Source organism: Melitaea cinxia, chromosome 2 (assembly GCF_905220565.1).
Source record: "Melitaea cinxia chromosome 2, ilMelCinx1.1, whole genome shotgun sequence".
Taxonomy (NCBI): Eukaryota; Metazoa; Arthropoda; class Insecta; order Lepidoptera; family Nymphalidae; genus Melitaea; species Melitaea cinxia.
The window spans coordinates 19,269,555-19,323,417 of record NC_059395.1 but is presented as its reverse complement, the minus strand read 5'-3'; the positions used below and the strand labels follow the sequence as shown (position 1 = coordinate 19,323,417).

Sequence of the window (53,863 nt, the reverse complement as noted above, 5' to 3'; positions counted from 1 at the left end):
CTCACGATACGCATGATGAATCTGAATTGTGTATGTGTTTGTTCGTCTGCCTGGAATCAGATGTGTGAGTGTGTGTGTGTGTGTGTGTGTGAGTGTTCGTGAAAAGAGCTAACATGATAATATTTATTTTTTATGTGATATTTTAGATTACAAACATTGCAATTATGATACTTTTAATATTTATATTACGTTACGCTATAACTAGGAATTTAGGTTTGCTGGGTATTTTCGTGTAAGATGAATTATTTATTGTTTACTTATAGATAAAATATTCGCTTATTATTTCGTCGTATTTAATTGACGGTTCTTGGGGAAATCACTCAAAAAATAACCGAATAACACATATCAGGAAGGATCAAATATTTTGTACACATTAATATTTATTTACGATTTCTTTTATTATATTGTAAAGTACTTATAAAATCGCCATCTAGCACAACAGAGCACAACTGACAACGAAGCGACGATAAAATTAAAAGTAAATTATAAATCTCTTTCGGGAAGTTCGCGCGGCATCACTAGTCTATACGTAATTGGCTTATATCACACCACGTGCTGTCAGTAGGACAAGTTCGAAAGAATTACCCTTATTTGTTATACAAGATCCTATAATATATAATTGTTGTCTACTACAATCGTCACGCTTCAATTAATTACTTTAAAGAGTATACATTTTAATTAAAATAACCTTCGTGAGAAATTTTGAATTCTTAATGGAGAAATTAACTTTCGATCGCTGTTACAGTTGTCTTAGGTGCTCGCTAGATGGCGCTGGGGATTCGTAGTTAGGCGCTAAGCTGTCAGTTTGTCGACGACCGTCCGATGGGAAAGACGTCTGGGGGACGGCCCGAGGCAGGAGTCCGCGCGCACAGAGTTAATAACCGCAGGTGATTTGGATGACTTATAAGGGCATGATCTTAAGACAATTTTAATTATATGCAAGGAAAGCAGCTTTAAACACAACGCACGCATGATACGCTTCTCAGCTATTATAACGCTGTTTTTATTAAACACTTTTAAATAAGAAGCAAGAATTAATTTAACCTTAGTAACACAAAATATGATTTTCGTTTAAAATATAAGGCAGTACTCAAAGACGTGGCGTATCCTGCCACGAAAAAAGTAAGTATGATACCAGACAGCATAAAGAGTGAAGATACTAAATCTAGACTTTTATTCAGAATAAGCAATCGTTATGGATCTACAAAAACACGTATGCTTGAAAACTTATTTTAATGCAAGGATTGTATATTTTATTGCAAAAGCATTTTATATCAATATTTTTCCTCTTTAGTCAAACTTCTAACTCTTTACGAATTTATTAAAGGAAGAAAAAAATTATTATACAATGTAAAATTTTATTAAATTGCTATGAACTGTTACATTTTTGAGTTGAATGTATTTATGACTGGATTCAATGCTGTCTGTATGTGAACCAAGCGAAAGCATTGAATCACTCGTTGACGATGCGTTAAAACAAGGAAAATGCTTAAAGCGTGACTATTTCAGTCAAAGTGATGAAGATTGAAGGCATAAATCAAATAATGCAGTTTGTGAATGATCTCATCAGTAGCTCTACTAAGTATATCTTAACAATAATAATTGAAGGCTTCAATGTTATATAATCAACATTGATTAGGATTTAAAACTTGTTGTTCGAGCGACATCTAATGGGCAGTGTCGCTTCTAATACTATGAAGTTGCCGCTCATTGGCTAATGAAAGGGCGACGGGTGGAGGACCTCACCTAACTTCATACGATTCGTTTTGTTCAAAATTTTTAACCGACTTCCAAAAAAGGAGGAGGTTCTCAATTCGACTGTATTTTTTTTTTTTTTTTTTTTTTTATGTATGTTATATCAGAACTTTTGCCCGTGTGGACCGATTTCGACAAATTTTGTTTTAATCGAAAGGTGGTGTGTGCTAATTGGTCCGATTTAAATTTATTTGAGATCTAACAACTACTTTTCGAGTTATATCTAACAATGTGTTTTTACTTGACGCTTTTTTCGTCGACCTACGTTGTATTATACCGCATAACTTTCTACTGGATGTACCGATTTTGATAATTCTTTTTTTGTTAGAAAGGGGATATCCCTAGTTTGGTACCGTGATAAGAAAACTAGGATCTGATGATGGGATCCCAGAGGAATGGAGGGAAACTCTCGAAAATTCGTAATAACTTTTTACTGGATGTACCGATTTTGATAATTTTTAATTTAATCGAAAGCTGATGTTTATCATGTGGTCACATATAAATTTTATTGAGATCTGATAACTACTTTTTGAGTAATCTTTAATAACGCGTAGTTGCTTGACTATTTTTTCGTCGATCTACGTTGTATTACTTGTCGATGTAATTGAAGTCGGTTTTTTTTTCGTTTGCAAGCAAACACAATTATAAATTGTAACGTTCATCTTTTTTATCATTCATTATTCGTTATTATTTAGTCAGACAATACACGAAATCCTTATCATACACAAGTCGTCTTTTATTTCAAAGCAAAAGTACACGTTAAATAGTTTTAATAACGATTGATCTTGAAATCAAATACTACACGAGCAATCTGAATTACAAACACTTATATATGTAAAAGTTACTACTTAATCACTATCTTTTGTGATAATTTTATATTAAACGAACTCAGCTATATAAACAATTTCTTTACACGTGAAGTTTCATTTTCTTTTTACGTACCACAGTATATAAATTATATGATTTATTTATGTACTACTAGTAGTAAAACTGCAACAACTCACTTATTAATTAACTAGCCTAACTCATTCTAGAAATTACTATTTTACCATAATGAAATGTGAACTGTATCTTGTAGCCTTAACAACCAAACCTTAGTGGCTTTCGTTTGGCTATTTATAATTGTATTTTAGACATATTGTATTTATTTCATAATTAAATAAGTAATAATAATAAACTAGTACTACGACAGAAATGGAAATATATAAATAGTATTTTAACATGTAATGTAACAGGTTAATGACAGAATACGATATTTTTAATTAAATTCCATTATGAAAGTTTATTTTAACAATTTATTATGTAATTGCAAACTCAGTAATACAAAAGACAATACTTAAACTGTACTTGTAACGTTCAAATGCCACCTGGAGGATGACGTTTTGTTACTCATGTGATAAAAAGGCGTGTAGAAGTTAACGACATCGATAACAACGAAAATCTACCCTACACAACAATATGACTTAACCGCTATTACAACAGCCATTTTCTGTGATCTTTATGCCAACATGTTAACAATATTAAATCTTGTCATATCCTTAACTAATTGAATTGTGCACTCTTGAAGAAGAAATTGACCAAAGAGTCGCTTGAAACCAAATAGTCAATGATTTTATTCTATTGTTATCAAGTTTAAAATAGTATCTTGATTATAAATTAATTAAGATTTGAATTTGATTAAAGATACTTGAGCCATCCAGTAGCGCAAACTTTTATCAAAAATATGTACAGTAAATTCAAGTCCTCTTTAAGCAACAATTAAGGCTGCCAAAATTTTTTGTTGGGAAAATTTATATGCAAAGAAATGTTATAAAAAAAACTTGGAACGATTTCAGGTCAAAACTTAAATTTTCTAATCTAAGAATAATAGTTAAAGACCTCAATATTTACGTACCATGTACGCCCATAAAGGCGGAAAAACACATAAAGGCGGATTTATATTTAGCTAGCGTTTGCTAACATAAACGTGACGACATAATAATTACGTCGCGTTCTAACGCATCAGGACAATATTTTGAATCAATACAGCCGCAGCTCTAGAAAAGGTCAAATGTCAGGATTCTGATTCAGATTTTGAAGAAGATATTCTAAATTTTTAATGCTGGCAACTCTTTTAAAAAAAGAAAGAAAGAGAAGGAGATTTTGTATTCATCCAATCGATACACAACTATATTATATATTATATTGTTTATGTTTTATATTATAAATAACATTCTATTTCATTTAAATCATCCATTTTTATGAGCCAAATAAACTATTATTTTACGATTTACGTAAATAAACAAACGATGCTAACAAACTTGCTTAACAAAGCACTGCCGCGCGCGAACATTAATCTGACGTGTCGTGATGGCGCCATTTCCGCACCCCCCGCAACCCTCTTATGTGACGCGAACCGGGATCGGTTCTGATGCGACACATCAGAAGCTATCATGACATGTCACAACACATCAATGTTAACGTTGTCATACAAAATGTATGATACTGATTCTGTTCTGATGCGACACGACACGACACTTCAGTCAAATATAAATCCGCCTCTATAAATAGATTTTACTGTCGATCAGCGGATAGCAGCTTTCGTGAATTACGCATAATTAAAAACAAGCATTGGTGTAAGAACGGGAAGTATTTAGTGCAGAATCGATGATCTTTTGTAAAAAAAAACAAACTAGCAGCTTAATTACAATATGGTTATATACAATGTACTCGTAATAACAAATTTACATACGTTGTTCATATATCTATCTGGCAAATATAATATTTTGTGAGTATTAGTGTCCTTGTTGATACAGTATACAAATTTAGTTAGTTGACTTATTCAATTTTACAAAAAAAGTTTATTTTCATTTATCATTCCGATCATCCATTGCGAAGAACCTCAAGATTAATAATTAAACAACTTTTTTATTGTTTATTCGTGTCATAAATGCAACTCCATTTCATTTTATATGTTAAAATAAAATTGATTAAGAGCTGTTAATACTATGACGTAGATGGTGCAGTTACGGCGACTGAAAAACTGAACAAACCGTGTATTATTTTTAGTTCATTGTTCATTAGTGAATTATTTCTAGATCAAGGTTTATTACAAGTAAAACATTGTTTACGTTAAACTAATTCTGTACCAGGTGAATTAGATTATTTATAGTTTCAAACACTACGGTAATTTAAAATTCCATCATGCAATATTGATAAAAAAGAAATAATTCTACATTTAATATATATTTAAGCTAGAATATTGGATTCTAATTTACTATCGTTAGAGATAATAAGTTTTATAACAAAAACTCATAATGGTATTAACGTCAATTGGTTGTTGATTATAAATTTTAAAATAAAATCTTGAAAAAAAAAAAACATTTTATATAAATGGCCAGACGATCGACCCAGTTCCTAATTTACGTCTGATTCACATTATCATATACAAACAATGAAATTTTATTTAAATAGGAGAAACAGATGTTCGGCCGTCAATCTTTCAGTATTGGACATGTGGGAAGCTTTTGACAGTGTTAACAAACTGTTAAGCGTGTGTATATTATATTTCTTTAAACATAATGACCGAGATTTTAACATAATGCGTAAATAAATAGAAATACAAGTATTTATTTTCAACATTTGTTATTATGACTCCTTACAGTACATTAAAGAAATTTTGTAACCAGAGAAAAATAAATGGTGTTTCCCTAGGTGACGTTTTGAGACCATCTCTTTAATGAATTTTGTTTTTCATAGCTACGACTAAGTATTACTGATAAATTAATTATATTGTTATTATTATAATTTTCCGTATTATAAAAATTAAAAGTTTTTCATATGGCGTATATAAATTATTGAATGTGACATTTAAAGAAACTTTTTTAATTGGTCGATTTATGTAAACTGGGATTATGTTTAATGACTCTCAAAAGTTCATTTATCAATGTTGAATGGTCTTGGAGATGGTCCAACTTAATTTTTCGCTCGATTTTCGTATAAATGAGAAGCAAAGTTCAGTCTGTGGTTTCGAAACTGTCACATTTATCATGTAAAATTAAGTAAATAATACTCCATAACTCAATATTTTTAAGTAACGTTTGTATACGAAAAGTTATGAGACTGAAACATGAACGATTATACCCTTTAACGACTTGAACACGAAAACATTTTAACATTGCTCGAAAGCATGTTATAGCAATTACGCGACAACGGTATATTATATATTACATTCCCCTTAAAGAAATTATTTAAACAAAAAATTGTGCCATGAATATTAAACATTTAATTGTTTTTAGCATAATTATAACGAATTAATACGTTTTAATGAAATAGTGAGTATTATGTAGACATTCTATTTTTTAATTGGTACTATATGTCAGTCAGTCAGACAGTTCAGCCTATTACAGTCCACTGCTGGACATAGGCACTCCCCAAGCTCGCGCCAGACATACCGGTTTTCCACAATTATATGATATGATATACCTGAAATAAGGTTTTTTATTTGTTATTGACTCTTATCGTTGATCTTAGTATCTATACTATGTTTTTTAGAAGTAGTTTAGTAGTTTTGTTAACAGCTTAATTAGCTGTATAAGCAAGAGTGACCTAAAATCGTTTATTTTTTATTTTTATTTTATACCTCCTTATTTTTATTTTTTTCATCTTTATCATTTGTTAGAAGTTGACGAATAGTAAAAAACAAGTTCACTTCTTTGACGGTAAGTTTTGGATATTTGCAAAGTTTTTAAAAACGAATTGTGCTTTCTGTTTAAAACTTTTCTTTTTACTTTTCGAGTCGCTTTTGTATTGTTTTAAATTGCCTACGCTTTCATTTGCTTTGCGATTGCCTATGTTATTTCAATTACTTGGGTTGCTTCTTATGCTGTCTTAATGGATGAAAAATAATGCATTTACTAGTTGTTTTTAAATATTTTTCGTATTTTCACTCAATTATGATTTTTAGCACTGCTTTACTTAAAAAAATAAGTGATGTTGTTTATAAACAATTATATAATTATGATATATATGACTAAGTTAAGGTTGTGTATAATACTGGGTACATTACCTAAGTTTGTAATATACCTAATGTTTAGATGTAAATTTTTATTTTATTGTTTGATATTTTGCTACCTTAACTTTCTTTTACTATTGTTTAGTTTTTTTTTTTTAATGATATGATTTTGACTTTCGTTAAGTGTGTGTATCACCTTATGGCGAAATAAATGTTTTCATTTCATTTAAATATGAAGCACAAAATAAAAACAAGTTTAAGTTTATGAAAAAAAAATATATCCAAATAATACGAAACTACTGCTACAGTTTTTTTACATATCGTTTAATAAAATATGAGTTACCCTGTAACATCTACAGTTATGGCTGGGCGTAGTCTTCTTTCTCCACGTAGAAGAAGGATTGGAGAATCGGTTAGCGGATAAGTTTTCTATGATAATGACATGTTGTTCCCGGGCAGGGAGTCCGGCGTGTCGTGGGGTCGGCGCGGGCGCGGGGTCGGGGGCGGGGGCGCGCGCGCGGGCAGCGCGGGCGCGTGGCGGCGGCGCGAGCGGCTCGCGCAGTCTCGCAGGCCCATGGAGATCCTCACCAGCCTCTATGCGCTGCTGTCTGGCGGGGTGAGTGACGTTACACACATACTATAGACCTATACAACTAACTAACAAACTGTGTAGCTATGAATGCCATTATCTGTTTTTAAGGTTAAATTGACGGGACATAATTAAAATTAGACTGAATTGTCATTTACGTGATATTGGCGGAATCCATTTTGCTTCTCTGGCACAATTAAAAAAGCCATTAAAAAAAATCAATCAATCGCTCAAATAACAAAGTTCACTTTACATAACTTGCTGTATCTTATCTGTATGTTATTATCAAAAATCAGGTCAAAATATCCAAATTGATCAAATTCTCGACAAATTAGTCGTTTTTTATTACCATACACTCGATATTTAACTGCGGAATGACAGCTATGAAAACTTTCTCATTTCGTGCGTGATTACAAATCGATCAGTACGGTAAAAACATAAACCAATAACATATGAGGTATCAGCTTTATATTGTAAATTATACCAAGCACTACTGACCTAAGCCGGTAAATCTTAATAGATTTAAGCTACTAATATGTATCATTGTAATAACCGATAAAGTTATGAAAAATATTGATAATAAAGACCTAAATTTATGCACAGGAGGAGATATATAAAACACTTAAAACATTTTTTTTAAATTAATTATACATCCCAGGCAGTATTCAATTTGCTAGGTTGAGTTTACAGGCAAATATCGCCACTATCAAAAATGAACCAAATAAAGCCTAGAGCCATCAGCCTTGACAGAAACAGCTACTATGTTACAAAACTGTATTGATATGTAAATACAGTTTCCACTCCGTAACAACACACGAGCTCAGCTATGCACCGAGAGGCGATAAACTCAGCGATATATCCAAACCCGACATGCGTTTATAATTAAAGGAACAAATACAAGCTTGAAAATAGGTCGCTTTATACTGAAATATTTGTTAATTCTTTTCGTCTGATATATTTGACGTGAACTTTTGTTTAATCGTACAGCGAGACATAAACACATTATGGATATTGTTTCAGACGAAAATCTGTTAAAAATCATTTATAAATATGCCATAATGGTTATAATTAACATTTGTTATACACCTTTCATAAGCTTTAGTCTATACAAAATAATACATAAAAGTATTTAAGAAGTGTTATGAAGGCTATTTGTTAAGAAAGCTTTGAGGATGCAAACACGAGAGGAACAGCACAAGGCGCTTAGTCTACACAATATGTTTTATTTATTTATTCTTTGCGAGGGTGACAATAATTAAATGGGAGATTAAATATAATTATACTATAATATTTATAGAATTTTATACAGTTATATGATATTACAAATTATAAAAAATTTATAAATCACGGAACATCCTTTAGTAGTAAAACCCTTACTCGTATATTATATTATGTACAATATGTATCGAATAGGTATATGTGAGGCTACAACGTTCAATCTGGATTTAACAACAATATTGTTTAAATGCTTATGAAAATAGTATACTGTTATCCGTACAAAGTAGACAATTTAATGCATAAAAAATTCTTAATTCGAACTCACAATTCCAAGAATTTTAGCAATAAAACAATGAAGTAGTCTTTAGCTTCGTAAAGTAATACTAAAACGGTTAAATAAACTACTTATTCTCTCTTATTTTAAGATTTTATTAAAAATATTGTTTTCTTTAGACAATATATATGTTATGAAGGAAGTACCTATATAAAAAGAAACATGACACTAAACACTCAAATATACTAATCTATAGAATTCATGAGAACTTTTAGGCTATTTAAAGCGATATCTAGATAATGCAAACAATGTAACTGATATAAGTATATTTCAACAGCAAGGAATTAATCCGAAGATAGACTCCGTGGCGTTTCGCTTGCACTGTGGCGCAACTACTGCAGCGCTACTAGCAGCAAGCGCAGCGCTTACTACTCGCCACCTCGTGGGCAATCCGATAGACTGCATACATACTAGGTGAGAAAACTATACAAGGAATAAAGAGGTCATTGTTTTCCAGTGGCCAATGCAACTGCCGGCTGTTCTAGCAGTAGTGGATTGATCTCTAGGTACACATGATAAGGATATTCCAGGACATATAGATGTTTGTTCTGATCTGGAGATTTGTTTGTGTTATGTGTTTTGACGTTGAGTATGAGGCGTTAATTTGTGTTTTATATTACTACCTATATAGGTACGCAATACTAGTATAACATATTGTATGTTATTCCCCTAGAGATGATGATGATGCTGAGGTGTTGCTAGGTAACATTATATATCTCTTTGTATTGGCCATTGTAGTTAACTTATCTCTATTAAAATGGCAAAAAAGTCACATATAATTACGTTGCTAACTAAAATTGGAGCCTCAATCGACTTAATGACGTTTACGTACTAAATACATATATTTATTTTTTAAATTCTTTGTATGTGTGTGTGTTTTGTGTTTTCTATTAATTTAATTGGGTTAGTTATTTGAGGTGCCATCTGTTGGGTAACTCAAATACGTTGCAAGAATACATAGAGAAGCTTGGCAAATACTTCATTGTCTCAATTTATACATGGTTCAAATCAAAGTATATGTAGAATTGCAACAATTGTTTGATTTACTGAGTGAAGTTTCTAAACACAAATGAAAGTCAAATCACTTTATACAGGAAAATATTTAAAAAAAAATCTTTTATGGACACCTTACATTGCAACATTGTTGACTGTAACAACGCGCCATCTCTTGAACAATACACACACTGCATACCTTTAAATGAGTTGTTGATGTATTAAAATAGTGCACTGTGATTAAGGTAGATGGCGCTTAAACTAAATTTAATGTTTCTGATTAAATAATGTTAAATTACCGCTGATTACCTACAAAATAACGTGTAGTAATTACTATAGAACATAAAAGATCAAACTATGCTCTTCAATCATTTAATATTTAGCAACTAAAAATACTTTGGAATATGTCAGGTTATGTTATCAGATAATTCGGATTAAAATTTGTGCTTTTCAAGTATCAAATCAGGCTAAGTACCTATAACAATTACATGAAAATAGTTCTTAGTGAATTTTGCCCAAATATTCTTGAATTTTCAAGAAACTATTAATTATATTTAGAAATTTACAAAAAAAAAAAAATATAACATATGAATAATGAGCTATAATCACATTATTGAAAATCGAATTGTCAAAAATTGCAAGTTGCTAAAGCTAATAAAAACACATAGAAACGTTGATAACATTAAAAATAGGAACATTAATAAGTAATATAAGCCTATTGCATCAGGGATATACCAGAGGACGTTCTGAACACTTACTGCTGGATCCACTCCACCTTCACTGTGGCGGGTGAAGCGGGCGCTTACCCCGGTGTCCGTGGGGCTGGTACTGCTCCTCGGCGGTACGGGAAGTACTACCAGTGGGTCGCCTTCATGCTTTTCTTACAGGTCAGTGGTAGCGTAGTTCTTTCAGGTCTCGTAGAATAAGTTATAGTATGGCTCCTTGTATTTTTTAAAGCCTTTGCAAGTCGGCATCCTGTATAAATGGTAATACATTTATTTAAATGTATACAATAGGCTACTGTATAGACTGTTGTATAGACCCATACATTGATGTAGGGTAATTGAGACAATCTCAGTTATTTTGTGTTAAAAGTGGTACAGGGTACAGTTGCAGAATTTTTAATGTATTTTTTTATATGTTTGTCAAAACCAAGGATAGATCGGTGTAGGATGGGAAAATTAAACCAATTTATTTATTACAAATTGGAAGAAATTGTTCACTTCTAAATTATTTATAGTTCTTTTTGGTTAACTTGTAATTTATTTTCTAGTTTCCGTGACTGTAATGTAATATAGATAATGTAATATTTTTATTGAACGTGATTCAACGAGATGTAGTAGCGCTACGGTATGATTATTTTGCCGTGTTAATTGAAATTGGGGCTATTTTCCTTTGGGTTAGTTTCTTACAGCTTTATCAGGAGAGTGGTGTAAGTGATTTGAATACGCAATGGAACAGAGCGTACGATTGTTATGTAATTGATACCAGCCTGTATTTATAATTTTGTTATTACATTGTTTTTGTACTCTGTTAAAGTGCAGTTTGAATTTTTAGCAACATTATTATTAGGTGAATCAATTAACATATAGGATATGTATTAATATTATAAATCTGGTAAGTTTGTTTGGTTGTTTGAAGATGCTAATCTCAGGGACCTCTGGCTTGAATATGGTACCGAGGATGGTTATAGGCTATCTCTTTTCTTGAAATTAACGCGGGTAAAACCGCGAGGAACAGCTAAATAAATCACTACTAAATAAATCAGTACAAGGTTGAATGAAAAAATTGGTATCTAATAAAACTGTTATATATGCTAAATAAAAATTTAACATTAAAAATAAAATAATAAACTAACTTTAATCGTAACTTTTAACCTAATTAATATACACGATATTTTAATACAAAATAATTATTAATTAGATTAAGAGAAGTCGAGTGAAATATAAAACTCGAGGTAGTGTTATATTATGTGTAAGGAAGTTGTCTACGCGAGGGCTTATCGAAAAACGCTAACGTGATAATAGGGGCGCTGGTAAAATTATATTGGGAGAATGTCTATATAAAGGTACTATAGGTATATTTGAGAAACAGAGCAAGAATGGGCGTACCCAGAATTTTGTAAAAGTCGGGCAAAAAATTAATAAAAAACTCGATAAGTAGTAGAGAAATTAACATTATTTTTATTTAATTTCAATATTTACTCTACTGCAATAATAACTTAAGATTTTCATAATAACATCTAAAATATATTTTTCTAGATACTAGGTTGACAAAAAGCTTACGGCTCACCTGATGGTAAGCGATTACCGTGGCTTATAGACACCTGCAACACCAGAAGCATCGCAAGCGATAATAATTAAATTCGTATTAGAGTGGGGTAGATGCTCCACCTTGTCCCACCGCGGCTTCGCCCAGGAGTGCAGGTGTCCATTTGATAACGAGTTAATATTACGAGTATATGACAGAAGTATACAAATACTTTAAACTGAAAGTTTAATTTATCATACACTTTTAATTTTATTTTACCTGGGCATCTAACTTTCTATCTTTTATAATAAAGTTGATACACACAGTTCCACTACCACATTGGAACTTAAAAAGCCGACCAATGGCGGGATAACCATCCAACTGCTGGCTTTGAAATACATAGGCCGAAGACGGGCGTCGCGTCTTCGGTGCGACAAAGCCAACCTTGCGGTCAGCAACCCGCCTGCCGAGCGTGGTGACTATGGGCAAAACACACGAGTTCACGCCATTTTTGGCGGGAACTTGTGGAGGCCTATGTCCAGCAGTGGACTATATTAGGCTGAAGTGAGTGAAGTGAGTAAATACAGTTGATGAATTGAGTTAAATGTGAGTAATTTTTTTTGTTACAATACTAAGGTCTTACACAACTGTGTACTTTAGTACTTGTCACAGTGATTTTTTTTGTTCCAGCACTTAAAAATTGGGTTAGTAAATTTGGCAGCTCCGTAGCCATGCTTTTAGGTTCACCTAGTGTCCATAATGTCGGAGACTTTTTCGCGTAGTCGTCGAATGCTAAGCAAATTTGTTATGTTCAAACGCAGAATTAAAGCCATTTTTCGTTGTGACTTGTTGTTGATGAGTCTTTTAGATTGATGAATTTTATTACTTTTGTACATAAATAATTTATCTTTGTCAGCAGATTTTCAGATTTGTAATTGTATAAACTAGTATTTTGTTTGATTTTGTTTTAAGGTCGACTAGTAGACGAGGTTGTATGGCTTTGAGTATAAAGGGAAATAAAATTAATTTCTATATGTATTTATTAATTTAAACAGCAAATATAAGGAAAAATATCTATATATACTAATGTTATAAAGTTGAAAAATTGCAAAATTCTTATGTGTTGAATAGCCCATTCAACGAGGAACGCTATAGGCTATTTTTTTTTCTCAAAATAAGTGAAACCACGGGCTAGTATTTGAATAAATCTGCAACAATGTCATCATGAGAAAGTATAATTTTTAGATAATAAATATAATTCAGTAACAGGCTTTTGATTATGATCAATTGGCTTATATCTGATTGATGTAAACAATCACTTAAACCCTTTATTGTTCTATTTATATTTTATTTTATTTTGAATCTTACGACTATATAAATACGAGAGGCTTTCGTTCTATTATAATTATAGAAATATGAGTCACCATGCGTTTCAGGAATCCCCTCTTTATGACTTATCACGCAAGTTGATAGGCTATGATTTATATATCTTCTTTGTACAGGTTAACCTTAAGTAATTACTGTATAGGTTACTGTGCTCTGCAGTTTCACGCGCGTTTATTTGAAGATAAAATAGCCTTCAGCCCTCCTCGCTAAATGGACTATATAACACAAAAATAATTGTTCAATTCGAACCAGTGGTTCCTGAGACTAGCGTGTTTATACAAACAAATAAACGAACTTTTCAAATTTATAATGCTTGTATATTCGTAGATTTCTTTTGCGATTTCACCAGCTTGGGTAAAGTTAATCTCACATATAATGTTAGTTATGGATAAACTATTCTATTATGGTAAAACTGGTCTAATATAATATATTTATTTTAAATAGAGATTTGGCAGTGAAAATAAATAATTATTTATTTTAATAACAACGTATTAATTATTCAAAACAAGAAAAAACTTAATATATTTCCACACTTCATAAAAATGTTTATAGATTTGTACGAAAACTAAATATAATTCTGAATACCTATACGCTTCAGCCTGTAATATCCCACAATTGGGCATAGGCCTCTTTCCCCATCTAGGAGAAGGATCAGAGCTTAATCCAACACGCTGCTCTAATGCGGGTTGGTGGATATATTCCCTACTATGAGTAACCTACACTACTTACTAATAAATAATGATTGGTTATCCGCGTAGCCGATCTAAATTGTAGTGTTCGTAGAGGCACAGTCTACGAAACGTGCTACGACGTAGCACATAGCTACAATAACTTTAAATACTCTACGATTGTAGTTCGGAAATTTAAGCGAGATTATGCCAAGAAAAAAAAAATAAAAAAAGATTTTAAATACTAAAAAATAAAATTGAGACTATGATGAAACAACTTTTTCGGATTTTACGACGTTTTATTAACGACCCTTCGGCTACTTTACAGCAACCATGGTCACGGGAGGACGAAACGTCGGGCAACTAAAAAAACCTAATAAACCGCGATAAAATCCGAAAAATTTGGTTCATTATAATGAGTGAAATTCGTATAAACATTAAAAAATAAGAAACTAAGACTGTTAATAAATTTTTTAATAAAAAAAAAATATATTTCCGCGCAATTAAAAGATGATTATTTTAGATCCGACCTCACAAGATGAATTTTGATTTTGTCAAGATTACTCTGGTATGAAATAAAAATTTAATAATATATTTGAATTTAATGTCTTTCAATAGTGTCAAAATCGCATAATTAAATAATTTCTCTGTTGTTCCGTAGAATAGACAAGGTGCGAACGACTGATCGTTGCGGTGAAATAACAACCCTTAACCTAGAACATAAGCGTTTAAAATATCATAAAGGTATCCAAACATTGATAGCAGTGTTGCAAAAGTGTAAAATAAAAAATCGGTATATTTGGCTCCGAAAAATCGGTAGAAATCGGTAGATTTTTACTCGGAGTAAAACAAAGGTATTTTAAGTCAATAATGCGTTCATTTATTTCAATTTGTTCCGTTAAATTAAATCAAATTCTTTATTTGTATGAATATAGTTAATACATAAGGTGTTATTAGTTACAATGTCTCATATAATCTACCTTAAGCGGCGTGCAAATTTTTGTCCCATTTATAATTATAATTATTTTACATTACAGAAAAAGAAAGTACTCAAAATCAATACGTTTTATCACTAAGAAACATTAATTATAGAAGTATTCCATACAATGGAGACAAAAAGAAGTAATTTATTTATTTTATTTATTTATTTTTTTTACAAAACCAACAGCCTTATATACTAAACATATCACTCCTCTCACTCACACACTAACTCTACAATCTTATATAACCTAATAACAGGTTTTCCTTAATTATCTGAGCATGTAATATTAACATGCCCTTTGAAATATGCGAGCAGAACTCTGTTAAATGACGTGTTAGTACAATTTGTTTTAACACACCGCGGATTTGAACGGTCATATTCGACGTGGTAGGAGAATTTCGGGAAGTCCTCGTACATTGATTTTGTGTTACCGTTTTCTTTTAGTGTTACCGTATTAAGAATATTATTTTACCTTTTTTTTTATAAATTATTTTACATTAGTTGAAAATTCAAAAATTTGGTAGATAGCACTGCTAAATTGGTATATCGGTAGACAAGGGCCAAAATCGGTAGATCTACCGATAAATCGGTAGCTTTTGCAACGCTGATTGATAGTAATCTATGTACAGCTTCATTCTTAGGATATTTACTAAATGTATTTCAATTATCATTATATATCATTTAATATATTACATAAAACATTTAATACATGAGATACGCTCTGTTCACAGACATATGACTTAAAGAACGATAGTATAGATATAAAAATCGTAACTTCTGGAAATTCCGTACACAAAAAATTACTCAAAAACAATTATAATAATGTAAAAATTACATGAGTGTCTGCGCTGCTGCGCAAAATATACCTTTTGGTAAACTGCTGTTTACCAACAAAAAAAAGTCCACTCAGCATCTGTTGAAACACAGGGAATGTACTATAATCCCCAAATTTAAAGGCTGATTTTTGTGGCTGCCTTTTTATAAAAGGTACTGAACACAAACATCAACAAACGTTAAATATTTACAAAAAGGAATACTTGGCGACGGAAATATCATTGGATACGGGAACACAACTAAGTATCTTAATGATAAAAATAATTATGATACAGTTAATTAATATTTGGAATTTGTTAATAAAAGATCCAAATATACTCTTATAAATTTCACTTATGTCAGCTTTATGGGACCCTTAATTAAAGGACAAAAGACAGATATAGCTTTGGCATTCATATAAATATGGCAAACACATTATTTTATTAAAATTAAAGTTTTAATCAGATTCACTTTTGGCCCTATAGAAATAAAAGAACAATTAATTATAAGTTTATTACATGTAACATGACATGATATTACTGATTTGATTTCATATCTTTTTTTAAATTAAAACAAATTCAATTAATGAAAAAATTAAATGAAAAGTTTTGAAACGCTCAACTAACTTTGATTTCTTTTAAAATTAATCAATACTTTCTTTGGCCTACATATTAAACATCTATCCAAACTGTACACGACAGAGGCTTTAAGTACTAATGTCAATTGAAGACGATTGTTGCGATCCCTCTTAGCGAGCTTATAGCGCCTCATATGAGTCAACTTAACACCAAACGACACTTACTGGTTCACACAATTTTTTTTATGGTATTCCATTCTTCTAATTCTTCCCAGAATAATAGGATTCGTTATTGTCCCGTCTTCTAGAATTTTCGAGAATTAGTTCAATTAATATTGTGGGTATAAAATGATGAGACAACTTTTTTTTGATAAATGTGAAAAATATTCATAACAAATTTAATGTTTGATAGCTTGGTATTACTGGATCGTATTAGACCTCCTTAACATCAAACTCAAATGTGCTATACTAGCTACTATACATATACAATTATACATATAACTCTACTCATTAATAACACATAATTCATTAGGAAATAGCTTAAAACCACATATTTTATCACAATGCACTTTGCTCACTCTTTCTATGCTTAAATAGCAGCATAAGCAGTTACGTTATATACACCTATCAACAGATATATTACACCTACCAAGCGATTGACCTGATTTGCCGTATTATAATGTGAGGCAAATAGGGCGCGACCCCATCGTGATGGTCCAACTGTCTTCAGAGACCTGCCTGCTAATCAGCTTCAGTCTATTTTTGGTCTAGTGACACCACATTTTTTGATGATAAGATTATTCGTAAAGGTGTGAAATTTCCAAGATGTGAAATGTAAATAACTTTTAAGTGAAAGATTGATTATACTCTGTTTTTATGATCTGATATTACACGTGTTACTGTGCTTTAATGAATGTTGCATTTCAAATATAGGCTTTATTGTCTGTATAACGATATTTGTGTTTGAAGTTGCAAATTTTAATATTGTGTGCTTTGCTTCGTAATCTAATTTTTTTTATATACTTTGGTAGCTTATAACCAATATTGTTTGTTGGTTGAATCTGTAATCGGATAATAACACTATAATACTAAAGAAATAACGATTGTTACCGACGATTTTTACCAGCTTTTTAAGGCTTGACGAAGACCGGCCTATCTCCCATTTAACCAGCACTCGTCAGCGTTATAGGAACTTCCACAACTACTATAATATTTTTAATATCGGATTACATTTTTAACCACGTAAAAAGACTATCTGTTAAAATATACAGAAATTATAAAAAATAAACCATCTCAATACATACACCGTGTCTTACAGTCCGATTTGTCTTACAAACAAACTCCACGCACACAAATTCTCACATACAATCAATCAATTCTTTTGCAAAGAATTACAAAAGAAAATTCTTAATTTACAAATATAATTATAATTTAAACTAAACACAATAATTTGAAATATTAAAATGTAGTGTAACTATTATAAAACTTATAAATAATTTACAATCAGCGGAGATAATTATCACATAGCGCATCTGTTCAGTGTTCTGAACATTTCGTGTATTTGTAAGCATTTGTAAGACACGCGCGTCTCTCTCGTTTATATTGCTGTAATGTTAATCTGTTTGTTTTACTGCAAAAAATAAACGTCTGCATCTGGGTGATAACAAGAGTCTGCATGCAGCTTCGCTTGTATATTTACTTTACATTGTATATAATTATCGCATGTTCTGTCTTTAAAGTGTTTCAGGGTTTTTTTTTATTATGAAGTTTGAATTAAAAGTATATAATTCTGTTTTAAAGAAGTTAAGTATGTTTTGTGTATATATAATAATAATAATAATACTTTATTTCAGACTAAATTTTAAGTCCATATTGGGTTAGTACAACAAAATAACATTTAAAATAAAACAAAACAAAATTAAATTAAAAAATCAATAAGTAAAAATAAAAATAAATAAAGTAAAAGTAAAATCAAAAATCAAAAAATTCGAAAATTCAAAAATCTATTTGAATTCTATATGTATCACATGATCGTCTATTCCTAAGACAGGCAACTAAATGTCTGTGTTTTAAAACTGTTGACTAATACACAAATGACTAAGAAAGTAGTTTTTTAGGAGTTTTATATCATACATTTACGTACACATACATACATAACTCCCAGAGTCAGTTCATCTGCCCTATCCAAAAACCCTGCAGCAGAAGCAGGACCAGTGGATTAGTTAATTAAAATTCAGCCAGTTTTAAAACGTCATTCACATGTTTATTCAAAAACAAATATCTATCCCGACCGGAAATTAAACCCACGACTGCTGGCAACTTAAAAACTTAAGGCATCCTCTTACGCCACCACACCAGAACCGTTGCTATATTTATCTGTTTTACTTCATGTAATACGAAATTTAGTTTCATAATTTCCAGAAACAAAGGAGGAACAATGTCAAAAGTAATTATCACTGCAATGAACTGCATTTAAAAATGTTTATTTGCATAATCCGTATAACAGCCAGCTGCAACATTTCTTTAGTATTACAATATAAGTTTTAATAACGTAGATTTGACTGATAGAATCTATCCATAAATCTCGATTAATGGGTGAAGGACTCTTCAGCATATAAGAATAGTTAGAAGTTAATATCCACGTTTTATTGCTAGTTGGCAAATAAATTTTGTAAGGATAATTTAATTGTGCTTGTTACAAAAAAAAAAAAAAAAAAATTAACCGACTTCAATTTAATTGAAAATTAATAATTATGCATTATTAGAGATACCACAAAAATACTTAACAGCGCATGTTCAAACTAATATGCGACCACATGATAAGCGCCAGCATTCGCTTAAAAAAAGAATCATCATAATCTGTACACCCAGTAAATAGTTATGAGGTAACACATGTACACCAACCTGTACACAGTAAATACTTATGAGGTAAGTAACACACATAAATAAAAACAGTCAAATCGAGAACCTACTCCCTTTTGAGGGTTGAAAATATCGATTAATATAAGGTGCTTAGGATATCGACCATGACTGACGGCTTAACGTGCTCCAAGGCGAGCTTAGGAAACCTACAAGGACAGACTCGACGTAAGTACAAATATCCGTTCCGAGCGGAAATCTAACCTACCTCCATCAGCAATAATGGAACTTTTGTCATCATTGCACTACACACACTATACGAAAACTAGTACAACATACTATGTAAAACTTTCTTCTTAAAGATTCTTAATGCGAAATATATGGCTATGGTTATACAATTACTTAAACAATTCTAAAAAAAAAAATAACTTGATTTGTTAGATTTCAGTTTCTACTCCAATGTTTTATTCTAATAATTACTTACTTAACTTTTTATTACTTTACAAGCGATATATGGTTTAATTTTTTTTTTTGTGAAATTGTTAAACAATTATAACACGTTTAATTTTTTTTTTTACGAATATGTATCATCTCTCATTCTCTCATACATATTTTCTGATTAATTTGAAATTAAAAGCAATTTCGTTTACGTCTTAGGCTTTGCTCTGTTATAATAAATTTTTTAATACATTATGAAATTTATTATATAGATTTGTTTTTAAAAAAGTACTCAAAATATCATAATAAGCCTGTACCACATATGACGTCGCTGTAGTTAATATACGATACATACTCGTAGCTTTAGATAAAATTCCTTAGGAAAATATATATGTAGAAATGGTTTTGTTTTCAATTTGTTTGAACGATGGATATGCACATATACTTTTACTGTTTCCTTTTAAAGCTTTGATTTCCTGTAACGAAAGCAAACTATGCATTGAATATCAGCTACATCCGTAAAGTGGTATTATAAAAAATCCGTCCTAAACCTTTTCGTGATTTATGGTCATAATAAGCATTTATTTCAAAAGAAAAAAAAAATAACTTTCAGGAGAATAAATAAACAACAGAAGGACAAAAAAAAGACAATGTAGTTATTGCAGTTGCCATGTAAATATATATAAAAGCTTAGCACAATTAAAAGCCATTAAATCCATAAAATTATATTTACTAAATGAATTAAAAAAAAACATTTTGCCAAAATTATGTATTGCAAAGCATATATATACACATTAAAATGGGTTCATTCCAATTTTAAAACTTGACAGTAGAAATAATCTGTTAAAATTTTTGTCTGTATTTTTTTGATATATACAATAAACATTAATTATTTACTAGTATTATAGAATTAACGATTTTATAAAAACGTTCAACGAGATAATTTAAGGTAATTTTGTGAGATATTACAAGTTTATTACCTTCGATGGAAGGCTATTCGCTGTATTTATGATCTCGGAGCTCGAGCCTCTCTTAGGGATCTGTTTGGTAAAATAAAGATGTTACTTACAATTGCATCGTAGTATATCCTTAAAAATTGTGAATTGATGATTAAATCCACCTACTATTCTTCTACCTTTGCTATCTACCTTTATGAAGTACACTAATTCTTTATATTATATTCAGTGGGATAAATTACACATTATAAGTTTTCTTATATAACTTAACATAAAATAATATAACTACACGAATTATTAAATTGTTTTACAGTTATTACGTAATAAAACAATCAACCCACACACATAAATAAACATGTGAATGACTGTTAATAATTATCTATTTAAATGTGTGTGTGATAGCGTCATCGAGTAATTATATTATACTAGATAACCCGGTGAACTTCGAATCACCTATAATTATATATTTATGAAAAATATACACAAAACAATTTCTGAACGCATCAATAAATATTTGACAACCAAGTGACAATTTTATTGACAAACCACATCATACTTCACCGCTAGGAACATTTAGTACTGGAAAATTAAATTGTCGTTTTTAGTATTTTCCGTTACTTATTATTTATGTTTCTCAACGTTTAAGCCTTTCCTGAACTTCTTGAAATATTTCAAGATCAAAATCAGTCAAATAGATCCAGTCATTCTCGAGTTTTAGCGAGACTAGCACAGCGTACAGCAACTGATTTTTATATAAAAGTTTTAGGAAAGCATGAACTTGTTTTCTGCCAATTAATCTCTGTACCTTTGTTTATATAATTTATACTTATTTATTACTAATATTATAAAAAAGGATTTGTTTAATTTTTCGTGATCACTAATTCTCTGGAACTATTGAACAGATATCAATAATTACATCACTGTTAGAAAGGAGGTACATTATCCAGAAACAGCTTTGGACATGATTCATAATATCGTAATAGAAGCTATTAATGTCATTGCGGGTGAAACTGAGTGGGCGGTCTAGTCGTAAATAAAGGCGGCTTCATAAATTCTACTAAAAATAATTATAACACAGCATAATCATTTAGTGGGTTATCTGTCAGTATAATAGTCAAAGTACTATAAAAAACTAAATATACCTTACTACTTATTTAGTTTTTATAACACTATTTGAAATATCTGATGAACAAAGCGATAATGTTCCAGCGTCAACGGTTTTGAAAATGGTAACTCGTCGCTGTCACTTTGCTTAGCCACACTCCTTGACCAATATAAAATATAATTATGTAGATATTTATTTATTTATTTATTATTATTTTAATGCTTTCCTATTTTTTTTAACGCGAGTAAACTTGGTGGGTACCGCAAGTAAACCGTTGGTGTCGTAAGAGGCGACTAAGGGATAACACAGTTCCACTGCTACCTTGGAACTTAAAAAGCCGACCGATGGCGGGATAACCATCTAACCGCTGGCTTTGAAACACACAGGCCGAAGATGGGCAGGAGCGTCTTCGGTGCGACAAAGCTAGCCCTGCGGTCACCAACCCGACTGCCCAGCGTGGTGACTATTAGCAAAACACATAAGTTCACGCCATTTTTGGTGTGAACTTGTGGAGGCCTATGTCCAGTAGTGGACTGTGAAAGGCTGGTGTGATGATGTGATGATGATGAGTATACTTTTCCACTTAAATGTCTCCAACACTGTCAGTCGTTGTCAGTATGTGAACGCATGGTTTATATTAAGTCAACTTATTTTTATAACAATAACCCTGTATATATCGACAGTGTGTATCAACAGATTGAAATATTAATGGTGATAAGATGAAAGTTTGAGTTAAATAATTTAAATACATTTTATGCACTAAATTGCAATACTCGGCATATTTTGTCACAATTATAATCACAACAGCATCCTTATAATTACAATAACTGTTTAACAGTATCCGATTCTTCCGAATCTGGCTTCATATCAGATTGTTCAAACAAATAAAATTTTAATCTTATAAAGTTGTAATCACAAAACAAATAAAGTCATTTAAAATTACATTTATAACCATAACAAAGTCGGCATCAAAACTCCAGAACGGATTTATGATAATCATAAAATATGCATGTTATGAATGATATTTGTTAAATTAACTCTAATGTTTATATGTATCTGTTACTAGCTGTATTCCGTGGAGTTATGCAAGTCATTCCAATATTTTTTTCGCATGTTTCGATACTCAAAATAGTTATATTGATGAAGAGATTCTTGCTTTAAAATTGATGGTAATCGACTTCTGAAAGGAAAAGTGTATCTGACTATAATCGGTCGAGCGGGGTGTAGGGTAGTGTCGGTGTAGGGCGCATAATTCGTCACTAGGCCCATGTTTAGATGATGCTGGCGGAGCACTGTAGAATGTCAATTGTTTAAAAGGCTAGAATATTCACTACCACACTTAAGTATTTATTATTCGCATCTAAATCAATCAACCTTAAAAGTTCAAATAAAAGACATAACTAAAAGAAATTACAATAACCATATAAATAAATATATAATGTATATCCGTGTATTGTTTACATGTTTTTATATTTTCTTCAAATAACAACTGCAAACAGTTTTGTAGTTATAAAATAATAAAATTAATCAATCATCAATTTCTTCAAATTACAACAATTTTCGAATTCATAATATTTATACATTGTATTAAACATAGCAAACAGACGCGTGTGTCTGATAGTTTTAGATAATATTTAAATCGTGAAGTGCGTAATAGAGGAACGAAAACTGTGTTAATGTTTCTACTGTCTGTGTATTTGAATTAGTTTTCACACGTGTGATACTTTTCATACTTTGGTACAGGTGACGAGCGTGTTGAGGTTGTAGTGCAGACTTATAAACGTAACCGTTCTCTGAGGACCTCCGGGCCCAACTAAACGTGCACGTTTAGTTGGGCCCGTTTGTTATCGTAGTAGGAAATATATTCAACCCCAGTGGAGCATTGTGGTGAATTAAGCCCCGACTCTTCTTTTATATGGAGACTGAGACCTATGCCCAGCAGTGGGATGTTAAAGGCTGAATAAATCAATCGATTATTAATAAAGCTTTCATTTAAAAGAAATTTACTACAATAATTATTTTGAAATTCCTATTATTTCGGTGACGTTGTCATCATGGTCACAGAATGACTCATGGGTCGAAACTAATATCGTCTGATTGATAGTGACTTTGTTATACTTTTTACTTATAATGTAGAAAGCATAACGTAAGAAGGTTAATGTTTGACATGTGTATGACTATATAAATTTGTTTAACTAACTAAAAATGTTTGTGCTGTGTGGCTACGGCACTAAAGAATTTAGCCACCCCCTCTCTTCCCGTGGGTGTCGTAAGAGGCGAGCGACTAAGGGATAACAAGGTTCCACAACCACTTTGGAACTTATGAAGCCGACCGATGGCGGGATAACCATCCAACTGCTGGCTTTGAAATACACAGGCCGAAGACGGGCAGCAGCGTCTTCGGTGCGACAAAGCCAGTACTGCGGTCACCAACCCGCCTGCCCAGCGTGGTGACTATGGGCAAAACACACGAGTTCACGTTATTTTTGGCGTAAACTTGTGGAGGCCTATGTCCAGCAGTGGACTGTATAGGCTGTAATGATGAACTAAAAATGTTTAAGTAACAATTTTTACCGGATTATATTTATGATAATAATTTATGGTATTCAAATATTATCAAAATGAAAGTGAACATTACAAACAAAACATAAATAAAATCATTAAGTTTATGTTAACTAGTTTTTTTTTTAAATCGCTAACAACCAGTACTTATCCCATACACATAGCCGATTATAAATGTACCTGGATATGATGGGTTTGCAGCTGTCAATATGACATAATGTGTGTCACCAGTATTCTTAGACATTTCTGGAAAACGTGTGCACATTATGTGCATCCTTGGTTTTTCTGACTCATGCGTAGTAATTAGCTCAGTAATACATTTACGATTTGACGGAATCGCCATTAAAGTTTTCTGAATGAGATTTTAAGTAATTGTAGGACAATTTTATTATTTTCTTTATCACGCTGCATTTTTTTCTTGAGGTAGCTGTCAGCAAATACTTTTATTTACAAGAAACAGAGAAAAATATAGTCCTAAATAAAATATAATGTATTGAAACCTCCTTTTTAATTAAACGTAGATATGAAAAGTTTGCGGATATTTTATTTTTAAACGAAATGTGCTTATTTTCAGAGTGACAGCGAGCAAAACGAACTGTCATTTTTGACAGCGCTCTGTTCCTGGAACAATATTTAGTTACTGTAAATGTATAAAGAATGATCAACAAAAGATTTTTTAGAATCGTCATTTTGGGACACATTTGTTACTTTAAAAATAATTATATTCCTTAAAAAATGTTTTCCTTTTTTATATATTTAAATTATACACACAATTTTACAGTTTGAATATGCTAGTTTAAGCATTAGTAAAAGTTTGTGTATTACATAACTGTGTTATTTGTTACTAGCAGTTTAAATTTTTTTGTACATTTCGTGGGTGGTATTATACATGATGAAGATTTTTTTTTATTTTATGTATATATACTTATTTTGTCATTTAAAAAAAAAATGATTTTAGTGGTGCCAAGGAATAATTTAATTTAATATCTAGACTTGATAATTAATCCAAATAATTTTGTGATAAAACCAAATTAACTAAACAGAATTGGAGTAGTTTTTTAAATGTTTGCGTCATTCTAAAACGAGGATTAATTAACCATAATATAATATCAAACTATTTTTATGTCTACATATCAACTGTGCTGTATTAACACTAGTAATATGTTTGAAAATTAATACACATTCAGAAATACGTTAGTCACGTTCAACAATAAAAAAGACAGAAACCGAGTTTTTTTTCTATAGTAGAAATGAATAAAAAAAGCTATTCATGATAAAAATATATGAATTTTAGTGAATTCTATCGTCTGCATTTTATCTAGAAATAGTGCATCGCTCCGTCTCTAGAGGGGAAAGCACTTAATAAAATGCCTAAGGTATTTTTAACATTGGACCGACACGAGTTTTATTTTCACGTCTTTCTACCCGCATTTTGGATAAAGACATATATTATGTATACATATATCACTGTTTGTATAAAGATTTAAAGTCTCTTATTATCGTTTTGAGAACGAAAATTTTTATGGCACAGATGTTGGTATTCAATCACGAAATAAAGGCTTTTTATATACAACTAGCTGACTCGGTAAACGTTGTCTTGCCGCTAAACGCTATTTAAAAATAGGGGTTGGTGGTAAAAGGGTGAAAATTTAGCGTTGTATGTGTTTTTCAACGCCAAAACATAATAAAATAAAAAATAAATAATTTATCTAAAAATGAAAAAAAAATTTTTCTGGTGGACTACCCTTAACATTTAGAGGGATGAAAAATAGATGTTGTTTGATTCTCAGACCTACCCAATATGCACACAAAATTTCGTGAGAATCAGTCGAGCCGTTTCGAAGGAGTTTTATTACAAACACCGTGACACGAGAATTTTATATATTAGACTAGATCAAACAAGCGTACGACTCATCTGATGGTAAGCGATTACCGTAGCTCATAGATGTATGCATAGAATCATCGCAAGCGCGCTGGCGATCTTACTCCCCAATCCCCCCAGGAACTCTGGTCACCTTACTAACCACAGGAATACAACACTCTTGGGCTGCTCCAGATTTCGAGCAGGATATTTCCTTCTGTGCATTCCTCAGTTAAATCTCTCTGAATGGATTTGGATAAAATATGGCATAGAATTTATTATGTGGAAAAAAGTACAAGGTTAATTTTGTCCTAAAAAAATGTCAATTCTCTTGATATAGATTTCCAAACGAAAGAACTCGCAGGAAAATAGTACCTTTGTACTAAAATGAAACTAAATTGCATCTCCAAATGCCTACATCCTTTTATATTTATTTAGGGAAGATTTTTTTAATTTCTTGTACAAGTAAAATTCAATGCATGTGCCTCGTCAATAATCAACCTCTTTTTCAAATCTTTTATTTTGGAATTAGTAATTTAAAAATGCTTTTGTTAGTCTACTGATCAAAAAAAGACTATTAATACATAACACTACATCATGACACTCAATAGGTACAGATAAAACTGTGAAGCTTAACTACTATATACATGTTTATATTTTTCTTGTTTCCTATATTTAGTATAACGGTTGCAATTTCAATAAAATATACCAAAAATTTCGAGCGTTTCATTTTCTCTGATATTTTATTTGGAATACTCTCAAAAAGATTTTCTTTACAGTGACCATTGTAGGAAAAAAACTTTTATTCACTTTAGTTTTGATACTCAAAATAAATTAGAAAAAAAATGTATGTGGAATGTAGCTATGTATTACATACACACTGTAATCCAGTATCACAGGAAACATTATGTCAATAAAATCTATACAGATAATAATAAAAACTAAATTGTATGGGTCTTTATGATAATATTAGAAGTAAAAATAAATTATTGAAATGCAAAGACAAGGATCATTTTTAATTATTATAAATTAAATGACTCGCCGAAATTCTTGTTTTTTTTTGGGTTGAAAAAAGCTTTTTTATACCTATAAAAATTTATCCCGACAGTTACAAATACAAAAAAAACAAAACAAATTTAGTGCAATCGCGCAATGCATTTTTGCGATTCATTTTAATATACAGAAATTGAAAAAAGCTTTCTAAATAATGCATTGACAAAATAATAGTACGTTATATTAAGCAATAAACATTATTGAATCAAGATATTATTTACTGATATTTTATCTATACTAATTTGATAAAGCTGAAATGTTGTTTGTATGTATAATGCGCTAATCTCAGGAACCACTGGTTCGAATTGAAAAATTCTTTTGGAAGACTATATAGACTATTTTTTTTTTCATCATATTAACGTGCGTGAAACCGCACGGCACAGCTAGTATTACATGTATCATCTTAAAATATCATTGAAAGTGTAAGTGCTCTTTAACCAAGGATAAACTTCAATAAATTTGGAGTATTACAAAGCAACAAGGACTGTGTGCTGTGTTTCCTTATCTTTATGATCCAAGATTGTGGTCATACAATAGCTGTTTTGTATGTCGTAATATAACACACAAATTTATTAATTTTAAATACGTAATTTTCGCTGCAAAAATATTTAATTATTTATGAAATTATGATACATACAAATATGCGTATAACATAATAACTACACTTTTTTAATTATATATATACGTCTACATATTAAAACAAGCTACGAAAAAATTTAAAATTGTGCATGCTTCTTACAATTAAAAAAAATATTACTAGTAAAATTTTAAATAAAATGGTGACAAAATACAACATTTCTATAGCGTAGCGTAATATGAGAATATTAAAAAAAAAGTTTCAGTCAAAAATGTCAATTTAGAAAAATTAATCCGTTAAACTTACTTAAACTCAAACCATTTCTTAGTATCTGATTCTAAATAAAAAAAAAAATAAGCGTTGATTCTAATTATTTTATGTAAGTATGACATATTTAATTATTCCATTTACAAGAATTAAGAATTTCCTTTTTTAAAAATCTCTCGTTCAATAAGTTATGAGCTATCTGTGGATGAAATCAATTATTTAAATAAATTTTTACGGCTGGCAATCTTTTTACTTAACGTTCTTTGGGTCATAACTTTGCGATCGCTGGCATAGGACAACTTCTGTCCGATTAAACTATTATGATTTATAGTTTTAGTCTCTGGATTTTATTTCGTATTTATATAGCGCATTATCCACTTAATCTTTACAAAAAAAAAATGTTTTAAAATGTAACACGTATAAAAAACTTTGTTTTCATAAAATTTGTGTTTCGATTTTCTGCTTTTACTAAAACTATTTTTTTTTAATTTGGAAAAACAATAAAGAAGTTATTTACTCTTATTTCAAAAATCAATATATTTTATGCTAAGTCAATTTAGTTTAAAAACAAAATGATGACAACAAAATCACTTTAAAATATATATTAAAAACTCTTTTACATAATTTTAAAAAAATATATAAGAAAACTGTTCAAAAAAAGAATCCTCTCTTTCGAACGTAATAAAAAAGACGAATGCCTCCAATTGGCCTGAGGAACGATTTTAAAGCTTCATGCACTATTCGAGTGTATTGCAGATTGGGAATAGATGTTGAATATTTCAGAGACATTCGTGTACTAACGTTACTTCACGATGTTTTCCATCGATATGGAGATGAATCAAGAACAGATCGATCGATTTAGAATCAGAATCGAGATAGATAGCGACTTGTAATTAATTTTCAAATAAATTATTTCGATTCAGCCTGTAACATACCATACCATTGAGCAGAGGCCTCTTTCTCCACGTAAAAGGATCGGAGTTTGATCCACCACGCTGCGCCACTGCGGGTTGGCAAATATATTCCCTGCTATGAGTAACGATCGCTATTAGGTCGCTATTAGGATCGCTATATGATAACAACCGGGAACCCGACGGCTTAACGTGCTTGACAAGGACAGACATAAAAATACAAATATTTCTATCCAATTTCTATCTATCCCAAGCGAGAATCGAACTGTCAAACCATTGGTATTGAAGACGACTACATGCACTGCTAAATTGTTTAACTTAATTAAAATAAGTGACTGGAAACTTATCCCCAGTTCTATTTCTCGTATATCCAATTCATACCAGAAATATTAAATGTTATATTTCAACTATTTACAATAGTAGGTACTGTATTGCTTATTACATAATTACCAGCTGGGCCCCGCGGTACTACCCGCGTTGATTTGAGGGAAAAAAATAGCCTTCCATCTTCTTAAAACATACCTAACCTTCCTTTTTAAATATTATATTTTTTTTTACTTGTGGGTGCCGGTAGAGCAAGCAATTATCTATACAATGATATATAATTTATGTGTAATGGTAAGATTTTTCTCAAAAGGGATGCAAACATCTTAACCTTAGCGAATGAATATATACTAGTTATACCCGTGCGAATAATTCTCACCTAATAAGTATATGAATTATCACTTTACAAAATTATAAATAAGTATTTATGCGTGAGTTGATTTGAAATTGAACAAAAAATTGACCGACCGTCAATCATGTTGACGTTGTTTCAAAATTAAAGTCATATAATTTTAATAATTAATTAATTTACAAAAAAAAACAATAACAATTTTTTTTTAGTTGTTGTCGCTGATAGAGCAAGCAATTATCTTTATAATGATATATAATTTTTGTGGAATAATTTTGAGGCTTTTTTTAAAAAGGGAGGCAAACATCTTAAACTAAACTCGTATTAATATATATGATGGATATATTTTAAATAAATTTAAATCATAATATAAATAAATGGGCACAAAATGCTCTAGAATAATTTTTGTACGTGGTCGTACTACGATAATACGTCTCATCACTATTTGCCAAATTCAGATTAAAATATTATTCAGTATTTGTAAACTAATAATACATAAGTTCCTCGCCTAGTATCCATAGACTCGCTAGTACACAAAGTAAAAGAAAACTCGTCAAGTCATCATCTCTTTAGTTCTTTACCAAATTAGTTATATATAAGAAGCGTTAATGATAGTTAAGAAATGTTAGTAATGTTTTGACGGAGTCCGAATAGATCGCGCACATGATCGACAGACGGCACATTTGGTTACCGACATAAAAACTATCAACTTTATCCCCCATTCATCATCTAATAAATTCCGAACGAATTCAATATTTATCGACGTTTTGATAGCTTACATTTTCATAGCTGTTATTTCTGTAAATAATATTAAATCCACGAGTGGGATGTCAAAATTGTTCACACGATCATAATAATCGTAACATCTATATTATTCTTGGAGACCTTCCAACGCCGTAACTTACGGACCTATCTCTATCAACTCGTAAGTGATAGCAATTTTAATATGTTCGTAATATGGTATACGAACACCATGTACCAGCCGACCCAATAACTTCAAATATTATGATGTTAATGTAGGCAGTGGTCGTGCGTTGCACGCGCGTGCCACGCTCAACTTAAGTTTATAAATAGACTGCACATCGGCTCTGTATGTAGTTAACGTAAGGAGCTTTTTCAGTGTGGCCGGCGGCCAGTCGACGAGAACGTTGCGCCGCGCCGCTCGCGCCCTCCGCGCGACTCCCGCCAATCGGACTTATCGGACCGAGGAACGATTATTTCAATTTTTTCTTTTAAATTCGACTCATTTCATAAATACGCGAATTCTCTCGACAAGTCGTAGCCGGAGTCCGCGGAGCTTCCACGTGGCAGCTAACCGCCAGTGAGTGCAGATGTCGATTCCTGAACGTGTTAAACGTTTCGGCTAATCACCGCGTAACCGTGTTTCAAAAATAAAACGTTGCCGATTCGAAACCGGAGCACCTCGAAGGTTAATGACAAAATAAAAAGCGTGCATTAAATTATGTGTCCGAGCGACCGTCACTGGATAACGTGTCGTTTATTTTACTGACACGTGAGTTTCTTGTCACGAGCAGAACTTCACGGAAAGGTTTGTTGTGAACACGTCTAAACACATCATACACTCATACACACACATACGCCCCATTTACAGTATTATCCTGTAACACATCTTGAGATAACTTTTTACCACCGACCTGAAGTTATAGGCATCGAAAGTCGTGCCATAAAATGCCTATTTAGAATGAAAATATATTTTTATGTCCCCAGCCCGTTATACATAATGACTTTACGACTCGTTTTCAATACTTTTAACGTTCGAATTTTCGGCAAGGCAGGTCAGTAATTTACATGGTGTTGCGAAACATGCCCCGATAATGCTCATAGCTCATCGCACGAGGCATTTGGACAATGTTGACCCATATAAAGTGAGTAAGACCGTCGGTAGCAAATTACAATGTTACCACAACATTAAACATCGACTAATCATGTTTTTTCTGAAACCGGATGTAAAATTTTGTCGTTACAACATCTTGATTTAGCGATAAAACTGTTTGTTAAGTCTCTGAATGTTTTTCAAATAAACAGTGTGCACGTAGGTAGAAAAATCCGTCAAATTATAATATATGAATACAATAGTTCTTTTACAGCGTAAAAATAATATTCTTTTTCCTAAAACATCTCAGATTATATATTTAAATACATAACTTAATAAAAAAAAAACTAACACAAAAGTCTAATAGAAAAAGAAACGACCGCTAGCTCGAATTAAAAATATAGTTTTATTACAACGACATTTAGGTCACAAATTACTCAACACGCCGTAATTTTATTATTTAAATTTTACGTCTTTTCTTAAATTAAATCTGTATAACACATTAGAAATTTTAATAAATCAAATAATAATATTTCAAAACATATCTTTAATGATTTTACAAACAAAAAAGTTTTTAAACTGCTTTAATGATATCAATTAACTCCTTTATCGATAGGGACAAATGGGTTCACGTTATCTGTGGTCAACTGTTTTCGCGCGCTTTTCTCAGTTGTAATAGTGCCGATATTGATGTCTTGTTGACGGAAACGCTGATAGACACGGAACCGAAAAAATTTTCAATATATTTTTTATCTGTTGAGTTCTATACGTACTCAAAAACTGTTTTTCAATTATTTAGTAGGTTTAGGTCAAATTTTATAGTTTTAGGTATAACGCGATGTTGTTATAATACTAGATACCTAGTAATAAAAATATACAAGGCGTTCCTCACGGTTTCTTATTCATTTTCATTATTTATTTTATCGATAACTTTCATGCTGACTGCTTCACTATTTTGTAATATATAACGTGATCTGATGCTTAGCCATCCTTGTTAAAAAAGATTACCTAAGTAAAATATTTTTTAATTATTCTAGAAATTAAATAATAAACACTGCGTTATGATCGTAATCACTCCATGTAAATAGTTCTCAAGGACACAAGAAACTATCGTTGCCTGTAAAAAAAGTTAATTCAAAATTAATTACAATTTTAAAATGATTCAGCAATTTTCCTATCGATTATATCATACTGTATTACATAGTTAAGATAATAAACATTTTGAAATTTACAACCCATAAATAACCGCGTAAGCGATGAAATAATCAAAAACACATAAAAAAAAACTCTAAATTGTGTACAAATTATTATAACAACGCAGCGAAAATAATGCTTCTATACCGCCATTAATAACGTCTTTTCCCAAGTGAGCCGTCCAGACATATTTCTTTTTGAACTCCATATATATCGCCGATTCAATTCCTTGGCATTTTCTTAGATCAATGAAAACTCAGAGCTACCATAATCCTTTCAAAACTTATATTCAAAGAAATGCATTATCCAAGTTATGCATGCTCTGTGACTGAAGTTACTGATCTGTATTAAATCGGAATTATTGGCAGTAATTCAAACGCAGGAGTGCTAAGTAATCTCTGATTGGCCGTCTGGGAAGTTGCTTCCACTTAATTGAACAAATGTATTAAAATAAATCGCCTCTAACACACATTACGGATCAAGACGTGTGCTTGGTTTGTTTTTCTTTGGTTATGATTCGTAAATATCATCAATATACAAAATTATGTTATAATGACGGCGAGTCGAGTCCGTTTCGATGGATTTTATTACCGTATCTTTTTGTCCGCAATGCTCCGGACGATGTTTATTATCCACTTTTTTGGCCATTTGAAACAAAAATAGAGAACTGAGTCGCGGAATTGCTTTGACCGTTCCGAATTGTAAAAAGAGGTTACATGTTCGATCTGTGTGTCCAATATGACTTTATTCTCAAATTAGATTCTCTCTACATTTATCTCGTATTGATACCGGAAATAGAATTTTCGATTATGAAATGTATCTTTTACAAACGACATTATGGATTACAGTTGTATCTCGTAGGTATATACATATTTCCCTTTAGTATGTATAACTTATTAAGTTATTACATACTTTACGTTTGTTAAATTATAATAATAATAAATAACTTTATTGCACACAGTAACATATAATAATTACATAAGAATAGAGCTTAAAGGGAAAAAAATGATTACATCGCTTGCAACGGGCGGTCTTATCACTAGATAGTGATCTCTGCCAGACTACCCACAATTATATTTATACCAAAAACTTTTTTAATGAAGTTAGTTTATCTAAAAAATGCGTTGAGATGTGTAACGCTATATATATATTTAAAATGTAAAAATGCATGTAATTTATCATATTTTTAATAACATACTTAAAATATAACACACCATTCGCAACTTCTAAATATATAAAATAACATTTGTCATATGAAGTTGAAAACAACACACATAATCAAATGTAGCAAAATAAAGAAAAAAAAAACACAAAATCTAAAACAAAACGCTCCCAATTTCAGAAAAAACTAACTGAAGGTTCACAAGATACACTCTATCGTACCAAAACATTATTGTTCGAAAAAACTGTAATAGGGTTACAAAAACACGTAGATGCTATTCAAAAGACATAAATTAAACGTTTGGACCGTAAAAGTCCCTGTTTTATAAACCAGGTGACGCAAGCGCAGGTATCTTTTTAAGATATTTTAATCTCATTGCGGGTACGTCATCGTCTGAAAGATCGAGCTTATCTCGTCCGATGGGAAATTTGTTTTGTTTTCCATTATATTGAGACACACGGTATAAATTTTGTTTGATTTATTTGTATCCATTATAAAATGGTGTTAGATTACGAATACGTCATTATTATATTGTATTCTGTGTTACACGGGTAATCTCTGTATTTATAATCAATTGTAACAGGTCAAATGTTGTAGACTTTTATACTTTGACTAGTTGCGTCACGCGGTTTCACCCGCGTAATTATCGATCTAATAGGAATGTCGGGATAAAAAGTAGACTCGGTGTTATTCCAGATCACCAGCTCTGCGTACCAAGTATATTATATTAAAATCGGTCCAGTGATTTTTGCGTGAAAGAGTAATAACGGACATTGATCAATCCTCACAAACATTTGCATTCATATTAGTATTGTATTCATATTCATAATTATAGTAGTAGGATGTGTTTGTATCGAATAAAAATTATCGTAAAACTGAGAAAAACTCTCAAAGAATTAATGTTAAAAATCAAAATATTTGGAATGATTTATATTAAACGTACCCTAAAATAGAATCAATCACCAAGTAAACGAAAGTTTTAGTAGGATACTCATATTTATTGTGATATTATTATTTTATATTATTATAATATATTATTATTTTATTTTTATTTTTTGCGGAGTAAAAATATCATCACTCTTATTATTAAATTATATTTAAAAAATATGACTAAAATTATTTCAAAGTTAGGAAGACAATACTCAAAGACGAATGTAAAAGTTCCATTTTTCTGAAGTCGGTCTAAATCAACTTTCCTGTTTAGTTATCGATCGGCACCCAAGCAAAAATGCTGTTAAATTTTTAAATATATTGTAACGTGACCCGACCTGACCCAAGTGATCTAGAGACTTTTCAATCTAATAGCTGAATTGAATGTGAGACATTTATTTATTTATTACGTTAGGATTTTTATATTATTGACCACATTTATAGCTTCATGTCAAGCACACAGGCAACAACTAGTCCTTATGTACATATCTATAAGAAGTGAACTGAGTCAAACTGTAACCACCCTACAGCTGGGCAAAGGTCACTTAATTTAGATCAGCTTGTAGGCCTCCTACTACTGGAAAAAAACTTTATTGCCATACAAGAAAAAGGTTGGAGCTTAATCCTCCACTCGCAAATGATTTCTTTACAAGGAGTAGGTACTGAGGTACTGTTAATCGCGTATCTTTGACAACAACAAGGCTTTTATGTCTTTACTTAGAGGAATGACGAGAAGACCGAAAAGGACAAATGCCCAGACCAGACAGAAATATTTGTACAAATATAATCTGTCCCAGAATTTGAATATAAGGAAACGTACGATATTCTGCTTTGATACTTGACAAGACACATTAAAGGTTCAGTATTCACAAGGTAAAGTATTCACAAAGCTACCTCATATTAAATTTTAGTCTAAAAGACTTGACAAGGTAAAATAAGTGACAGTAGGATTCCTTTTAGGCTCGCAGACCGGTCTAGTGCATCTAAGCTACCGCAATGTGTTGCATACTTTATATCGTACCGGCCCGTTCAGGGTTGCCATAGTTTGTTTAAAGAAAATGTTTCTTGTCTAATGATGTATCTGAAGTTTGGGAATATTGATCCACCACGAAAACCTGTAAAAGATTAAATAAACATCATTTATTTATTAGATTATTTGAACGGTTTCATGAAATATTTATTAAAATTGGATATATTTGACTCAATAATTTGAATTATCTATATAAATAAAAATGAATGTTGCTAATCGCATAACTCGAGGATGGCTCGACCAATTCGGTTAATTTTTTTTTGTATGTTCCTTAAGGCCCACGGAAGGTTGTAATACTAAAGAAAAATTTAAAAAAGCTAATTTTTACTATTAACTTTTGACAGAACGAAGTCTGTTCGGGCGGCTAGTTATGAATAAATAAGCGTACTGTACATTATAACAAACATGTATATCGCGCTAATCTCTCTTTCTATCCAAAAATATGTTAAAATTCAATTTTTTTCAATTGCATGTTTCAATGGTGCGTGATCCTGACAGTTTCTAGCCACATTTGACTCCCTTTAATTATGGCATGTCACGTGTTACGATTTGCAAGGGTGTTGCTTTAGCTTGTGGGGCTCGCGCATCCTCATCCGCGGCTCCCTTATAAATATAAGGCAGCCTAGGTGACTTGCAGGCACCTTTTGGCCTAGCACAGAGCACGAGTAAATCAGATTTGGCACTACCTTGTCCCTACGTTGCGCTCATGTGCAAAGTACCCCGCAGTACTGATAGACGTAATGTAAATATAAAAATAAACCGACTTCTTATACAAGTTATGTTTAGTTATCATTATAGTAATTAAAAATTATAATTTAAAAATTTTTTTAATACATTGTACCCTGAGAATGTCATGTGTTTAAAAATGAAGAGAATTTTCCCTGTGTATACATGTATGTCTAGTCTGTGACAAAAAAGGTTCTAACATCGATAGTTTTTTATAAAGAATCTTCTTGCTATTTTAGATATATATTTATTTCTGTAATATCCAATGACAGCTAATTTGATTTATCTATATATATAAAAATTTCGTGTCACGATTTATGTTCCAGATAAACTCCAAAAGTACTAAACCAATTTTTATCAATTTTGTAAGCATCTGTAATTTGGTCCAACTTGGGAGATAGATTAGTTTTTGTCCCAATTGTATCCGGTAAGTGGCGCTGTTATCGGTATGTAACCAATCAAATTTTGTAGCTGTTTTCCGGGCAGGATAACGTCTATCGGATCCGCTAGTATAGTATAATAGTCGTAATTACTTTATTTCAAAGAATGTTCTACATTTTTACTTTTTTTTAATGTATACATATGCATATGCATATTTACATTTATAAAAAGAAATGCGTTGGATTTTATCACGCAAAAAGAGGAAATGGAAATAAAAGAGGCGCTTTTTGTAAAATAAATAAATATGTGTACAGCATGTGCGTACAATTGAAAACGCGAGGACATCGGACGAACGATGTAAGCAGTAAAGTTGTTGTAGCATTTAAGACACACACAAACACACACAAGCACACACACACACACACACACACAAACACACACACATTTTTATTCAATCTTTAAGACCTAAGTTGCCATTAACTTTTAAAAAAATGCCTATTATTCCACCATTTTATATCTGTATAGACACAGTTACAGTTTAAAAATATTTATTTAAAATGCAACTAAGTTAATATTAAATAATTTAAACAAATATTTATAAGAATACAGCGTTTACAGTTATTATAAATATTTAAATAAATAGTGATCAATATAAATATTTATTTTGCGAAAATACTGCATTATCCAACATTTTGAACTGTGGACATATCAGCGGATGTTATTATTTAAAAAAAAAATCATGTGTTTAGAGAGTTGAAATCAATTTGTAGGACGTGTCAGTGCACTCAGAACTAGAATATACAAATATTTACAGTTAGAATCATTGATAAAAGGATATTTTTTTTGTTTAAATTTGTAAATCGGAACGAGAATATATACCGTGTATTTCAGGTTCCGATATTACGTAGAATGCTATTGTGCCAATAATAACAGTGAAAGTTGAACTGCCAATTGCTAAAGCCCTATATTTATAAAGTTATCAAAATCCATTCTATTTCTAAGAGAATTTTTACTGTTCTACAACAGACTACAAAACATCTACTGTTGAACATTAAATCCTAGATATATCAGAATAAATATACCTTTTTGGATAGGCGCGTTTGTACATCTTAGAATTTCTTCAAAAAAGTGCTTGAATATTTAGTTCATCGGATTTTAATCCTTGTTTCTTTGTAATAATAATCTACGTAGTCAGTTTACTACCTCGGACGACAAAGAGGGTTATGAAAAATAATTGGCCTATATACTATAAGGTAGGTTTGTAAAATTAGTATATATGAATTGCCGATGCATCATTCATTCATTAATACATCAGATTTTTTTTGAGAATAATAGCCTCCAAATTTATTACTCGTAATTAATTAATGCAAAACTCAATATCATGTTTCGTACAGAAATTGAATGCGCTGAACTCTTTTACACTAGGTAACTAACACATCTTATTTACTTTATTAAAAAAAACCTAATACTAACATCACCCAGTAAAATAGGACTAAACTACATATGTTAAGTATTTGTAAAGACAGTAAAGCAATTGCTCATCATTTCATCATCATTTCAGCTTATTGCAGTCCGCTGCTGGACATAGGCCTCCGTGTGATGCCCATAGTTGATGACCGCAGGCTTTGTCGCACCGAAGACGCTGCTGCCCGTCTTCGGCCTGTGTATTTGGATGGTTATCCCGCCATCATTTCAAGTTCCAAGATGGTAGTGAAACTGTGTTATCCCTTAGTCGCCTCTTACGACACCCACGGGAACAGAGGGGATAGCGCTATTCTTTAATGCCGTAACCACACAGCCAAAGCAATTTCTATAAGCGGAATATAGTCTGTGACCGCTAGAGCAAAAGCCAATAGCTGAGTCCACTGGGCTAATTTAAAATTCAAACATTCACATAATATAGATTAAACATAGCCGTTTACTAAACTATATAAAATCGAAAAAAAGAAAAGCAGGTTTAATTTTTTGTTCCCGAATAAACAAATATCGCCTACCATAAATTTGACTTTAATGAACAATTAATTAAGCGGACATACAATACGCGCGGAACGCTTTCAATAATTTCGTAAATTTTGCTAATATATTTTTACCAAAACTGGATTTAATTCATTAATTTTTTTACATTACTTTTAAAATTAAAGTACGTTTGTTTTTATTGCATTTTCTTGTCGAATACATTACATAGGTAATGATTAATTACCTTAAAAGTATTTCAAAAATCGACAAAAAAAGGAACTTTAACTCTTCAAATGTGCAGTGCAATTTATTCTATATCATTAAACATATCTCCTATTACGTGATCATTATCATCCGAATTTAATATTTAAGGGAATAAAAACATTTTATCTAATAAATAATCTTTGATCTAAACCACATTGAAGTGTCGACTGACTTGTGAAATTTTAGTACAGGAGATCACACCTTCGCAGGATTCCGCGTTAATTACCCGTCGTTACTTGGAAGACCGAACTAGAACTCTTAACATAGGAAAACTCTCGTCCAAGATATTGATGAGTGAAGCATCATTATCATGAATATTCGACTCGATGAACCGGGGTTGATAGGTCAAATATTTTATGTAAATTCAGCCCTTATGGTCGTCTCCGGGTCATTTGCATATGGCCAATGAAGCAGAAATTTTTTAGCTTACCGATAAGCGTAAAATTAAGTGGTGATTTCTTTTTTCGTAGTTTTTTAGCGCTTCTAACTGTTTGAAAGGTAATATAAAGAGAATTTTTTACAATTTTTAGGGGTCCGTACCTCAAAAAGAAAAAAAAAACGGAACCCTTTTGAATACATTAAATTAATAAAAAAAACATTACAGACACTACCATATATTTGACACACACGCGTCAATCAAATTGAGAATAGATTATAGACTATTGATTTACATTGTTTGTTTTTACTGAATGTCAAACATAATAACTAATATATATATATATATATATATATATATATATTCAAACTAATAATTTAAATTAATTATGGTCGAATTTTGACCACTGGATGACCACTACTTTATTAAAAAAGGTCATAATGTTAACGATTCAATCAATCCACCTTTAATTATCCATGGATGTCGCTCCCATAAACCACTAGCGGTTTTACTGCCTACGCCTTCCTTATGGGATTTCGGATGATCGTTTTATGAATGTAAATATAGTGTTCAAATATATATAACTACGGCAATGACTTCGTTCTTCAAAAAAAAAAATATATATGTAAAAACTGAGGTGTATTAAGATGAAATATGCACTAGTCTTTTAGTCCAGAAATTGTGACATTAAATTTAATTTCGTTATTTTTTTCATGATGAACTGACAAATATAGAGACAGAAAGCCAGTCAAAAAATTCTAATAATAATATTTTTGGCATCTATTGACTGTATGAAGCTTTTTTTATTAATGTCTCCTACGAGCAGTCATAAACTAGTTCCGATTTTGTTATAGGTACAGATAATGGAACATTTTTGAGTGTTTATATTGGTTAAAAGTAATATATATGTTTAATTGTTATTTTTATTTTGACGTTAATGTAAGGAAAATAAAATTATTTTGGTTACCTTGTATCATCTTACAGCCCAAAACCTATAAAAAACAACTTTTTCAATGCACATGCACTATCTATTTATCAATTTTCATAAAATATAAATCACTTAATTTTTTTAATGTAAAGATCATATTTCTATAAACCATAACAAAATTACATTCATCTATACTATTTCAAAGAATTGATAAAAAATTAAATCAGGACTTCTAACGAAACTCCAAAATACAAGAAAGATGGCGAATTATCTCTGACACAGATAAAGAATTTGTATATAACATTTTAAAGGCTGAACAAAGCCTCCCCCGTGCCGCGTTTTGATCCATCCGAAGTACTCTCAGGCTTAATTGCGGAGTCAATTGCCTTGTGATTCGCCTCCTTTATAGTTGAGTTACTTTTGACTAAATTTATCGATTAAATTGTTCGACGAGTTAATATCGGTAACACATTTTAGACAGTTTATGCTGAGAAAATATATTTTAAAGTACATAAAGTGTGCAGTGCTATTATCTACTATTGAGCTTTTCTTTAAGAGACAACGCAAGTTGATATGTATGTATCAAACAATTTCCAACAAAATTAAATTTTACTCCTGTTTTTTTTTACTATATACATATCAAAAGTAAAATAATTTAATTTTTTTATTAAATAATGCGAAATTTAGAATACTTTGAGTTATATAAACAGTAAACTTGTAACAACGCCATCTATCGAAGACATCATAAACTATCAATGTAAACTATAATTAAACAACACAGTTCCTTAAACTTAAAACATCCAATTAGAACGAATATACTAAAAATAAGCTTCCAAGTCCTAATTGGATTCACGCATAGAGTTTCGTCTGCGAGTCACGTTCCTAGTACGGTGGGCGCATGTAGGGCACTATTACGATGTATTGTAAGCCTTATAGCTATTACAATAGGGGTTGTAACTAATAAGGCGGTGTAGCACCTCAAGGGTCCTTGTTTTATCGGGTGAGCAGCGGTATCACAGTTTGAGTGCCACTGGATTTCCCTGAATGTCAAGATGTATACACTTGCAGTTTCAGAACCGTTTTATGGGACGTTGGACGGCTAACAATTTTGCATGTAGGTGGGTAACTTTGACATTTCGCTATGGCGTTATTGAGGGAATTTTTTTAATGAAGTGTTTTATAGGCGTGATAAGCTACACTTTATATTAAAGGTCATTTCATTTCATTTCTGTAATTGTGACACACCAATCTTTGAATGTGATACGTAAAAAGCGTAAGTCCTAACTAAAGTTCCATTCAATGCCGGGTACCATTTGTTGAATTGAGGTAAATAATAATATACTGGTAATACGCTATGTGTGCGGTAGATGAATATGTGTAGCTTTTTAAAACTAAAATACGTTACCATTTAGCAAAAAGTTGATCGCTTACAGGTTGATAACGACATTTTCGCTTTCGCTTCAGTCTGTAATATTCCACTGCTGGGCATAGGCCTCTGTCCCTACGTAGAAGAAGGATCTGAGCTTAGTCCACCACGATGCTCCAATGCGGGTTTGAAGATATATTCCTTACTATGAGTAAAGATCGCTATTTTTAACGTGCTCTCTAAGGCACGGTGGGGAGGCCCACAAGGACTAACAACCAGACCGGAAATAAATATTTATATAAACACAAATATCCACTCCGAGCGGGAATCGAACCCGCGACCGTCGGTGTTTAGGCGCCGCTGACACGGCACACGCACCATTACACCAGAGCGGTTATCATAATGTAATGACAGGACAGCACTTAATATACACATAATTGGAGTTCACTCACTCACTTCAACCTACCGCAGTTCACTGTTGTACATTCCAAGGCATTTCCAAGTTTGCACCAAGCATCCCGGTTCGCCGTAGTCCTCACCCAGACCCCACCGGCAATCTTACGTAGATCGTCGGTCCAGTGGGACGGAGGGCGTCCCATACTGCGTTTGCGAACACGTGGTCCCCACTCCAGGACGCGTCTACTCCAACAGCTATCGGTACTGTGACCTGAGAATTAGAGTTTACTCCTTACGGAATAATATGAGGTCCGTGGTATAAGAAAAACCTGGGGAGTGAAATCGTGTGAAACAGTAACGCTCACCTGAACTTAGAGTGACATTTGATCAAAATCAAAAACAACTTCATTCAAATAGGGTTCAAAAGCACCTTCATAACGTCATTTTACACATTAAAATTTTAAAGTGATTATTATATTAAAAAGTAAATCTACCCCCGATTCGGAATGTAGATTCTGCAGAGAAGCAAGAAACTCCACAGTTACTATTTTTTAGTTTTTTTTTTATACATCTAGGTTGGCAAACAAGCGTATTGCTCACCTGAGTGTAAATGATTATCGTAGCCTGCAACACTAGAAGTATTGCAAGCGCGTTGCTGACCCTACCCCCAATTCCCCTCAGGAGTTCTAGTCACCTTACTCACCAACATGAACACAACTCAGCTTGAACAGTATTATTTAGCTGTGATCATCTATAAGGTCGAGGTACTTCCCCAGTCAAGTAGGTCCATATTTTAAGCAGGAAATTTCCCGCTGTGCAAACCTGAGTTAAAACTCTTTTGAAAATAATATATAAACTGTGTACTAAAAGTACAAAATTAGTAATATTTACAGAATTTGCATGAAATACAGCGTCACTAAGTCCATACATCTTTATCAACTATTTCATCCTGTACCAATCATCTAATAATGCTTGACATCTCTATAGAAATACACCTAAAAAGTAACTTTGGCGGCTATTTATTACATTTTTTTTTTATATTTTACTTCGAAGTTACGTTGATTGTAGTGACTTATCACAAACGAATACAAGAAATAAAGTTTTTTTTAAAAATGGAACAAAACACGAATAAAAAGGTCAGGGACCTAAACTTAAAGTCTATTTATATTAACCGAGTGAAACGATTATGATGACAAATCGAAAACGTACAATTATCATGAAATGCGAAACAACAAAGGAACACCTGAACTGGGTCATCTTAAACGTACTGCGGGTACTTCGTGTCCTATCGCTAAAACGCCGTCAATCGTCTTTTGTTCGGCGAAGGGAATCCACGGAAATAAGCCTCGCCTAGCTAATAGGCAAAGAAAAAGTGTCCCTCGAACGTAGACCTATGCAGCTAATAAGAAAATATGTATGAAAATTTAGAGCACGTTGTTTTAAAGTGAGTGTCATTATTTTTAACTTCTTTTTGTCATGTTGGTATAGAGTCAGATAGTAATTTTAGGTTTTGATGTCGATAAATTTAGTTAGAGTTTATTTAAGTGTAGGCTTGTGCAGATGATAAGAGGTTTTGTAAGTAAATTTAGAACGCGTTTTTTTTTGTGTTATTGATACTCGTATAATTAAAACATCGATAAATAGATGAAGAATTGGTTTCAACGAGGATTATTTTAATATTTTTTTGGTGTCTACGAGATTTTTTCAACATACAAATTTAATTAATGTCATACGGAGTCATCGTATGGTTATTTTGATAACAAATTCAATATTAGTAAAAATTGTTTTTAAAACAGTTTATTATCCAACAACATGGCGACTAACAGCTGATCTCAATAATCTATCTATCTATATTTTGCTTACTAGCGATAGATTTTTGACACAATTTATATGGAGTTAACGTCAAAATACTATTTTGTGGAGGGGGAATGGAGGATTAGAGTAGTACCTACTTGTACAACTTTTATTCTATACCTAGGAATCTATACCTAGGACTTTTTGAGATGCTCTTCCTATAAATTAATGTTATGTTCTAATATTCATTTACGAGCTTTGGTTTTATATTTTTAACTATTAAATTACGTTAAAATATTTATAAAATAAAGATTGTTCCTATTTTTTTTTTTATATCACTAGGTTGGCAAACAAGCGTACGGCTCACCTGATGGTAAGCGATTACCATAGCTTATAACGCAACGTCTTGCGTTGCCGACCCAATCCCCAATCCCCCCCAGGAGTTCTGGTCACCTTACTCACCAACAGGAACACAATACTGCTTGAAAACAGTATTATTTAGCTGTGATCTTCTGTAAGGTCGAGGTACTTCGCCAGTCGGGCTGCTCCATATTTTGAGCAGGGAATTCCTGCTGTGTCCTACCCCAGTTAAATTATTTAACTCGTTTAATAAATTCTTTAAACAGTAACAGTAGCTATTATTGTATCGGTAAAAGATCAGCTGCTTCATTATTCACGACATTTTGAAATGCGTTTTCTATAAAGGGGGTGATAGACGTACGAACTTAAAGAACGCGGTTATTAAGATCGCGGCTCGACGTTGGTGGCACACGTGAAGCTTACTCATTCTGTATTCCGATGTCGTCGCCAGAAGAAGCTTTGTGTTATTTAGGAATTGTATCGTATTACATTTAAGAAACCAAAAAAATGGACTAAATTCGGAAATAATTCATTTTGAGTTATTACACAATCAAAAGTAACAAAAATTACAAATACCTACACTATAAACGTTGTGCGTCCACGGACTGGCGAAACGTAATTATGTTTGCTCGCAAACGAAAAAAAACCGACTTAAATTACATCGACAAATAACACATCGTAGGTAGACGAAAAAACAGTCAAGTAAATACGCATTATTAGATATAAACCAAAAACTACTTATTAGTTAGCAGTCATATTTAAATGAGACCACACAACACACACTACCTTTTGATTAAAACAAAAATCATGGAAATCGGTCCACTCAGTCAAAAGTTCTAAGGTTCTGAATCAAATTGAGAACCTCTTCCTTTTTTGGAAGTCGGTTAAAATTGGCGGCTCGCGGCTCGCAGCGCTGCCACACGCACGACGGAGGCGGGTTACGAGCAAGATTTCAAACTTGTCGGATCGTCAACGAACTCACTCGGCGGTTTTAAAGTACGCGTACTTAGGGTTACACACTGACGAAAAAGGTCGTCGAGCTACAAGTTCGCTTAATCGCACGTCTATCACCCCCTTAACATCTTATGATATTAAACGATGGAATAATTTTGATATTCGCATAGCTAATTGTATAGCAACATAATTATCAAAATCGTTTAGCTAGAGTAGCCAGCTAGTAATTTTCTTTAAATCCCTATACTTAGTATGAATGTCATTCAATGGAAAACAGGACGAGAAATTTTGTTAAAAACGCTCAGCGAAATGTGGGAAAAGGACTAAAACGTCCTCTATAATGCTACAATGCAGCATTCATTCATAGTCGAACAAAAAGAAATTTAACTTCGGTTGTGTATTTTTTGTGCTTTAGGCTTTCACGAGCTGTTCGTGTCGCTGACCGCCGGGAACCACAACTATTGTGTGTTTAACGTACACAATTTTAGTTCAAAGATGGCGCTAAATATGTACTCTCCTGTTAACGTTTGACGAAAGTTATATTTATGTATATCTTGAATATTACACAAAACACTCATCAATAAAAAATATAGTGAATCTTGTAATAGTTTGAAGTAAACTAATTAATGTACATTTTTTTTAGATATATTAAATAAATTATACATATTAGCAAAAAGAAATATCACATATTAAAGTCATCTCAACGTGCCAAATAAATGTACAGTATAAAAAGCGATTAACGGAAGGTTCCGTACAAGTTAGTAGTAATACGGATAATGGAATAGACAAAAGAAAAATTAAAATAGTATTTAAAAGTGTATTCTACATTTTAAAAGAAATAAAACTTAAACTATGCGACTGATATTATATAGTTTCACCCACTCAAATCGACACACATCACACACAAACGCACACACAGACACATACACACACACACACTTACATAAAAATAAAATATATTATGTGTACGTATGTAAAACATTAAACGTTTATATATTACGTAGACAATTAACATCCCCAGGAAGAATATATTATATGATTCGCAATATCTTGCAACTGACTGATTTAATAAACTACACACACAAACAGGCACCACGCACACGAGGCAGTTTTCGTTTTAAATGAAAACTATCTTATACGTTAAAATGTATTTCTCGCACAAAAATTAATACTTCTTCCCGTGAAATACAAGTCGATAGTAAAAAAATAATAATAATTTACGTTTCGTTCATAAAGAATTCTTTTAATTTCGTAATTAAACGCAATCGTAACCTCGGATCGACGAGGGTATGTATTTATTATGCCGCTCCGCTTGCGGGATATCGTATCGTAAAATACGAAACCTTGAATCTTTCTAAAGCCTTGATAGTAACAGAAACCTGTTACGATCATTACAATTATTTACAATCGTAAATCGTTAAACAAATGCTGTGTTTATTTTTTTAACAGTAACACTGATCGCAGTCAGCAACTGACGGTGTATATTCACCTTCTGACGATGAAAACACTCCGCCAGGCGATCTATTTAAACTTAACCAAGTATATAAACGAACTATTTATCGTATTTATAAATCAATGTAACACTTACCAAAGGGTGTATTTGATAAATGAGTTTTTTAACACTCAATTTATAAAGGTGTTAATCTTACAGCTCTATTTACATAATAGCTGTATTTTAAAGTGATATATCACCTCCTTTGTCTGTTAATTAATTTAAAGGTTTTGACAGATAAATAATGTCAGATTCGTAAAATTAAAAAAAGAATTGTTAAAGAACAATTTTAAAGAAGAAGGTATATATGAGAATTACTTTAGTTTTGACAGATGTAAAAGGGCACACAAGGGAAAGGCTCTTTGCTATGCTAATTTTTAGTCAAAAATGGTGTTTGAAAACCTATAATAAAATATTTATACTCAAAAAGTGCATAATAGAGACTGCATAATATTAATATTTTGTCCATATTTTTTTAAAAGAAATAAATGACAAAACGATACTGACAAGAAATTTCGTGACGCCCATAAGAAGATTACGATGACTGACTCTGATTGACGGACGGGTATTAGACAGCTTCATTAAAATACCGTTAGATATTTGTATACCAAATTCTTTTACCCATAACTTTTCCTCGGATATTTTATTACTAGCAGTGCCCCGTGTTTCACACGCGTTGATTTGAGGAAAAATTAGCCTTAATCGGTAAAAACCCAACACAAAAATGATTTTTCAATTTATTATAGTAAATAAACAAACTCTTCAGCTTGATAATATTATGGTAGGTAAAACTGGACTACTTGACGACAATGTAAAAAAATGTACTTTGTTACTTTATTAAAATTTAAACAGACACTACAAATATTGTATTCGGAAATTAGTAGATATTTCCACGTAGAAAAAAATAGCTTTTTATTATATTAGAAAACATGATATTTAGAAAATATACCTATATTTAGAATAAAATAAGTTTAAATTAAAACCGAAGGGAGAAATATGCTTAATTAAATAAATATAGATGTTTTTTAATTTTCTAAATTAAAAAACCTTTTTAAAAAATAATTAAATATTTTATACATTACAAAAATCAGACATTACTTTTAGAGAAGACAGGTTCTACTTATGTTCTGTTAATGACTTCGCAATCGTCACTTTTGACAATTTTATATTTTATGAGATGGATTTAATTCGGTTTAGTATCATTGTTAAAAACGAAAATATTAACAAAATTGAGAAAAATGAAAAAAAATTGTTTACATCTATGACTAAAAATAAATAAAAAACTTTTTTAGGCTTAAGTTCTGACCGTAAAAACAGAAAAAATTAGATTTGAAATTTGCGATTAAAAAGTGCAGACAAAAGTCATAAAAATGTAACTACTACACTAAAACTAATTATCTAAGTACAATAAAACTTGAATTTCTCACAAAAAAAAAGAAAAGCTTTTCAAATAAATACCAGTAAATATATACCACAGACTAAATATATAAGTTTCACATCGAGTTAAACACGTCACTGAAAGATATATAACTCAAACGAACTTGGCATATGGTTGCGTTAATTTTATTTCTGTTTGTAATCTTTATATATTTTTTTTACTTTCAGCGAATTATCGCATTGAATGATTTACGCACACAAATCTGGTCTTAATGTAGGCTTTGTTTACATTTTTTTTATTATAATGTTATTTAACGCGGTAAATAAGTAATGAGTCTTTTTCGAAATACAATCGAGTATTACGAGTGATACTTAGAAAAATCTCTAAGAGGGCGTTACATATTTCTGTGCTTTGTATTGTTCACATCTACTTAAGAATATATAGATTTATTTACAGAGTATAAATTACAATTTTTCTAACGTAACAGTTTCGCATTATACATTGAACTTTAAAGATAAAAAAAACACCTACAACTACCACCTCAGTTAGGAATATAATTAATAAATGGATTGAATCCAGAATTTTAAATATTTGTCCGTCTTTATGTCTGGTTGTAAATGATATTGTTCTGGTGTAGTGGTGCGAGTAGTCGCCTAAAATATTGACGTTTTGCAGGTTCGATTCCCGCTCGGGATGGATATTTGTATTTGTACAAATATTTCTTTTCGGTTTGGATGTCTATCCTTGTGGGTCTCCACACCGTGCCTAGGAGAGCACTTTAAGCCATCGGTCCCGGTTGTTATCATAAATACCTGATAGCGATCGCTAATCATAGTATCCGCCAATATGTAGTAGAGCAGCGTGGTAAATTGGAGCTCCAATCCTTCTCCTACGCGAAAAACGAGGCCTATATCCAACTGAGATGTTACAGGCTGGAGCTCCAAAAAAATTCTCCAACATGTAAAATTCTATTAAAGTAATTTATTCGTAGTTTCACAAATTAATTTACATAACGCTAAATGTCAAGCGAACGATGTCGTAACCAGTATTTAAATAATTCTGACAACATAATCTGATGTTCCATTGTAGTTTTTATTGTCTTCGAAAATTACAAAGTGTATTATAAAGATTTTCTTAATATTTAATTTAGGTTAGATGTAAATAAAAACCTACTCCTATATATATAAAAATGAATGTTTGTCTCTTATGTCCTTTATAGAGTTATAAACTATTTAGCATTTTATTAGGGCATGATCTTCTGCCAAGTGTTGTGCATGAGCCCATAAAGGTTTCTGAGTTGGTAAGACCAAAACAAGTGCGTGTGTACAAAGTACACATGTCAGAAGTGAAACTTCGTTGACAAACTAATTTATGTCTCTAAAGTTTTAGATTTTCGTTCCAGCGCCATCGACAAAAACGTTGCCGTTTCATCCGTAAAAATTTTACCCTCACGCACCTAATGAAGTTTCACTTCAAAAATTAAAAAAAAGCGTAGCAACGCGCGCTGGGTACAGCTAGTATATAATATTTAGAACTTAAAGTTAGTATCGACCTCCACGTGCAAGTAGGTAGTAGAGCTCACAATTCGATAGATTCAGCCAGTAAAATCCCACGGTTGAGCATAGGCCTCCCTCCATGGATTGATTTATTTCATGACAACATAACACCGTACAAAAATCAAATTAAAAAATGTTATGATATTTTAAATAAATAGATAAAATGGTTAATTTTTTAATTAATGCTAGTTTATATTTAAATTTTATTTTCTTTCACTATTTTATTTTTATTTCTCTGTATATAATTAGATTATTATATTTTTCTCTTTTCTTTTTCTCCTATCGAAGAAATATATATTTTTCTTTTTTATAAAACATTTTTTCAAAGGTCTGTCGAGTTAGCCTATAATTGTAATGTATGATAAAAACATATTATACTGTTATTTTTTATAAAAGAAGTTTTATTGTTTTACGTTGTGTAAGCTGCCTATATAATAAAATGAGTATGAGGCGAATAGGATAAAATAATAATAATAATAAATTAAATAAAAAAATGTAAGAGTAGGATCGGAGTTTAATCCAGTAAATATTAAAATTTTAATATAATAAAACCAAGCCGGGTGTTCTCTACGTAGTGCTCTATGACCTTAACTACTTTTTATTTTCATCAACAGGATAGTTTCTTACAAATTCAGTGTTTTGCTGGTAATCGACATTCGTATTGCCACTTAAGTGTTGCTAACGTTGGGACTAATATTGCCAACATTAATGAAGAATTCAGACATAATTTTTGTGCTGAACCTTTTCATCCTATAGTTTAACCTTCGTAGTAAAAATTGATAATTTACACGAACATCGTTACAAACGTCGCATGTTTATCATTATCAAATTTTCCTTAAAAAATAAATTACATACATTGATACAGTATAAAATCAAAGTTATTACTTTAATACTTATTAGTCCTGACTTAAACTTGTTAACTGTATTTTTCATTAAAAAAAATACTTCTTATCTCTTATTTTTTCCTGCATGTATCGAAACTACTCTTTTAGATTACAATGTTTTTGAACTTGTTATTGAAAAACAAATGAACTTGTGGCTGTAAAGTGTTCGTTTTATTTTTGGATTTACAAGTTCGATCACATTTTAAATTAAGATTTGAACTCGAGTGACTTTCTTTACGACTCTAACAGTTATTATCCACGTACGTTTCATCCTCTAGAATATTATAATATTTTTTTTATTTATATTATACAGGCATATGTCACTCACAAGATTTCATTCATGTACCCGAGTAGAAAAAAGGTCAGGCTCAACCAGATCATGTATCTGGACCGGATCAGGATAGAATAAGGCATGCCTGATCCGGCAAGCTCTTTCAGGACCAGGTCCGGTCCAGACAAGGATAGCCTGATATAAAATATAATCAAGTATGGTAAGGCATAGTGGATCAGGACCAGGTCCGGTCCAGACAAGGATAGCCTGATGTAAAATATAATCAAGTATGGTAAGGCATACTGGATCAGGACCAGGTCCGGTCCAGACAAGGCTAGCCTGATGTAAAATCTTACCAAGTATGGTAAGGCATACTGGATCAGGACCTGGTACGGTCCAGATCAGGATAGCCTGAAAGAAATGACGCGAACTGAGCCTGAATCGCGCTATTAATGTTTTTAAGCGCGCTTAGTATATATACAGCTATCAGAACAATCTAGCAGGGAGTATTCTACACAGGGGTATTTCTACACAGTGGAGCAGTCGTAAGTAATAGGAAATAGTAGTTAGTAGTTAATCATAAGAAGTTAATAAATAAAATTTAATAAATAATAATAATTAATTAATAACATAAAAATAAATAAAAATAATTAATATGTAAAGTAAAAACATAAATAAATAATACATTGGAAAAAATAAACGGAAATAAATATGATAATAATTATGTTAATAAATATTTATATCAATTCGCTTTTTTTTTGTTAAACAATTTTTTCAAAATTATATATTCGTGTTTTTTAAAAGGACCGAACCGAACCCGCTGATCAGGATGAGATGAGATTTCCTGATCAGGTCCAGATCAGGAAATCTCATCTCATCCTGATCAGGTCCAGACCAATCATCTGCGTTACATGCCTTATCTAGTCCTGATCAGGCATGCCTGGTCCGGTCCTTCTAAGGAAGACAAAAAAATTTCTACTCGGGTATTGCTTTTGTGAATGGTTTCTAGTATTGTATTTTCCAGTTCTCTATTCAGGTGAAGTGTCTAACTTCTGTCACGTATTATACTTTATTCTTTAAGTCCATATTTCCGCTCACATACAGACACACACGTACACATTTGCCCGCAAATGCAAATTATTGTAGATTTTAAATTGCGTACTTGTTTCTGAATTTACTATTTTGTTCTACAGTAAGCTTATCTTCAATATTCGTGTCATTTATCATTTCGTATAAGGTGTTCTGGAAGATATCTCTTCATTTGTTATGTAGTGTATATATTTCTACACGTAAAGTAAATTGTATGCGTATAAACACAAAAATCAAAAGCAATAATTTAACATGATTGAATATTAACATAAACAAAAGTAAATAAACTCTCAATCAACTGTAAATAATTTTCGAATGTGTAATAAAATTCGTATAATAATTTCAATCAATTCGTAATATATGCTAGATATTAAGAAATGTGTTAGAGATCGTCGATTATCGTTTCATAGATACCCGACGCGACCGTTCGTTTCTTATTTATAGACCACTCGGATTCCAGGCAATAGAGATTTATAGTGTAAACTGTTAGGCTATCCATATACCGTTTAGTACCAAATGAGTTACTATACCAACTACATCTATATAAAAACATATTAACATCTCATTGCGATTCCTAGCGAATTTAGTTTTTAATTTGTGAAGCGAAAAGTATCAAGCTGTTTTGTTTTATTTTCTGGGTGTATTCAAAGTCCCCCTTATATCGCTTATGATTGTATATGACAACTAAATAAATAAATCGTTGACTACGTTATTCTAACTATCGTCGGATATTATGTGGGCGAATAGTGGAATAATCGAGCAAAGGAACTACTCATGATCATATCAATCTTCGATTTAATGATTTTCAAAAACTCGTTTTCAATCGTGCGACGCGTCGATGTCTTGTCATCTTGACCGCTTAGCGCGACAGTGCTGCCAGTCTCTCGACAGTGTTGCCAGTCTCAGGACACCGCGATAAAGTTCTTTTTTCGTTCTGAATTATTGGCTCTGACAAATATAAATTATAAGAGATTTAAAGTTCATTACCGATTGCTTTTGTAGCTATAGTTTTATTAATTTCAGAATTTTATTTCTATATTATAATATTAAGATTATATTTATAAAATGTACATATTTTTTACATTAGATAAAATACAAACGAATGGAACCTAATAATAAAGCTACCAGAACATAGCCATCATTTTCCACACAGACCAATACATCAGAAAGCTGACGATATATATTTTTAAATAAAAAAGCGAACTTTTTTGCAGTTCCTCATCGTTTGAATTTACGATTAATATTTTATGGATAATTTTCGATACACTTTTGGATTATAGACTATTTTTGAAAACAAAGCCTTGGCGAACGGCTAACATTTCGTAAAATGCATTGTGCCGAAAATGGCTTTCGTTAGCGCTTTTCCGAACAGTTTGCGGCAACTTTGTTTCATAAAAGTTTCGTTATCAAAAAGTGTTGAACGAGCCTCGTATTTTACGTGATATGGATAAATATATTTTATATATTGATCCTACGCCCTCTGAATCCAGAGGCTTCCGGCCGTTTTTTAAGGTCGTCAACCCACCTGGTTGGAGGGCGGCCTGTTTGTATTTGCCAAGAAGTGGTCGGTTCTCCTTGCAAATATGACCCGCCCGTTGTCACTGCATTTTACAAATTTTGAGAGCTATGGCGGTGACCTTCGTTCGTCCACGGATTTTATCGTTCCGGACTTTAGTAGAGAAATACCAGGATCGGCCGGAGTAGCATACATTGGGGAAGACT

At 31.7% G+C, this 53,863-nt stretch overlaps 1 protein-coding gene across 1 annotated transcript; it reads left to right on the top strand.

The window, feature by feature from the left end:
* Window positions 1-822: 822 nt before the first annotated feature.
* On the top strand, window positions 823-10,808 carry LOC123662479 (innexin shaking-B-like). Its single transcript, XM_045597324.1, has 4 exons — window positions 823-887; window positions 7,208-7,364; window positions 9,167-9,303; window positions 10,610-10,808. The coding sequence occupies exons 1-4, from the start codon at window positions 823-825 to the stop codon at window positions 10,806-10,808; spliced, it is 558 nt and encodes a 185-aa protein (XP_045453280.1).
* The last annotated feature ends 43,055 nt before the right edge of the window (window positions 10,809-53,863 follow it).

Bases quoted from the DNA above. Each gene is read 5' to 3' on its own strand.
- LOC123662479 (XM_045597324.1), top strand. From the start codon at position 823: ATGGGAAAGACGTCTGGGGGACGGCCCGAGGCAGGAGTCCGCGCGCAC. The intron at 888-7,207 runs GTGATTTGGATG...GTTCCCGGGCAG, and splicing joins CACAGAGTTAATAACCGCAG to GGAGTCCGGCGTGTCGTGGG. The intron at 9,304-10,609 runs GTGAGAAAACTA...CTATTGCATCAG, and splicing joins ATAGACTGCATACATACTAG to GGATATACCAGAGGACGTTC.